At 38.8% G+C, this 60,948-nt stretch overlaps 2 protein-coding genes across 8 annotated transcripts; both read left to right on the top strand.

The window, feature by feature from the left end:
- Positions 1 to 2,560: 2,560 nt before the first annotated feature.
- On the top strand, positions 2,561 to 14,424 carry CCT4 (chaperonin containing TCP1 subunit 4). The gene is made up of 14 exons (XM_006191334.2): positions 2,561 to 2,830; positions 5,618 to 5,670; positions 6,616 to 6,705; positions 7,644 to 7,752; positions 8,395 to 8,537; positions 9,645 to 9,766; positions 10,126 to 10,258; positions 11,258 to 11,397; positions 12,397 to 12,493; positions 12,580 to 12,690; positions 12,807 to 12,937; positions 13,073 to 13,307; positions 13,835 to 13,948; positions 14,212 to 14,424. Exons 1-14 carry the CDS (start codon positions 2,704 to 2,706, stop codon positions 14,224 to 14,226), a joined length of 1,620 nt encoding a protein of 539 aa, XP_006191396.2. The 5' UTR covers positions 2,561 to 2,703; the 3' UTR covers positions 14,227 to 14,424.
- Positions 14,425 to 17,129: 2,705 nt separating this feature from the next.
- On the top strand, positions 17,130 to 41,074 carry FAM161A (FAM161 centrosomal protein A). Of its 7 annotated transcripts, none has more exons than XR_004326362.1 (7): positions 17,130 to 17,745; positions 27,635 to 27,873; positions 29,117 to 30,286; positions 30,631 to 30,798; positions 32,536 to 32,635; positions 39,166 to 39,328; positions 39,873 to 39,998. XR_004326362.1 is itself a non-coding variant. In XM_014564859.2 (7 exons), the coding sequence occupies exons 1-7, from the start codon at positions 17,545 to 17,547 to the stop codon at positions 40,634 to 40,636; spliced, it is 2,172 nt and encodes a 723-aa protein (XP_014420345.2). In that variant the 5' UTR covers positions 17,147 to 17,544; the 3' UTR covers positions 40,637 to 41,074. The 7 variants fall into 7 exon arrangements, 4 of the variants coding, with proteins under 4 accessions (XP_032353526.1, XP_014420345.2, XP_006191395.3 ...); XM_014564859.2 differs by lacking the exon at positions 39,166 to 39,328 and adding an exon at positions 40,498 to 41,074 and having other exon boundaries at positions 17,147 to 17,745; positions 39,873 to 40,027; XM_032497636.1 differs by lacking the exons at positions 17,130 to 17,745; positions 39,166 to 39,328 and adding exons at positions 24,190 to 24,330; positions 40,498 to 41,074 and having other exon boundaries at positions 39,873 to 40,027.
- The last annotated feature ends 19,874 nt before the right edge of the window (positions 41,075 to 60,948 follow it).

Here is a 60,948-nt window from a genome sequence, read left to right as displayed (position 1 = left end):
TATATGTTTTTATAAGGCTTTCCATCTCTGAAAATGTTAAAATTTAAAAACTTTTTTAAAAAGTGAACCAAAATAACGTGCAAATCAAAGGACCCCAAAGTTTGCAATAAACTCTCCCTGCTCCCTGCCTCTCCTCTGCCTTTTCCAATTCTACCTCAATCACCATTCACTCTCCACTCAACCAGCCACTCAACAGATATCAGTTGAGGGCTTTGTGCCAATCGTTGTGCTAGGCTCCAGGAGATATAGAATGAATGAGACACTCTTCTCTAAAATCTTACATTCTGGTAAGGGAAGGGAATACGTAAATGAAGGGTAGCAAAATATGCCACCCCAAAAGAGCTACTTTGGCATAAGGATTATGTTGAGCTGAAGTCAACTTAGAAGAAGCAGATGTAACGACAGCTCACCGCTCCCCTCCTATTTGCCTAAAAGCAGGGCATACATTTTTTCAAAGGTGTCCATCCTTCCCTGTCTACCAAGGACAAAAATTAATCCCAGGAGACAACTTTAGCTCCTCTTCAATGGAGAAGGCACTGACTTAAATCTATGTTACAATACTTATTCTTATTTACCGTGCTTTTCCTGGTCATCTCTCCGTGACTGGGCTTCCTGACACCTTCCTGTCTTTTATCTTTGGTTGAAAATGGTATATAAACTGGAGTTCTAAGCCACTCAAAAAATGCTTTGAGTTACTCATTTTTCCCCCTGGGTATCTCACATGTATACATGAGGTATACACATTAATAAACTTCTTTTCATTTTTCTCATTAATCTGTCTTTTGTTGCAGAGGTCCCAGCCAGAACAGAAGGTTAGAGGGAAAATAAAGATAAACAAATTCTTAAAATGCAATGAACTAAGGGTTGTTATTACTTAGTACCTAGAAGTAGCTATCAGAATTGATGATAAAAGAAAGAAAAATGATTAACTCAGTTTGAAAAGGTTAAGGAGAGACTTAATGGTGAATAGGCAGACATGTTGCAGGTGAGATAACAATGTCCCTCTATATAGGAGCATGAAACAGAGAAAGACAAATACTGTATGTTATCACTTATGTGTGGAATCTAATAAGTAGAAGAATGAATATAACAAAACAGAAAAGGACTCACAGATAAAGAGAACAAACTAGTGTTTACCAGTGGGGAGAAGGAAGGGAGCAGGGGGAAGACAGAAGTAGAGCATTAAGAGGTACAAACCACTATGTATAAAATAAGCTACTAGGATATATTGTACAGCACAGGAAACGAAGCCAATATTTTACAGTAACTTTAAATGAAGTATAAACTATAAGAATTTTGAATCACTACGTTGTAAACCTGAAACTAATATAATATTGTAAATCAATTATACCTCGATTTTAAAAAAAGCAAAGAAAAGCAGTCACCTCTCCCAAATCTCTCTTCCCACTTCCAAACAGTGGCTGCTGCATTTGTTCCCTGCGGTGAGGAACAAACTTTAAAACAGAAGAGAATTTTTGCACCTGTGTTTTGGGTACCAGACATCAAGGTTTTTTCTCCTACATAAGATAAATGATTTTGATCACTGTAACAAAGGGAATTTTTAAAAATTGTTTTCCCCACAATCTCCTCCTCCTAGGAGAGAAACGTATTGTCACTGAAATATTTAGTTCACTTTTCTTTAAACTTGATATCAGGCACCACACACCTTTTATTCTAAGCCATCAAGATTCTTTAAGAACTGCTGTTTTGTGACCATGAATGACCATACGCACTGGTGGACAGTACACTGGGTGTTCAAGAGAGCACATGGCGCCACGACTGTTGTTGATAAACATACTTCGTCTCCAGGATTCTGACGCCAAGTGTCAACTGTGGTACTTTGTATACCTAGGATATTAATTCATAATTGTTTCTTTTTGTTGAAGGTTGATATCCTTTCCATTGATTTAAACTTAACATATTAACATTTTTACTCCACATGCCCGGTAGTCATATACTCCAAGGCACTGGACCACTAGAGGGCATAAGTGCCACTGTTTAATCAAATACGTATATTCAGGTCTGTAAACCTGTGTGACTTGGAGTGCTTCCTGCAAACGATTCCGACTGTTGATTATTTACATAGACCGTGGTGATATTTTAAAAAATGCTTTTATACTTATAGATTATTTCATTGAATTTTAGAAAATAGATATCAATAAATGTATTTACTCCGAAAAATGAATAAAATTTCAAAATGAAGAAACACGGGTTCAACGCTGGCAGAAACAGGCTCAGCCCCACCTACTCGGGCGTAACCTGAAGGCGGACCACACCCTCGGACGGGTCCAGCTTGAGTTAACGGAAGGGACCTCACCGCCCAGGAGGTGTTGGGAGTGGGGAGACGTGGGTGTCTCGACACCCGCCTTTACAATCGCTGTTGGTCATTTCTGCTTCTGGGAGTCCGTCCAGAGTGTCCGCGGCCCCCAGGGCCCCGGGTTAACAGCACCCGCCAACCTAACAATCCCCGCCAGCCCCGAACTCCCTTGTGCGGCTCCCGCACCCGGCGCGCAGCGGGCAGCCGGCTACGTCATCCCGGCGCCGCGCCGCCAGTCAGGACCCTTTCCCCACCCCCGCCTCTTTCTCCCGGCGCCGGTGCCGCTTTCTGGAAGCTTCGTGAAGGCGGCGGGCTCTTACCGTTACTCTGTGGAATCCGCGTCCATCTGTCCTTCCCGAGCGCGCTCAGACCTAGCTAAGCTCGCCATGCCCGAGAACGTGGCCCCCCGGAGCGGGGCGCCGGCCGGGGGTGCCGGTGGCCGCGGGAAGAGCGCTTATCAGGACCGCGATAAGCCAGCCCAGATCCGCTTCAGCAACATCTCTGCGGCCAAAGGTATCGCTCCCCCTGCCTCAGCCGCGTCCCTCGGGATCGAGCTGCGCACACTCACCGGGTTTTGGGGTGGGCATGGCTCGCTTTGTGTTCCTTCAGATGAACCCCTCTGGTTCCTCCCATTGAATAAGTTCGTTGCGGGGAATCTTCATTTTGTTGTCTGCCCAGGATTCCCGACCCCAAGTATGGAGGCCCTTGGGCTTGCCCTGTTCTGCGGCCTAGACGCCCATAATTTTTCGTTTTGGGCTGTGCTTCCTTCATCATGCTTCAAAAAGTGGCTGAGGCCCGCATGCAGCGGCCCACTGGTAGACTATTTGCAGAATACTTTTTCGGGTTTTTTTGTCTAATGAAAGTAGCATTTAAGTAGGTTTCTCTCGGCGCAGCTTTTGAAACGAATTTGGGTAGACTCTCCATATCTTAAATTGGGGCATGGCCCATTGTACAGAAGTGTGGGGAACCGACTTACCAGTCTTGTTTGAGAATAATTATGAGGAGCAACATTGTGCTCGATGTTCTCTCTGCACGTTTAACAGAGCACAAGCAAATGGAGAACAACTTGGCCCTTGGTGAAATTCAAGAAAACTGGTTTCCCTTCTGTCACATTACTTCATGGCCTTGACCTTTAAATTCTAGACAAGGTTTTCTTACCTATAAAAGTGAGGAACAAAGGCTTAAAGAGATCTTGCTGGTTTTGTGTATTGGGTGCAGTGAGTATTTCGTTCGGGTTAGAGAATAAGATGCATGAAAATATGAGAGGTGAAATCCTAAGGCAGAGTGGGCCAAATTTTGAAGGGCCTAGTATACTGGAAAGGGTTTGGCGTAACTCCCGCAGCTACAGATTTTTCTTTAGCATAACGAGGTAATAGCTAATTTGGAGGGTTGACTGTGAGGATTAAATAAATCATGTGAAGAGCCACATATATAAAGTACAGCCTTACAAATATTTGAGCTTATCTGTCCAGGTGACTGAGGGTGTGATGATGATTCTAAAACAGCAGGTGCATTGGAGGAAGGACAGTGGAAAAAGAGAGAATAGGTTCTCATTTAGGTCTAAATGAGTTGGTGAGGTCAGAAAGACCTGATGGGTAAGCTTAGGAATCATTTGGAAGTTCAAAAGAATATTTACCTGGAAATAAAAGTTGGTAGTTACGTGGGGAGCATAGTTGAAGCGTAGATTTATTCCTTTAGAAACAAGATGTTGGATAGATTCTGGGGAGGCCAAAAAAGCTATGTAATATGGTAGATTTTCAAGACACAAGGGAGATACAAGATGGTACCTTTACTTTGGTTAACTTTGGAAATACTGGTGCACAGAGGATTGAAAAAGAGGACTACCTACAAGAAGGAAAGACCACCTAAATTACCTATGAGCCTCATCCTTACATCTTAAGTGAGGAGAGCTCATAGAGCACAGGGGCATAACCAGTCTGCCCAAGTCAGACAAACCCTACAAAGTGGTCTAGAAAAGCTGCTGCCAGGTGCATCTTTAGTGTAATTCATGGAGCCAGTTTTTTATTTTGGCTCCAAGAAGGTAACAGTGCCATTGGTTGACGTCAAAAACCACACAGAAAAGAAGTAGCAGTAGTTATAGTCTATTCAGCACTAGGTATTTAAGAGATAATACTGCATGCCACACAGTATGTTAAATTTCAGACACTTTCAGAGAGATAATCAGTCTAAAATTTTTAATTTTTTGGATAGTGTGTCTTTCTTGAATCTTCATGTAAATGAATATAAGGGCATTCTTAAAGTGAATTGGTCTGCTTGTAGAATCATGGCCACAGGAGTCCACTAAGATCACCTGAAAGGGTAATGGTGTTTGGATGATTAGGAAATGCAGCCTAAAATTATGAAATAATTAGGTTCAGTATAATTTTTAAACTACATGTTCTCAAACTCTTTAAGATTATGTATTACTGTTTACACAATATGGGGGAGCATTATGCTAGTTGTGGAGTATACAAATACACATAGGATGCAATCTCAGACCTGTGTATATGGGGTGTAATGGTATATGTAAAAGAGAAGGGTTTAATCATTCGCCCTGGACTTGTCAAAGTAAAGGGGATTGAGTACTGTTTATCAATTCCAATCTCTTAGAATATAAGTAGACTAAGAAAATAGAAACATGCTCATGGACAGGTAATAAGAACAGGTAACTTTGGAATGGTAGACTGTATATCCGGAGATGGTTTTTAATATATAATTATGACTAAAAGCTATGGTTTTTGGATTTGTTTTTTTACTTCAGATTTTGAAGTTTTGTTTTTTTCTGGAGTTGTTGTTTGATTTTGTTTTGGGGTCAAAGGTGTTTGGGTTTTTTTTTTAAACTGTGGGCCATCCATGTATCAGCTTCACATTAGTGAACAAAAACCTTTGCCCTCAGAAATTATACTGTAGTTATACAGTGTGCTAGGAGGCCTACCCTGTCCTATTGCTGCTTGTTTTGTTTTAAGGAATGAAGAAAATAGTACAGTCCTCAGTGAGCGCACATAACTAGATTGTGCCATTTTGATATTTAAACGAAGAGTAAGTGAATCCTCAAAATTTATTCTGCCATATGTAGAGTACAAGTGCCATGTATAGTGATTCTAACAACAAAGGGTGAGTGTTGTACAGTTAAAAGAGTAAAATAATTATTCTGTTTCCAGTAGATTATTATTAGACATTGAATTTTCTTTAGTGGACAGATTGTTGTGCACCATATTCAGATAAGGACAAAATGATATTTGAGAATAGAAATGCTTTGCTCTTGAAAGAGTCTTTATTTCTTTTTCCTTCGGTTTATAGCTGTTGCTGATGCTATTAGAACAAGCCTTGGACCAAAAGGAATGGATAAAATGGTAAAAAGCTGAATCATTCATTACTATTGAGTGCTACTGTCCATACTGCAAGATCTCTATAGATGGTTAAGATATGCCATTAGGGAGTTCAGAAGGGAATAGATTACTTTGGGATGAATAGGACCTAACTATAATTCATATTTTATTTAATGCTTTTTAAACAATGAAAGTGCATACACAAAAGTAGTTAATTAGATGGAAAGCATAGGAAGGGTAGGTGTTGGGGCTTAAGTTCTGTGTTACTTATTGATGTAACTCTGTGACCTGACAAGAATATATGGGATTTCAGCCCTACGTCTGGCTTAATTGGCTGGCTGCTTAAAACAGACGCATTTCAGTAACTTCTGAGCATTATACACTCAAATTCATTGCTAGTTAACATTGAAAAGAAAACTATATGGAGGGTTGTCTGGATGATTATAGGTCATTATTCCCTCTGGATATTTTAAAATGTGTCCCTGCTAGTAATGCTGTTGCCCTTGGTTGATGATGCTAGAAACAAGTTACTGTGTTGACTATAAGAATTGTGTGCCACTTTCATGGTGCTGTCTTTTGGGGGATTCATGGTATTGTTTCTTATTAGTATGAATCTAGGAATGACAATTATAGTTTATAATTATTATATACTTACAATAATTTATAATATCTTTTCTACCCTTCATTTAGTGTCTCAATTTCATAACTTTTAAGTAGGGATAACTATTTCACTTGTAAACTTGGACTTTTACTGCATGTTCTTAAATCAATATACTATGTAAAAGAAAAGAATTTGAAATTAAGTACTGTGCAAATGTAAATTAAGTTCTCAGTAAGTATTAAAATTAATTGAGCTTTAAGAGTTTCCCGTTAATACTGGGTAAAGACAATTTTTGAAATATTATGAATATAATGAAACAATAATATATTTTGAATATATACTTTCTTTTAAAAAAACAAACTTTCCAGATTCAAGATGGAAAAGGTGATGTGACCATTACAAATGATGGTGCCACCATTCTGAAACAAATGCAGGTGTTACATCCAGCAGCCAGAATGGTAAGTGTAACTTTTAGGTGACTTTCTTTTAATTGTATTGTTTTGTATTTGGTGAACAGTTTAAATTTGTTTTATTTGATCAGATGTTTAAGCATGGTGAAATTTTTTTCTCTTTTATAATGCTAAATAGGCATATTTTTAAGATGCATTGTATGCCTAGCATTATGGTCTTCATTGCAAGTCGTAATAAAACATGAGTCATCTTGTCCTTGTCCACAGTAGTGTGCCATACAGATGAGGAAGGAAGAGATAAAAACATGAAGTTGTACAAATTATTGGTTCCATGGATGTTAGCTGGAAGAGAGCAAAATAATTTTAATTGTATGCAAAATAAATCTTTAGTTTAAACTTGCACTAACATTTATTGTTAGAAACAGTTGCTAATTCAGCTAAGGATCATCATGATGATTCCAATATCAAGTGAGAAGTCACCACATCAAGAACAAATTGCTTAGAAAGAAATTCCTATCTGTTAAAAGTCCCTTTTAATTAGTTAAAGATGACTAAAAATGAATAGATTATGCTCATACAGGGTCACTTTAGATAAACTTGGCCAAGGACTCCAAACTAACAATTTCCTCTCATCTGGAATGCTGCATTTCATAGCTTGGATAGGATACCTATAGTTCTTTTAAGTAGGTGGGAAGAAAAATTTTATAACTCATAGTCTAAACTAGAAATCATAATGTAGCTTTTTAGAGAGAAAGTATATATAAGTTTATAAGTAGAATTTTGCTTGCCACAAATATACATAGGTCATCATTTTTAAATGAAACCCAAGGTGGACAACAGATCAGAAGTTAAGAGTATATTGAATCTTACGATGTTGATAATAATCAAAATCTGTATGTGAAACTGATGTGAAGGCCATTGATGTCATATTTGAATTAGATGTTATGGGTTCTCATTTCTCATTGAGACATGTTCTGTTCACTTAGCTGGTGGAGTTGTCTAAGGCTCAGGATGTAGAAGCGGGAGATGGGACCACATCTGTAGTCATTATTGCTGGCTCTCTCTTAGATTCCTGTACCAAGCTTCTTCAGAAAGGTAGGTAGGACATAGGACATGTCCATTACCAAATGAGGGCAAAAAGTTGTTGAGTAATATGAGATTTAAAATTTAACTTGGAAGAGCTAACTTTTTATTTAGGAATTTTTAGATTATATTTTGCAATAATTATCATATGAATTGGAAAATTCTTTTTGCTTCTGTTTTATTTTTTTGCTAGGCTTCCTTTTGAATGGGACTTGAGAAAATTTTGCTTTTTAAAAACAAATGGTGATAGTGTTGCTAAACTTAAGACTGTAGATGAGGACTGTGATTTGGAAGCGAAAGTATCGGTTCTTGTTTGGTAAATAGTGCTTGATTGTTATTAGTGACTCTCCAATCACTTTTCCTACTTATTACGTAGATTTGTAGAGTTGTGAACAGTATGAAAGTAGTTTTAGTCTTAAATATCACATGAATGTGTAATTGATCTAGTCCAAATTAAATGGAAATAAATTATTAGACATATTATCAGTTAAGGGTATTGAAGCCATTACTATTTGACTGAAGCTTAGTTTATACTTAAGGATAGTTTAAAATTTATAACTGCTTTGAAATTTTAATGAATAGAAACATTTTAAGTCATGTCAAATATGTAGTTTATCTGTTATGATTAAATAACTCGCCTTTCACAAATGACAGGGATTCATCCAACCATCATTTCTGAGTCATTCCAGAAGGCTTTGGAAAAGGGTACTGAAATCTTGACTGACATGTCTCGACCTGTGGAACTGAGTGACAGAGAAACTTTGTTAAATAGTGCGACTACTTCATTGAACTCAAAGGTGAGGCAAGCACTAAGGGATCATTATAAAATTACAGTTTAAGGTTCATTAAGAACTGCAACTCTTATGCAGTGGTTTTTGATGCTGTACAGTTCATAAATGTTAATTTTAAGTCTCAAGAATGACTAGGTACTAAACTAGTTTGTGTAACTGAATTAGTTCAAGTAAAATTTACTTCTTTAAGGCTTTTGGGTAAGTTGTAGTATCCTCATTTTACAGGTGGGAAAAGAGGTCTGGTAAAGTTAATTAGCTTATCCAAGACTCACTAATAAGAGTTAGAGCTAAGATTTGAATCCAAGACAGGGCTACCATCATGGTCCATCTCTTAATATCCATGCTGCTTTTCTTATTTATCAAACTTAATGTTTGATGTTACTTTAAATTTCTTGGGAACTCATCACCTGTTTTCTGTTAGGTCATGTGTCATACCCCCAACCCCATTCCTTTTCATCAGCATTATATTGATATACACTTTCTTTGAATGTTAAGTGAAAAGCTAGATAGTATTGGTGATACTCAGTGTTATTATTGATGAATGTCCTCAGAATTAATATAGACAGAATATCATAATGGTTACAAGCATTGGTTGTAGCGCCTACGCTGCTTGGGTTCATTTCTGGCTCCACTTAACTAAGATGTATGTTTTAGCTTCTTCATCTGAAGATTGAATGTTTATATGAATGTAAAGTGCTAATCCCACTGCCTGACATACAATAAGTGCTCAGTGTTAAATATTAGCTATTTTTATCAGTGTCTCAGTATTAGGGGTGCGCATTTATAACATCTGATCACAAGTTCATTTTAGATAAGAAATCTCAACATAACATTAATTTACTTTTTTGAATTTCCTGTAGAATTATTAGTAATCTAGTCAGTCCTGACTACTTTATTAATAAAAGAGGAAAGCAAGTGTGTATTTTTAATTTTGTACCCTTGGTGACTGACAGACCTGAATGGGAAAGACAGTATATATGAAATGTTTCCTCATATGCTCTCCACACTGCCCAAAAAAAGTGATTGAGATTACTTCTCAAATATCTTTGTTATTAAAGAACTAGGACTTTTCTGTTCTGACCTTGACTATATTTTTTATATATATAATTCTAGGTTGTCTCTCAATATTCAAGTCTCCTTTCTCCAATGAGTGTAAATGCAGTGATGAAAGTGATTGACCCAGCCACAGCTACTAGTGTAGATCTTAGAGATATTAAAATCGTTAAGAAACTTGGGTAAGCATCTCTAATGACAACTTTAATTAATAAAAATTAATTTTGAAAGTAAACATAAGCTGTTGCCAAAAATAAATATGTTGAATGAAAAGTACTTAGATGAAAATCACAGAAATTTGGCGGGTTTTTGTTGTTTTGTTTTCATGGTAACTTGTATTAATCTGAGAATCTCAAGAAATTATACTACCTAATGATGGCAGGGCAGTGGTGTGATCAAAGAGTTTCAGGAATGGGGCACTAATAAATGTGAGTGAGACTGAAGCACATTTTATCAGACTGGTGATTTTTAATCTGTTAGCAGTCTACTAAACTCACAGGTTTCCACTTTCTCTTAACTATCTTCTTTTCTTTTTTCTTAGTGGGACAATTGATGACTGTGAGTTGGTGGAAGGTCTGGTTCTTACTCAAAAGGTGGCAAACTCTGGCATAACCAGAGTTGAAAAGGCTAAGATTGGGCTTATTCAGTTTTGCTTATCTGCTCCCAAAACAGATGTAAGTAGAACCACTTGAAATTGGTTCCTTATATGTTTGACTTTCTAATGATGAAGGCTTTTGCTCATTATTGCAAAAACAGAAAATGCTATGATAAAAAAGCATAGATCTCAAAAGAATTAATAAAATTAAGACTAAAAGTAAAAATTATTAGATGCCAAACATCATAAATCTATAATCTGGTTATTTATTGAAATTGATCATTGACTTAATTGACAAATGAAGACAAAACAATAGGGATATGTATGAAACAATACAACTAGGTTATGTAAAAGTTGTAGTGTAAATAGAATTTCCAGATCCTTTCTAGCTTTCTGAAAACAGAAATCTTCACCCATCCTTCAGTAGCAGGCAGATTTTTTGTCCTACATTTGCAGGAATGGAACTTTAAAATCAGTTTATTGTCCATACTCTGAAGAAACTTTTTTTATTGATGGTATTCTCATTTATTAGTTATAAATACCATTCCCTGAAGGGGTGGTTGATCTTTGTCACCTCACTAAGGTTTGCTCTCATTTTACATTGTGCTGGTGTAGAGGTTTCCTGCTAAGTCATTTCCCTAATTCTTTTTTTTAACCCATGAAAAAATTAATGCTGATGTGTAGATCTTTGTTATAAATAGTACTTGTCCTTTGTGCTTCTAGCATACAAGTTTTTTTTTTAAACAAGCCATAGACTAAAGGAATGCAACTGAAATTAGTAATACATAAATTTGTGTGAAGAGAATTGACATACTCATGAAACAGGATAATCATTTTTATATTTTATGATTGCAAAAGTGTGAAAATTACAAATAAGACAGCAGGATGTATAGGTGAAAGTAAAAAACCTGAGTTAAGTTTCATGTATTTTTCTAGATTTTTTCTGCATGTATATATAATTTCTTATTTGGTATGATTTTCTTTGTGTTTATACTGTACATAGTATTTTCATTAAGTCTTTCACTTTTTCGCTAAACAACTCTTAAAATGCAAATTATAATGTTCTTTTTATCAACAGATGGACAATCAAATAGTAGTTTCTGACTACGTCCAGATGGACCGAGTGCTACGGGAGGAGAGAGCCTATATTCTAAATTTAGTGAAGCAAATTAAAAAAACAGGATGTAATGTTCTTTTCATACAGAAGTCTATCCTAAGGTGTGGGGCTTTTTATTTTGTTCATCTCTTAATGATAATTGATTTTGGATCTCCTCTAGCAATTTTTAAAGAAACATTTGAGGTGGGTAAACCACAAAGAAATCTGGAATGAATCTCCACTTGGGGGCATTGTTTTGTTCTAGTAAATGATCTAATGTGAGTTCTCTTCCTGCTGTGATATTTAAGTGTGAGATGTGTTATCTTTCTAGACCAAGGCCCTTAATATCAAGTAAAAAGCTAACTTTGATCTAAAATTAACCAGCTAAAAAGGGCATTTATTTAAAGTTCCTTGAAATTTTAGAAGTTCCACGGGGAATGCTAGCTAGTCCATGGATTGAAAGAATTCTCCGAAATGTGAACTTTTTTGTTTGTTTTCAATGTTTTCTTCTAATAGGTAGACACATTCTCATGTACTCTGTTAATACATTATGCCAGAAAGTGCTACAAATGCTCTTGATACAGAAACCTTGATGAAGAGTTGGATTACCTGGTTCTAATCTCAGGTTATGTAATAGCTAGTAACCTTGAGTAAATTGCTCTCAAAACTCAATTTCCTTTTCTGTAAAACAAGGATAGTAATATCCACTCTTCCAGTATTACAGGGTTGTCAGGAGGATCATTCCAGATAATTTGTGGGAAAGTGTAAATTTGTGGAGTCTTGAACTAATCATACTCAATCCTAAAAACCTGACGTATTGATAAAGTTAATTGTCAGAGGTATACTTATTTACTGTTGAGAAAATTTTAACAATTATCTTTCATTGTGTGTTTTACAAGTAGTGTCATTGGGGTGCATTTTAAATAATATCCATTAGAAATTTTAGTTAAGAATTTTGAGCTCATAAACTTGGTAAACTTAAAGCATCTTTTTTCACAAATAAATTGTTTGGTAATTGGCCATTTAAATAACCGTAAAATTATGAAAACCTTGGAAAGCAATTGAATAGTGAAAGAATTTTTTAACCTAATACTGACATAATCACTGATTTTGTATTTTAGAGATGCTCTTAGTGATCTTGCATTACATTTCCTGAACAAAATGAAGATTATGGTGGTTAAGGATATTGAAAGAGAAGACATTGAATTCATTTGTAAGGTAAAATATTCTTAACATCTGTATGTGTGAAAATGTTCAATACTCAAATATCTCAATTTGTGGATTTGACTATTTTTCCTGTCTAGACGATTGGAACCAAACCGGTTGCTCATATTGACCAGTTCACTGCTGACATGCTGGGATCAGCTGAGTTAGCTGAGGAGGTCAATTTAAATGGTTCTGGCAAACTGCTCAAGGTAACAGTATTACAGTTAGTAGCTTTTATATTTACCTAGGTTTTTTTGTTGGGTGGCGGGTTTTATTTGTGTCAACCCTTACTTCAAATACCTAATTAGGAGTTTGTTTACTAAAGATTACAGGCTGCGCAAGCCCTGGAAAAACAGTTACAATTGTTGTTCGTGGTTCTAACAAATTGGTGATTGAAGAAGCTGAGCGTTCCATTCATGATGCCCTATGTGTTATTCGCTGTTTAGTAAAGAAAAGGTAATGTTAAATTACTCAGTAACATTTTGAGCATAAAAACTTAAGTATTTTGATTTTTAAGGTGTAAATACTGTATTATTTTAAAATAGCTTTCTACTGGATAAAATAAGCTAAAAATATATTTGTGAATTTCAGAGCTCTTATTGCAGGAGGTGGTGCTCCAGAAATAGAGTTGGCCCTACGGTTAACTGAATATTCACGAACATTGAGTGGTATGGAAGCCTACTGCGTTCGTGCTTTTGCAGATGCTATGGAAGTCATTCCATCTACACTAGCTGAAAATGCTGGCCTGAATCCCATTTCTACAGTAACAGAACTAAGAAACCGGCATGCCCAAGGAGAAAAAACTACAGGCATTAACGTCCGAAAGGTAATTTAATCTTTAATCTAAGGTGAGAAGAGAAAAAAAAAAGAGGCTAAGATGATGAAAAGAGTATTTTGAGGCCGGAAGACTGGAGACAGAATTGCCTGTTGTTAATCCTGGGGTAAAGGTGACTAGGTTAGTGGCAGTAAGAATCTGAAAGTGGAAAGTGGGAGAGATATAAAGGCAGGGCAGACTAGACTTGGCCAAATTCAGAATTAGGATTCAGAGATGATTTAAAGTCTCATTACTTTTAATAACTACAATCATCTTATTTTTGTCAGAATACTTTTAAATAAAAGAAACTTACAAGGAGTTTTAGAGTTAGGATAGGCAGAATCCAGCGTTAATTCAATTTTTCCAAATGTTAGTTGAAGTACAACCTACAGTGTAGAGAAGAGCTTAGTAGGGAGTATCTTACTCTTGACTAGACCAGGGGAAAACTAAGTTTGAAAGGCCTTAGGGCATACTGGTAACAGTGTAGTTGGCCATATGTATCATTATAAACACTAAAAGCAACTTGGACTGACTTGCAGGGTGGTATTTCCAACATATTGGAGGAACTGGTTGTTCAGCCTCTGCTGGTTTCAGTCAGTGCACTGACTCTAGCAACTGAAACTGTCCGGAGCATTCTGAAAATTGATGATGTGGTAAGTATACATAGGTTGTGAACTTCCCTACAAAGTCAAAAAGGCATTTTTTGTTTGTTTTCAAGAGTTGGGGTAGGAAGCAGTAAATGTTGTTAGTTTGCTAGTCATTAAGGGTGAAAACAGTTTATACTTCTAGTTTTTTCTCATCTATAAAAATAGGTAAATTTGTACAATTGCCTTAAACATCTTTCATCCTTAAAAATCTGTCATTACAGGTTTTGAAACTTAAGTTTTTTTTTTGTTTTTTTTTTTTTTTTTTTCAGGTAAACACTCGGTAATCCGGGTAACACTGGCCGACTGGCGCTATCATGGCCACTAATAATGCATCTGGAGTGGAAGAGCACCTTGGCATCCTTATTGTTTGGAAGATTTGTTTACTTTATGGATTTCTGGGCCTGGTCTTCCAGTTGACATTTGCTTGAAATTGTATTGACACAGTTTAATAAAAACATTAAAATGTTTGGTTTCAAAAAGCAGATTCATTTACTGCCCTCCATTATTTACTGCCCTCCATTTTCTCCTCCCCAACGTTCTATTATTTCTCACACTGTTGAAAAACCTGTATAAAGGGGGTGAAAAAAAGTTCACATTTACCTGTTAACTTTCTCAGGGCTTAATCCTGGGTACTTTAAGTTTTGTTCATGTGCGTTTTTTAATAGAAGTAATGAGAAGGGGGAAAAATGATCCAATATGCTTATTACCCTGATAAATCCCCATTTACAGTAATATATATGCTGTTTGAAAAGGTAACAGTACAGAAAGTGAAAAATGAAAGGTTTTTTCATTCTATTCCCTTCCTCCAAGAATAACCACTGATCTGTTAATTGGGATTCCTTCTAAAAGTAAAAAATGTCTGCATATATACAGGAAATCAATTATTTGTAGGAAAAGTATTCTTAACTGGTAATTTTGCAGTGATTTAAAACATCTTTATTGCCTCTACCCTGATCAACCAGCACCATCTCTAACCACAAATAGTGCAGCAAAGTTGTTGGTAACATTGGCAAACAAGTGAAATTCTAACATACACGGTTGTTTTACTTTCATCTTATTGTAAAGAATATCAGCCAACATTCATGGTGGAAGTACGTTAATCGATTAGTTGCAACCATAGGTTGGCTATAGGTACAAGAGTTCAGCAAAAACCGATGAAAGTATTCTGGAAAATCAGTTGTGAGGGGTTTTTACAGTAAAGAGTATGTAAGCATAGTCACACAATCCCAGAGAGCCAGGAGCCGGTCACTAACCATTTACCAGCATGCGACTGGCAGACATCCTGCAGCGGCAGCACCTAGGATTTCCCCCAGTGTTGCATCTGAGAACATGCTCTTCAGAGGGAGCCCTAGCCAATGACTGAGCTGGCAGGGCAAGTAGGGTCTGGCCATTTCTGCTCTATGAGCCATCTGTGTACTGGAACTTACTTTTCAGCTGGCTGAGACTTTCTCAGAGCTGTCCTATAGTATCAACCTCCTACAGGAGGAGTCTCCCTTCTCTCCCTCCTTTCTTGGCCTGAAAACATTCCTACTTTTCTCTGTCTTTCACAGTGATTTCCCCCAATAGATCTCTTGCACTTCTAACTCCTTAGTATCTTCCTGAAGGACCCAAACTGAACAGGGGGACAGAGGAGGGGACAACAAGTGAATGAATAAACTTAAAGTGATAAAGACAATGTTAACAGTGCAGAGTGCAGATCAAATTTAGTAAGAGTATGCCTTTTCTGTAACTTACATTATGAATGGCACACAATAATGAGGAAAATTATTCCAGTATTGGAAAACTCAGTAGAGTACTATTCAGCAATTTAAAAGGCACAGGCTACTCATCTATACAACATGGATGAATCTGGAAAACAAGCCAAACTGCTGATCAAAAGAAGCTTAAGAGCAAAAGGAGCACATACAATATGATTCCACTTACATGAAGTTCTAGAACAGTCAAGGGAATGGAATGGGGAACAGACTGGGAAGGGGCACAAGAGATCTTTCTGGAATGATGGGAATGTGCTATCCCTTAGTGTGATTTCATGAGTGTATGTATTTGTCAAAACTCATTCAACTATGCATTTAAGATCTGTTCATTGCACTGTATATGTTACATTTCGATGCAAAAGTGCAAAAGTAATTCTTCCTATGATGATGCAAAATTTACCGTTGTTTTTTTTTTCCTGTAGATCTGTCCATTTCTGCTGTATATACTTGGAGGCTATGTTACTAGATGTCTGCAAATTTAGAATATTGGTGGTGAATGGAAGCTTTTCTGCACTTTTACATACATACACACACACGTCTTCCACATACATTCCTTCTATCTATTCTATTCTAGTCATCCATTTGCAGTGTCTCAACATGTAGACCTGTCTTGCTGTTTTGGGGGGCCGGGTTTACATCAGATTCCAGGAGGAGTAGTGCAGCCGCAGAATTAGCTGCATGCAAACAAGAGGAAGTGCCTTCTATGGTATCGGGGCATCCATACCTCATGGGCTTTCAGCTCGGGTTCTGCGCAGAATCCAGCCAGCATCTGTTCCAGTGTTTGAAGCAAATGCTTAACCAAAACAAAGCAGCCTGAAGAAGGGAGGGAGTAACAGATTTTGCAGGTGCTCACACTCCAGACCGGTGAACAAGAAAGGCTTGGTATGGAAGGCTCAGACCTCAAAGGTGGATTCTGGACATCGCGCGCTGCCCACTGTAACTTTGGTGGTGATGGCGGGTGGTAGGGCCGGGGACAGGAGGAGGCTGAACGATAGGCAGGGGAAGGTTGCTGCAGCTTCAGCCTCAGGAAATAGGGGCTTAGGTAGCAGGTGGCTAAACCTGCAACACGCCTGGTATTTTAAGGCGAGGTCTCTCTTTCAGACGGGTCGTGTAGAGAGGGAAGGCGCCATTTGAAAAGCCCAAATCCCAAGTGGAAAATGTTGATGGGGTGAGGCGGAGATGAGGCGCGTCTGCGCCTCCAACCCCGCCATTATAAAGCTGAGGAACCCAAACTGCAAACACCCGGTTCGTACACCTGCACTGTCACTCAGGCGATAGGAAAAACTGGCAGCCTCCTCCGGATTGGTCGATTTCTGCAAGCTCTCCAGTCAATCAGAGTAGATTGTACCGCAGTCCTTCCCATTCTCTGGCCCCAGGGAACCATGCTAGGTAGAGAGATGCAAACCTTGCCACTTTCCTGAGACCGCAACACAATAACATCTCCTGCTTTCCTCTGCCGCTGCCATCGGCGCCTGACATGTTAATTCAATTAATAAAAATGCGCTTTTTTTCCCTCCACAAAACGAGTCGTTTTGTTAGTATAATGTGAAATCTGCGTTTAGGCGGTGACGCGCGAAGGAGGGGAAGAGGTGCCCCGTTCAGCCCTCAACCCTCTACACTAGCAAAGACTTACTATTGACTCCGACTACCCAGGAGGCCCCCCTCCCGCGTCTCCCGCAGCGTGCGCGGATTTTGAGTGGCTTTTGGCCCCTCGCGGCCCCTGTAGCGTCCCTAGTTACCGGGCCCCTAGTAACCACCTCCCCTCTCAAGTAGCTGTCGGGCGCCAACGGCCGCGCCAGCATCTCCGCCCCGGGCCAGCGCGGGCGCTCAGGCCTCGGCGGCGCGATAATGGCCGCCTTGCATCGAGCGGCGAAGCTGTCGAACCTCCATCTCTCAATCCCGGTCAATCCCAACACCGGAGTGCGGGTCGCCCAGTACGAACGCAAAGACCCCTTAGAGTCCCTGTCGGCGGCGGTGGCGGCCTTGGAGGGGGAGGAAGAAGAAGAGGAAGAGGAAAAGAAGAAGGCGGCTCGGCCGGCGCGGGCGCCGGTAACGCAGGGGCGGGACGTGGGCTGAGGCTGGGTCTGGGAGCCAGCGGGGTGCAACTGGAGGCTGGTGGTGAGACGCCGGCTGGGAAACACGCGCCCTGCCTGTTCAGACCTCCCCACATGGTGAGCCTGGCCACCACTTTCTCTCTAACCGCCCCCACCTCACCGCCCCGGAAAATACTCAAAACTGAGGCGTTGAAAAGTCTTTTAATTTTCACCAATGAGATTGTTGTAAAATTTTCTTAGAGTGCATTTACACTACTCCATTTCTAGAGAGTGCAAAGTACAAAATTTTACTCCTTATGCTCCAACATCTGTTAGGAGTAGGGATTTTCTTTTTAACTTGAGGAAAACTGATCTATCCCATAGAGGATAATTCATAAAACGCAAGTAATCAGCTGTGCTGTCACGTGTATTTTGTTGTCACCTTGATGTCTTGGTTATTAGTGCATCTTAATACAATACACGAGAGGTGGTGTTTAAAACCATCAGCAGTTCAGTGGATAGATCAAGCACAGATATAGTTAAGCGTCCAGAGAAGCAGATTACTAATGATCCAATGTTTCCAAAACGGTTCTTCAGGGTGGGGTGAGACAGCCTTCTCACTGATCAATTTTCAGTGTCAAATGTGTTTTGAACACCTGTCCACCAGGTAGAAGGCTGACTCTACCATCTGCTCCATTCACTTAAAAGTGGGAATCGTAATTTTAACTAGCAGTCTGCAGATATAAACCTCCTTAACGCCAATTAAAGATTCTTAATACCCTTTGTCCAAAGCTTTTCAGATTCAAAACATTGTGGTCTAGGGCTAATAGAAATCACTGGATACTTTGGAATTCTTATTTCTTTAATCTTCACTAACACTATTAATGAGAAATTCTGTAGCAACACCTCTTATGGGCAGTATTTTACCAACAGAGGTTATCCATAGTAAGACAGATTGAGACCCTGAACATGAACGTAGGACCAAATTCATTCATGATAAAGCTTCCCCTCAACACAAATTTCAGTAGCCAACAGAGGAGGCAAAGTGATGGAGGAAAAAGACTTGAATGGAGAAAAAAGATTTGGAATCCTGGGTTAGGATCTATTCATTTGCTAGTTGATATGAAGATGTAACTTCCTGCAATCTCAGTTTCCTTATCTGTAAAAGAACTATAGTAACTATCTTTCTTGTCTCATTGGGCTAATATGAGAACCAAGTGAGAGAACGTGTGTCCTAGCTAAAGAACAGTTTGTATCAATTAGTAATAATAATAACAGCTGCCAGTGGGACTGTCATTTGAACAACTCTCCCAAAGAGTAGATTCTACTTTGGCTTGCTTGTTTGTTAGAGAAGTCCATTATTTCTGTAGTTACAGGTATACTTCCAAAGTGCCCTGTTAAACTGCAAATCTGTATTAGAAACGTATTACCTTAAGAGAGATTAATTTATCTAATGATCTAGTTTCCAAGGGACAGGACCCCACCAAAAAAAAAAAAAAAAAGGTGGGGGGTAGTAGCTAAGTTGAGTTTGGCACTGTTCTCAGAGCACCACATGGATCCAAAAGGAAATCTGGATAAGCTACCACTGTAATAGGCCTGACAGAGGTCACTGGGGTTTACGGACAAAGCACTAAAAAGGCAGGAAAGAGAGCAGGAGCTAAGCTTTGCCTTCTTCACAGTTTGGCTTGTGTCTCCAACTTGATTTTTAAAGGTTAGTTTGTCTCAACTTTGTCATCTGTAAAATGGAGTAAACTCAGCTACCATAGCTGCACAAAACTGATTAGAGAACCAGCTGTCACAGTAGGCCCCTTTTAACTCCTTTGGTTTGCCAACGCCAGCCACCCCTCAACCTTCATCTCACCCCATGCAGAACTCTGGGCCCATACTGAGCACTAAAGCATGTTTCTGGAATCTAGCCTCAGTTGGAGACATCAGTTCATAGGCCTTGCTGTGTGGTTGGTGATGACATGGGTAAAGCAGTATTCTATAATTCACAGTTAAAATTTCCCTAACTTTCCTAATGGGATGGTCTTCTCTTTTTCAACAAATATTGAGCATTTATTAAGTGCCAGTCACAAACTATTCAGTAGTGAATGAAGAGGACATAGGTCATGTCATCACAGTGCTTCCAGTCTGATGAGGAAGTTAGACAATAAAAAAATGAACAAATGATTATAAGACAGGAAATACTGGGAAAGAAATGAACAGGTGACTATAATTAAAAAATAAAATAGGAGGGAACCTACTTCAGTAAGTTAACATTTAAGCCAATGCCTGATAGATGAGAAAGAACAGCCATTTGATGAGTGGAGGTGGGAAAAGCATTCCAGGAAGAGGGAACAGCATATGCAGAGGCCCAGAGATAGAAAGAGACAGAGCTTTGTGTGATTAAGGATCTGAAACAAAGCCTTTCTTTTTTTCTGGAAAAAAGAAGGAAGGAAAGAAGGAAGGGAGAGAGGGAAGAAGGGAAAGGAGGGGAGGTTGGAGAGGTAAGCAGGGCCTGATCATTCAGGGCCTTGTAGACCAAGGTAAGGAGTTTAGTGTTTATTATAGGTCCAGTGAGAGGTCCTTGAAGACTTTTAAGAGATCTGACCTGTTCCTACTTACATTTTTAAGAGATGATTCTGTTGGCTTTGTGAAGAATGATTGGAGGGTTTGATAAAGCAAGGAGATTGGTTAGGAGGCTGTTGCAAAAAAATTCAAGTGCCAGAGGTGGTGGCTTGGACCTAGAGTCCAGGGGAGATGACAAGAAATGGACAGATTGGATAGGACTTACTGTTAGGTTGGATGTGAAGGCCAAGGAAGAAGTCAAGAATATTCATCTCCAGGTTTCTAGTTTGACCAGCTGCATGGAAGATAATGCCATTTACTAAACTGGAGATAACTTGGGGAGGAATAGTTTTAAAGGCTGGGTGGGAATCAAGGCTTCCGTTTTGAACATGGTAAATTTGAGATATCTGTGAAATACCGAGTTGGGCCTATGAAACTGTAGTCCTATGGGGCATGGGATGGAGATTTTTGTCTGGGAGTTTTCAGCATTTTTTTAAACAATGGGAATGGGGGAAGTCACTTGGGGAAGTGCAGAAAGAAGGCGCCTAGTATAGAACTCTTAAAACACTCAACATTTAACAGTCAGGTAGAGAAAAGGGGGCAAAAGAGATTAAGACCAGCTAGAGTGATAGATTATTGCAAGAGTGTGGAAATTTCCAATTTGTTGGTTTCAGTGATGAGAGAAAGGGTCAAATACTGCTGAGAAAAGGGACATTTCATCCCTGAAGCAGGAGAGAAGGAGAAAAGGGGCAACAAAAGCGTATAGTTTTGTGGATGGGAAGATGAGGGAACTTCTATTTTCTATTTTAGATGATGGCTTCTATTTTCCTCAAAAAATAAGGAGTTATCATGGACAGCTGGGGGTGGAGGTGGGAGCAGGCAGAAGAGCAAGGGAAAGAAAGGCAGTGTTGCTGGGGAGTGTGAGAGCCACCTTCCAGAAGGAACACAGGAGGTGCCAGGCAGACCAAGTATCCATTAGAAATTGTTCAGTTTTTAATTTAGTGTGAATATTCACAAAACATTCTTTGTCTTTTTAAGTTACATTTTAATTATGGAAGTGATACATGAACACATTCTCCTTTTAAAATTTCGAATGTTAGAAATAAGGCTTAGGCCCTTTTAACACCTCTCCCCTGAAAAGAAAACCTGGCTCTCCCCTCCCTCCTCATTAGTAGCCTCATTAGTTTTGAAACTGATATATATCCTTCTGGGCTTTTTCCTGTCTCCTGTGTACATAACATTTTAATATGTGGTAGCATTTTGTATGTACATATTGTTCTGCAGCTTGCTTTTTTTCCCTCTTTTCATTTACATGTAGAGCTGCCTCATTCCTTACAAATCCCTTTAATGCAAAAAAAAATTTTTTAATAATAATTCTAGAATGGTAGACAATGCTAGATAGACTGTAACACAGGTAATTCCGAGTGCTGGTTACTAATGAAGCAACATGTGCTGGAGGGAGTCATCATCTAAATGGGTCAAGCCAATCTAGGGAAGATTATCCTCTAATCTAGTGGCTGCCTGTACAACATTCCACGAAAAGCTCAACAGTTGAAGGGAAAGGGTGCTATTTTAGGCTCTTGGAAAGTAATGTCCTTGGCCTAGGTTATTTGATCTACTTAATGTTTCCTTCTGTATAGAGACAATTAAAGACAAAATTAAGAGTTGGAAGTCGCCTATTAACCATTTATCTGTTTTAGGTAAAACACTGTGAGAACAAGTTTATCTGTGTTACCAGTATTAGGCTGACATGCAGTGGATGCTGTGCAGAAGTCAGTGCATAAAGATAATTAGCAGACCTGCCACATCCCTTCCAAAGCTATGCATCCTCCTAAATGTTTTTCAAATGGTTTTTCCAGGTTCAGATAAATTTCATCCTTTCTGTGACAATGATTGTTATAAGACCTTCTTTTAAAGGGGTTCTAAAAGAATGACGGGAGAGCATGTGGATGCTTTTGCCTAAAAACGGTTCTTTGGAATATCCACCCAGTTTCTTTTTAATTTATTTTGTGGGGTGGGGGGGGATAGGTATACTTACTTATTTTTAGAGGAGGTGCTGGGGATTGAACCCAGGACCCTGTGCATGCTAAGCACGCACTCTGCCACTTGAGCTATACCCTCCCCCTACCTAGTTTTAATGAGAGTTTTTGGAAAATAAGCCCTTTCCTTAATACTCAGTAGAATATAGCTCTTTAGAGCAGCCAGTATCTCTTTGACTGATTCAGTCCTTTGTGAGGGAATACCTGTCCTCTTCCCTTGGGAGAAACTTAGTATTTTTTAGCTGAACATACACTCACCCAGCAAATATTTATTGAGCACCTGCCGTTGGCCGGGTATTTCTCTAGGCACTGGGGACACAAGTGTGAACAAAGCAAACAAATGCCTGCTTTTGTGATGCTTTTTTGGTAGGGGCAGACAGACAATACACAAATAAGAAGGCTATGTAGGATGTTAGTTGGTGGTGAGTACTTATGAGAAAAAGCAGAAAAGGGACGCTGACAGTGAGTCAGAGGAAAGGTGGTAATTTCAAATAGTAGTCAGTGAAGCCGCTGTTGAGAAGATGACATTTGAGTAAAGACCTGAAGGAGTGAGCAAGTGGGCTGTGCCAGTAACTGGAGGAAGAGCATCCCAGAGAGAGGGAACAGTAAAGGCCCCGAGGTGATTTTGCTGATTCTGTGAGTGTTGAAAAAACTGCAAAAGGGAATCAGCCACTGCTGCTAGAAGGAACCGCTGCTGGCACAGGCAGACAAATGGACAGAGAACTAATCTGAAGGAATAAGTCCCTTCTTCCTCCTCCAGACTTGCAGTCTCCCTCTAGCCCCACTTTTGGAAGAGTCTAGCGGGGAGCACCTGGCCAAGCAGAAACATGGTTTGCAGAGTTCCATCCCCAGCATCATGTAGCAGGGTATAGAAGAACAGCACTGGAGCTGAGAGATAACAGTTGAACACCCGGCACATATACTTCATGTATCGTAGAGCTGATGTTCAAAATGTTAGGGCCTATGTTACATGGGCAGAACCTAGGCTTGAATGAGAATTCTGATGCCGTATCTGTAATCTTTTCCTCAAGCCGTGAAAACACTCCACACTGAAAAGTTAACTTCCATCAAAGTGTTGTAAGGAGGCTGAAACCAGGTGACCAGTGAGTAGTCGGGAGCCAGCAGTAGACCAGAAACAGAAACTACCTCCTGCTTGCCCTTGTTGCCAAAACTTGGCCTCTGGACCCCATTTACCGAATTAAGACTCGAGGACAGAGTTTGGATGAAGTAGAAAAGGTAGCTTTATTTCTTTGCAGGGCAGAGGAGATCACGATGGGCTGATGCCTCCAAGACTATGATCCTGCCGGGGAGAGAAGGTAGGGGGTTTTATAGTAAGAGTTCAGGGGGTGACACTGGTTTCCATAGAGATCACATACAGGGTAACAACTTGTGGCAAAGTTGTTCTTGTTTTCGTAGATGCAGTAGTCCCCTTTCTTCTGCTGGGTCTGATGTTCACCTCTGGCTTTGGAACTCTTCTAATATTCTTGTGCCTAGAACAAAGGTGATTAGGAAAGGGATCTGTAGAAAAGTGCTCTAGAGAAAAACTTGTGCAGTGTAAAGTTAGGTTGATATATACTTCTGGCATTTTAGGCAGGCTGAGGCCTGAGCCCTCTTGCTGCAGTGTTTGCACAGGCTGGGACAACAGAATACAAAGAAACCATGAGGGGCTAAACGTAACTGCAGACACTTATGAACAACAAGATGTACAAAACACCCAACTGCTGTCTCTGAGGTTTTGGGAGGAATACAAGGGGTTTGGGTAGATCACCCAATCTGCCCAGTCCTGGTCAGCAAAAGCATGAGAAAAACCCTTTAAATTATTATAGTTAGTTAAGCAGTTACAAATACCATAAGGCCACCAATGACAATAGGATCCTACTTGGTTACACTCTAACCTCCCTTTCCAGGTTTGCTTCCCAAAATTGCTTTATGCATTTTTACTTTCTTTTCATCCTGCAGCCGTGTGCACCTTGCTTTCTACCATGACCCCCACCCTGGACGCTTTCGCTAATGTAAGTTCCTTTGTCTGGAGTACGTTTTTCCTCTTTCCCCCTCCACTTTCTCTGATCCTCCAGATTCTTCATTTCATTGACTCAGCTCAAATATCACCACCTCTAGGAAGCCTTCCTTTATCTTCCAAACTCAAACCAAACCAGAGCTCCCTTCACACAGTGAGGTCGAACAAACTGAAACATTGTAGTTTGGAGCAGAAAAATGTTTATTGTAGGATTAAGCAAGGGGGAACAGGCAGTTCATGCTCAAAAGCCTGAACTCCCCTGATGGTTTTCAGGGAGAGTTTTTATAAGCAGAATTTGGAGGGAGGGCTGCAAGTGTGTGACCTTCCTCTGATTGGTTGCTGGGAGGTAACAGGGTGGTATTCCAAGAATCTCAAACATCAGCCTTCTGGTTCCAGCCAGTCTGGGGTTTCCATGTGCTTATGCCCAGCCTGAAGTTACCATCCTCCACCTGGATGGGGGCCTTAGTTGCTGTAGAAGAGCTCAGAGATGGTATCAGACTGTTATGTATGTCTCTTGAGGAGGAACCAGGACCCTGCCACATCACTGTTGCTAATGTTTCTTGACTACCTTTCCTTTGTTTCTGCATTCCCTCACTCTAATTGGTAACTATTTGAATCTGCCCTTTGGAACCAGAACACTGAAAGGCTTTTGTACCCTGGAGGGCCCCACAGGGTTCTGCTCGGTTTCAACTTGGCCTTTGCATCTCTCATGACCACTTTCTATTTCCCCTTTAGTCCTCCTGTCACTGCTTATTTAGATGTTGGTGTTTGCCAGCATTTCCATCCTTAGGTTCTTGCTCTCATTGCCCCCACACTCTCCCAGGCAGCCATATGCACACAAGGCTGCACTTGCACTTCTTCGTGCATTGCTAGCTCCTGTACCCCTGTCTCCAGCCCAGCCTTCTCACCAGGTCTTCAGATACATTTACCCACATGTTTCCTGGACATTTGGCTGCCCCGCTATCACCTCACACTCAGTGTGTCTAGGACAGAGATTAGTGTCCTTTTCCTAAGCACTCTTCTCCCCTGTATTCCCTGTATTTTTGAAAGGCAGCACCACCGTCTACCTAGACAGACAGCACTCCAAGCAGAAATCTTTTCATTTTCTTGCCCCTCGTCCACGCCATTATTGAGTTGATGATTCAGCCTCTTAAATCTCCCAAGACAGCCTCCTTTCTTGTGTTCCTGGTGCTGTTCCCTTAATTCTACCCTTAATACCTCTGACTCAGACTTTGCAGTAGCCCATTAACTGCTGCCAACCCTGTGTTCCTTCACTCCACGCCATTTGCTCCCAGAGAGTCCTGAGTGTTGCGACCATGTCACTGCTCTGCTAACATCCTTTAAGGCTTCTTTTGCCTGTGGCGTGGCCCCCTGGGCTCTTGGTTGGGGCTCCTGACTTGCCTTTTTCACCCTGTTCCCCACCCACCCTGAGACTGTTAACCTCCCTCTGAGCACACCATGCCTGTTCCCTCCTCTTGTGGCTAAAAAACCTTTCCTGTCCTTGGAAGGAGTATGGTGTGTCTTTGGGGCCTAGCAGACTTGGGATTGAATCCCAGCTCTGCTACTTACTGGCTATATGACCGTAGGCAGGTCACCTAACTCCTCTGAGCCTCAGTTTCCTCATCGAAGACAGAATACCTGCCAGTTGCATCATCATAAGGTAACATGATGAATGTTCTAGCACCATGCCTCAGTTTCTTTGTTTTTCAGTGCTTCTTTTCTCTAGCAAACTCTGTCCTTGTTCATCCTTATGTTTCCAGTCTGGCTCACCTCTGTGGATTCTGCTGCTTCTCTCCCCGGGTGAGAATTAGGTATCCCTTCTGTGAGCTCTCCTGGTGTCTGATAGTGATACATGGTCACTCGTCTATCTCCCTGCTCAGCGGGGCCCAGCTCGTGGGTAGGAATCAGGAGTTCTGTCTTGTTCAGTTTGCTATCAATTATTTATCTACACGTCCTCTCCTAAACTAGCTGGAAACTTCTTGAAGATGGGGTTTTTATCTGATTTGTACCATTCAGCAGCTAGCTGAATGCTGGGTGTCCCTAAATATTGAATGAATGAGGAAATTAGCAAAGTACTCATTCTTATAGCTAAGAAGATAATGGTGAAGAGCACATACAGAAACAGCAGAAAATTCTCTTCACTGAGTTGTACGACATAAAGCAGTTCTTCAATTTATTTGGTAATAAATTTCTGCACACCGGTTCTACTGAAGGAAACTTGTTTTCTTTCATTTGTTTTCTCTAAGTTATCTCAAGTGGTCAACACTGGCCTTTTGTACACTGTTTTAGCCCATTGAAAAATTATATTTATAAATATTGTATATAACTGACTTTGGAATTTTCCTGTTGGGAGACACTACTCAGATTTATTTTCTAGAGTCTTACTAGATTGGATCTGTAATTTTCTATGGCAAAGATGCATTTTTCATTTTGAATCTATTTTGGCAGTAAGCTAAATTTAAAACCATGGTCAGCAGCCTTTTTTGTATAGTATCATAAGTAATTTCACTTGTCTCTCACCTGGGAAAATATTAAAATTTTTACATTTGTAGAGAGTATGGGGTTTTATCTCTTTAGTTGCTGCAGTTAAAAGAAGTTTGAAAAGTATGTGACGGGAGTGAGGGAAAAAGATCGGGCATCCCCTTCCAGGCGTGTATACAGAACAGCTATACTATATGTTCTTGTCTTGTCACCCCACAATCCCTGTCACCCTTGGGAGCAGCTGTTCTGGAAATCTCTCCCACCCCTTCCCATGGCCTCCTACTCCCTCCTGAGGCCTCGCTTCTACCCCACCCCCGACATCCAGGAGGGCTTCTCCCTGGCCCTTTGATGAGCCACTAAGAACTTGGTTCCCTCCCTTCTCCTGGCACACCCTTGGGGCCCAGGCTGCAGGAGCCCTGCTGGGGGAGAGTGCTGGGCTATGCTTGCTTGGTTTGCAGCAGGAGGAACTGTTCTTCACCTCAAGTAACTGACTACTTAGAAGGAGGCTCTTTGTAACGAGTGGTTTGGGTTTATCCTATTATAGTGTATAGGTTAGTACGTGATCTGGGAATCTCACCATTCTTTATGAAATGGATTAAATAGCATTTATTCTCTGGCAGCTTGGTCTCGCTCTCGTTTCATTAGGAGAAAATGTACATAGCCCACAAGTAATTTATAATCCATTATATGTTCATAGTCCACAAGTAACATATAACCTAATTAAGTGGACTTTTTAAAAAGCAGCATTGGGAATCAGCATCAACTTAATTTGTCTTTCAATCCAGACACCGTATAACAGGTGGTTTTCCTCCTACCAGGCTGATTTTAACACCAACGTTCCTGGGGTGGACGAACAAAAACGTATATCCCATGAGGATTTTGTGGACTTTTCTGATATTTATCACTCTAATGAAGAGTATTTCAGGAAACTAGAAGAACTGAAGGCTGCTTACTTGGAAACTATGGCAAAGTTAGAGAAAATGTACCAGAATAAACTACATTTAAAAGAAGTTCAGCCAGCAATCATCAGGGAAGAAGCTTCTAGTGTCTCTTCTGGGTAAGTTTGTTCATAATGTTATTTGTGGACCATAAAATAAAATGTATACTTAACAGCACAGAACAAAATTTTTTCAGAATATTTTCTCTCAAATGTCCCTTTGTGCTTTTAATAATACACAGAGGTGAGATTTTATTAAAATTCTTTGATGGCTTATCAACCTACTAAGTGGCTTCTTGCTTTGAGGGTCATTTGGTGGCCATTTGATCTTTTCTCTCTGACCCACCACTCTTAGACAGGTGTCAAAATATTTAGTCTGGGGCCATTTTCAACTGATGAATATTAAAATTTAAAAGCCCTTTATAATATGTGTATTAACATGAACTCATTAACATTAACTCATAGTACAGAGAGTTCAGGATGAAGACATAAATCTGATTTAAGTTTTCAAATAGTCACTTTTGCCATAAATTTACTGCTTTTGAAACTTGAGGCAAGTCCCTTAACTTGTCCTGTTGGCCAGTGCTGATTGTGCGTCTCCTGTGTCCCAGACCTTGCCTGGGCACTGAGGAGTCAAAATCAAGATGCTCTCAAGGAGGTCAAAGACTAGCTGAGATCCAAAAACACAGCACGGCGGAACAGAGTGTTTGGAGAGGGAGGAAGAAGCAGTTGACAATGTCCAGGTGTCACTGAAGGGATGCAGGCATGAGTTTGCTACTGAAGTGTCATATCCGAGTTCAGTCTTAAAGGGGAAGTAGCTGAAGCAGGTGTAGGAAGCCAGGAGTGGCCTTCTTAGCTGCAGAAACCACGTGTGCAAAGGCACGATGCTGTGAGAAATCACGGTGTGTGGGAAGAACTTTGTGTGAGTGCATCTGACTTAAGAGTGGTGACTGGGGCAGGGAGAGGCAGAAGGTGAAACTGGAAAGGTAGGAAGGGCTTTATAATCTAGATTCAACTTTGTAACAATACAAATCGGAAAAGTTTCGAGGAGAGGAGTGATGTGATCAGATGTGTGTCTTAAGATGGTGACTCTGGGAAATGTGTGGAAAATTCAGTAGCGGTTAGACACAAGGAGCCTCTGCTGTTCTCAGGTTCCTGCCCAGCAAAATGAGGGATTTGAATTAGATCATTTATAGGCATCTCCCAGGCTCTGTTCTAAAAAAAAATGATCCTTTTTCACAAGCCCTATCCAGCACCTGTCTTCTAACTGATTTTACTTTGATCCTAGAAATTACAGAATTCTTAATTTTTATATTTGGTCACATACAACTAGAAGAGTAACCAAATTATTTTTCTCACTTAGGTCCGTATCAGAAAGGAACTCCTATTGCCCTGTCTCGTTAATGACATCAATTTCAGAGCCTGATTTAAGTCAGTCTTCCTCCTTGATTGTGTCTTCCTCTGAAGATGAGTTGCCCAGCTTAGAGAAAGAGTATCCAGAGAAAAACAGAATGATGACCTATGCTAAGGAGCTCATCAACAACATGTGGACAAACTTCTCTGTTGAAGATTATATTCGATATGAAGATGCTGACTTGCCAGCGTGTGAAAAAACAAAGAAGAAACCAAAAGAATGGGTGCCAAGGATTACAGTGCCTGAGCCTTTTCAAATGATGATTAGAGAGCAGAAGAAAAAAGAAGAGAACATGAAATCTAAATCAGAGGCTGAAATGGTACGCAAACTGCTCAAAAAACAAGAAGAAGAATCAGAATGTAAGAAAAAATTCCGAGCCAATCCAGTTCCCGCGTTTGTTTTTCTCCCCCTTTATCACGATATAGTCAAACAAAATGAAGAAAAGAGGAGGTCTATGAAGGAGAAAAACAAAGAAGCTCTTTTGGCCTCGCAAAAGCCATTTAAGTTCATTGCAAGGGAGGAACAGAAGCAAGCAATTCGGAAAAAGCAGCTGAAAGACTTTTTTAAGTCTGAAAAGAAAACAAATCGATTTAAAGCTAGACCTATACCTCGATCTACTTATGGTTCAACTATCACGGACAGGTTAGCAGAAGAAGAGCTCTATAGAAACATTAGGACTCAGCAAAGAGCCCAAGAGCTTTTACAGAATTCATCCCCTCTGACTTATAGACCAGCTCGTAGAAGTCTTGCTTCAAGGAAGCCCAAGTGTCCTGAACAGGCTGAAAAGTCAAAGTATAAACACAAGTTTAAGGGCCAGACTGTTGATTCTGAAAACCTTCCTGAAAGATATCAGAAACACCACTCAGAACAGAAGTGTCCAAAGCTCCTAACAGTCTGTGAACCATCTGACCTTCACACCACCTCACATGCATCCGCTGAAAGAGAGAAAATTTTGGCAGACATTGAAGCAGATGAAGAAAATTTGAAAGAAACACGTTGGCCTTACCTGTCTCCAAGGCGCAAGTCACCAGTAGAAAGTGCAGGTGCGAAGCCTGCACCTTATAGCTGCAACCCTCCAATGCCCACTGTGTCCTCCAGAGGAAGAGAGCTAGCCACAAGGTAGATAACCGATACAGCACTGGCCGCCTCATGGTTGCTCTGTTGATTCTGTGTTGGGGAATTTGCAAGTACGAAGTTATTATAGCTGGTAACATATTTTACTATATGATATAGAACTTTTTGCCAGAAGGTGTTCTTCTAAGAAGTGAATGTATTTTCCATTTTATGAATCTTTGGGGATAGAAAAGCTTACAGTCAGCCTATTGATTCCTAATTTCACAAGTCAGATCCTTTTCAAAAGGTTGCCCCTTTTTTTCAACCTTTGAAATATCCTGTGTTAAATCTTTGCTAAAAAGCATTTTCATTGGCTTAAAGTGAATTAAGCCTTAGTTTGTTGCCCTCAGGAGATCACTTGAGGAAAAGAAAATGTTGGAAGAAGAGAGAAATCGGATCCTAACTAAGCAGAAGCAAAGAATGAAAGAATTGCAGAAACTCCTGACGACTCGGGCTAAGGCTTATGACTCACATCAGAGTTTAGCTCAGATGTCTAAATCCAGAGTGAAATCTCTCAGGTATCAGGAGAGAATCCTGACCCTGCAGATCATTGATTTTCAAACTTTTTTTTTAATCAGTGGACCCCAATTTATGAACAGATTAAGAATAGTATTAGTATTTCAGTTTATGGATTCAAGTTACTATCAGTTACTTATAATTAACATACACACACACACATTCACTGACTTCATGTGAGAACCAACATGTATTCTCACCTCGTGGTGAGGACCATGACACCATGTTGATGAGCAGAAACATTTCTGATTGCAGCCATAGTTAATATTTGTGATCTTATATCATCATCTAATCTTGTTCTTTATATTATTTTTTATTGCACAGTACAATATTGAGAAAAATCTTGATTCAGATAAAGCTCTTTTTTAACAGCTTGCCATATATCTCAGAACATTCTTCCATAAACAGATATGTCAGAGAGCTTTGTTCTAAGGTCTGCATGAAATCTGATAGCACAAATTAACACATTGATGTTAATTACCATCAGTTTTGTGATGTGTCAGTTAGCACATGTGTTAATATTTAGTGGTATGTGTTACACAGTGGAATTCTGCAGTACAAAGTTTGAAAATCAGTGTTCCAGAGGGACATTTTTATGTTGCAAAAAATGTTCATGTTTATTTAAGTAGTAAAATAGCTCCCCCCAATCTGGGTAAGTAATATGATTTATTAATTTTTAATCTGACTTATAAATACTCCCAAAATCTATATTTGCTTTAAATTATGAGTATTCCTCTAAAAATGTATATTATGTATCATAATTATTATATTCCTTTATAATGTATATTATGTATATATTCTTTATAATGTACATCAGTGTAATTCACTGATAGAAAGAGCTTGATTTGATGAACTTGAGCAAAAAAATCCTTAGAAATACACTCTTCATCCTTAGAAAGTAAGCTGGATAATAATAATGCTAAATTGTAATTAACCATAATTATCATTTTATAGTATTATTATTTTTTCTAATCCATGAAATCTTTTGCTCTTGGTAGAGTTAGTATGGTTTACTTAGAGAAAATAGCATAAATTTTTTGTTGAAGTATAACTGATTTACAATGTTGTGTTAATCTCTGGTGTACAGCGTAGTAATTCAGTTACATATATATGCATATATATGTATTCTTTTTCATGTTCTTTTCCATTATGGTTTATTACATGATGAGAAAATAGCATAATTTAATTCATTATAGGACCTTGTTCAAAGTAAGTATATTTCCTGTGAATTTATGTATTTTGGTTCTTGTTCCTCTGTGTATTGTATTCCCATACTCCCCATTTCTCCCCTGACCTGCTCCATTTACTTTGCTACCAAGCTCTAGAAGGTCTCACTTAGGGGAAAAAAGAAGAGCAAAGTCTTGTTTTCAGAAGAAATTCCCTAAAGAGAAGATATTTGATTTGGACCAAATTTTCTTGGTTTTACATACTTACAAATGAGATAAGAGGGCATTCATCGATCTCTTCGGGCCGGTTTGAAGCCCTTAGTAAGTTACATTTTGAAGATTTTAGAAACCTCAAAGTTTCCTTTGAGAAATTGTTCCTGGGATGTAAAACATGTGGTCTCAGAACCTAGGATTTTTTTCTGCATTCCATAAGAATTTACCAGTCTAGAAAAGATATTCTGGTAAACTGTAAACTCTGCTCATAATTTCATTTCTGGTTTGTCATCTAAGCTAAATGTTGTGTTGCAAGTTCTTATTTCTTTTTAAAATTCCATTCCCTTTATTTGATTTTAGAAAGAGTGAAAAGGAAAGGATGAGAAAATACCGACAAGAACTAGAAGAAAGAGAAGAAAAATTAAAAAGCAGGCCGCTGCTATTTGAAAGAGTTGCTCAGGTTGTGTTTGTTGGCATTTAAGAGCTATTGTCAGCTTTTTTTTTTAACATCTCCAGCTCCAAATTATTATAGTCCATTTTTCTTATGTGTTATCTAATTTATTTCTGTGACAGCTTCATCTTATCAGTCAAGTAAGTAATTTAGCTTAAATCTGAGCATTAAATCTTGTTGATGAGGCTTGTAAGCTTGAGAAAGAGCATGCTGCTCATCCAATCGTTTTCAAAATACTAATTTCACAGCCTGTTTTTAATGGCTAGTCTCTCTTCAGTACCAACTTGGCCAGGTATTAAGGTGAGGCTTCATGATATGAGTTGGAAGTCTTTGAAGAATTAAAAAATGAAACAAAATGGCTAATTGAATCAGATTTATTTCTGCCATTTCTTTTTCAGTTTTATTGAGATAAAATTTACATATAGCAGGTATAAGTTTAAGGTGTACAACATGACTTGGCATACATATATTGTGAAAGGATTACCACAGTAAGTTTAGGTAACATCCATCACCTCATATAGTTAACAAAAAATTTTTTTCCTTGTGATGAGAATTTTCAGGATTTACTCTCTTAGCAACTTTCAAATATACCACACAGCAGTGTTAACTATCATCATCATATCGTACAATATACCCCCAGTACTTATTTATGTTACAACTGGAAGTTTGTACCTTTTGACTCATTCATCCAATTCTTCCAGGAAATACAAATTTGATCTCTTTTTCTATGAGTTCTGTGTGTGTGTGTTTGTGTGTGTGTGTGTGTGATTATTTTTTAGAGTCCACATATAAATGAGAACATGTAGTATTTGTCTTTCTCTTTCTTTTTTCATTTAGCATAATGCCTTCAAGGTCCCTCTGTGTTGTCACAAATAGCAGGGTTTCCTTTTTATGGCTGAATAGTATTCCATTGTATATGTATACACCATATTTTCTTTATCCATTCATCTTTCAGTGGACATTTAAGTTGTTTCTATGTCTTGACTTATAAATAATGCTGCAGTGAATTGACATAGTGATTTTATTTCCTTCAGATAAATAGCCAGAAGTGGAATTGCTGGATCATGTACTAGGTCTATTTTAATTTGGGGGGGGGGCAACCTACATACTATTTTCCATAATGGCTATACTAGTTTACATACCCAGCAACAGTTCACAGGGGTTCCCTCTTCTCTACATCCTCACCAGTATTTATCTCTTGTCTTTTGGATAATAGGCATGGTAACAGGTGTGAGATGATATCTTATTGTGGTTTTGATTTGTATTTCCATAATGGTTAGTGATGTTGAGTACCTTTTCATATGCCTGTTGACCATTTGAATATCTTCTTTGGAAAAATGTCTATTCAGATCCTTTGCCCATTTTTTTTTAATTGAGGTATAGTCAGTTTACAATGTTGTGTCAATATCTGGTGTACAGCACAATTCTTCAGTCAATATGAATATACATATATTCATTTTCATATTCTTTTTCACCATGAGCTACTATAAGATACTGAATATATTTCCCTGTGCTATATAGTATAAACTTGTTTATCTATTTTATATATACCAGTCGGTATCTGCAAATCTCAAACTCCCAGTTTATGCCTTCCCATCCACCTCCTGCTGGCAACCACAAGTGTGTATTCTATGTCTCTGAGTCTGTTTCTGTTTTATATATAAGTTCATTTGTCTCTCTTTTTTTAAGATTCCACATATGAGTGATATCATATGGTATTTTTCTTTCTCTCTCTGGCTCACTTCACTTAGAATGACATTCTCCAGGGGCATCCATGTAACTGCAAATGGCATTATTTTATCATTTTTATTTCTGAGTAGTATTCCATTGTATAAATATACCACATCTTCTTTATCCAGTCATCTGTCGATGGACATTTAGGTTGTTTCCATGTCTTGGCTATTGTAAATAGTGCTGTTATGAACATTGGGGTACAGGTGTCTTTTTGAATCAGGGGTCCCTCTGGATATATGCCCAGGAGTGGGATTGCTGGGTCGTATGGTATGATCCTTTGCCCATTTTTAAATTGGATTATTTGCATTTTTGCTAATGACTTGTATGAGTTCTTTATATGTACTGGATATTAACCCCTTATCAGATATATGATTTGCTAATATTTGTTCCCATTTAGTAGGTTGCCTTTTCACTTTGTTGATCAGTTTTTTTTTAAGTGAGCCTGTAATTTTTTGTTTTATCTACAATTACTAAAAGAAATTCCTTTTTATTGGAAAAATAATTTGGTCTTACAGACAGTGAATCCTGATTTTACTACATTTATACTCAGTGTTACAGTCTTTCCCTTTAGAGAGATTTGTCAATTTCAGATGATCTTCTCCTTTGTACCCATAAGGGAGGCATTCCAAAGGACTTAAACAACAGACAAAATCACTGGAGGTTACAGGTGCTGTGTTGTGAATTTCAAGCTGTTATATTTGGAGCTTCCTGCCAGCAAGTGCCTAGGACAGATGAGTGTCCTTATAGGACTGCCCTTGTCAATGACTCACTGAGGATGAGGAGCATGTGTTGTGGGTAACTCTACATTTACAATCTCTCAAAACTATGGGAACATTTTACTTACTGATTTGGATATAATTTTATGTAATGCTTTTCATTTTAAGGGATGAGTTTCCTTTTTTTGACATCTCAGTTTCAATTTTAGGGGAAAAAATTATCATAAGCTGCTCTACATTACTCAGCATAAAGTGATTGACTTTTGGCTCAAAGTAGTTATCTCCAGCTCCCAACTGTAGGTTTTATACACACTTGTCTGGATATATCTACCCAAATTTCCCAAGGCGTCTTACATTCATCTTGCCCCTAGCTAGATCTTCCTCTGAGTTCCTGTTTTTGTTGGGCCACAATTTAAATGACTGGGAACCACTTTTTCTCTCTGTTCAGTTGTCACTGAGAGTCCTGACAAGTTCTCTTTCTAAATTTTTGGATCTACCTTTCTCCATTCAGGCGAAATGCTAGGTGAAACCTCTGTTACTTCCTGCCTGAGTTATTAGAAGGGTTTGACTCATGTTCCTACCTTGCTCTTTGCATAGACACCCATTGTATTTCCCATTCCCTTGCCACAGTGTTCTCCCTGAGCAGGTAGTTAATAACCCCCAATTACAGTGGCAGTCATTTTCACTGATGCCGTTCGTTCTCATTTTCAATGAATGGTATCAAGGGGTCTTGTTGACTTCTCCAATCAGTACTACAAGGTGGATATTCCAATACTGCAGGGGAAGAAACAGAACTTGAAAGAAGATAAGTAACTCATAAGGTTTATAGTTAGGAAGTAATGGAACTAGGATTGGAACCCAAGTCAGTCAGCTTCCGAACACTTAACACTAAGCCGTCCTGCTTTCTTCCTGAAGATAAATCCACGAGTCTTAGCCTGGTGTACAGAATCCTCTGTGATCTGATCCCTGTTGACCTCTTTAGTTCATCGACCACTGCACTCCCCCCAACCCCTACTGTGTACACCCTTTACTTTCAGGCCATACCAGACTACTCACTTTAAACTTGAAATCTTTATTCATGCTGTTTCTCAGTACCCTTAGAGCCTCTTCCTATCTTTCCTCCTACTCTTTCAAAGCTTAGTGTCGAATCGCTCCGTGCATTGTTTCCCCAGGTTGGGTTGGGTGCCCTTTACTCTGTTCTTTTATTACCATTTGTGCACTTCTGTCTTTGCTTCTCCCACATTGTTTGGAAATTATCTGTTTAATGCTCTCTCTTCCATTCCAGCTAGTCATTTTTAAAGGTGTTGGTCAAGTCTTTGTATTCCTAGCACCTAAGACAAGTATCGCACAGAGGACTTAATTTTTTAACAAACATTTGTTGAACCCAGCTGAACTGTTTCTGGTTTTAGCCTAGGCTGAGAGCACTACCCTGACATATTAGCAATGAATCTCAGTGTTAACAAGCAGTTTTGCCATGCTGTGAATTCCCACTCTTTCTAAGCACCAGAGAAATCTGGCAAAATAAGTGGTGTGAAATTAAACCCATAAAGAAATTTTAACATTGAAAACATAGGTTAGTTTCACAGCTGATATTTTCTCTACCACTCTTGGCCCACACGTACGCTGGTCCCTTTGCCCAAAACACTCTTCTCTCCCCATACACTGTCTACCTCCCATGAGGGCTTGTCACAAAATAAGTATTCAGTAATTATTAAATAAAGGAAAGAATTACTATAAACTAAACTTGGGCTTATAAAAATTAAGTCCTTTTTTACCTTCAAACTAGGGCATTGAGGGTAGACAAATTTTCATCAGTACTTGTTATTTTGGTTTCTTGAAGAAACAAAGCTATTTTTTTTTCTGCAGAGTCTTTGATAGAAAAGTAAAATAACCATAGTCATTTAAAATTATTTTTTATTTCATGGTCTTTACAATTCTTTTGCATGATGAAATTCAAGGGGAAATGTTTGTTTCAATTAGGAACAATTATACACTATTCATCTTGATATAAAATATTAAAAGGTAATAACTTCTATATACAAGATGGCTGTCCGTGACTCACCATTGTTTTGGTTTTGTTAAAATAAATTAGTACATTTTTTATTACAGTCTATTTTGCTGTGATTATTGCTGCTAATTAACAGCTGTTATTTAATAAATTCACTCAGAACTTTATGCATTACCCATTTATAAGTGTTAATTGGGCCTTGCTGCTGTTGCGTTATCCCCTAGCAGTGTAAGCCTGTGCTCCAGGACAGAAGAAACCATATTTTCCAGTTCCTTGAAAGTCACAGGATTTATTAACTGAATAGATGTTAAATCAAATTTTAAGCCAAATTCAGATGAAGGCTTACAAGCACTTACTCTGGTTTTTTTTTTAATCCATTGGCTATTGTATTTTTTTTAATTGAAGCATAGTTTACAATGTTGTGTCAATTTCTGCTGTACAACATAACGTTTCAGTCATATACACACATATATTCATTTTCAAATTCTTTTTCATTATAGGTTACTATAAGATATTGAATTTAGTTCCCTATGCTATACAGTATAAACTTGTTGTTTATCTATTATACTATTATAGTAGTTAATATCTATAAATCTCGAACTCCCAAGTTATCCCTTCCCACCCCGTTTCCCCCCTTGTAACCATAAGTTTGTTTTCTATGTCTGTGAGTCTGTTCCTGTTTTGTAAATAAGTTCATTTGTATCTTTTTTTTTTTTTGATTCCACATATAAGTGATATCATATGGTATTTTTCTTTCTCTTTCTGGCTCACTTCACTTTGTATGACAATCTCCAGGTCCATCCATGTTGCTGCAAATAGCGTTATTTTATTCTTTTTTATGGCTGAGTAGTATTCCATTGTATAAATATACCACAACTTCTTTATCCAATCATCTGTCAGTGGACATTTAGGTTGCTTCTATGTCTTGGATATTGTAAATAGTAAGCACATATTTTGATTAGTATCATTTAAATCTCTTTTATATTTCATTTGCTTAAGTCAAAATTTACTGTTCTTAACACATTCAGAGTTAGGTTTGGGGTTTTATTCTGCTTTACAGGCTTTGGGGCACAGTTCTCATCTCACTTTGCTGTACCTCTCGGCTCCCCAAGGCTTGTCTGTTGGTGTTCATAGCCTCTGGATGCATTTTTATTTACTTTTCTAAAATTGTTATTTACAGTGGGTGCACTTTAGCAGCAGCTTGAGTGCTTCTTTTTTAGCTTTCCAGAGTGTCAGGAAATGCACTGGTGATAATTTATCCATTGTAATAAGTCTTTGCTATTTTGATTTCTCCCATGGGATACTAGACTCCGTGGTCCCTCCTTATGCTGGAATCCGTGGGTTAGGAAAATATCTGACACAGCCTTGCTGAAGTCAGGCTTTTGGCTACCTGCAAGCCCCAGGACGCCCACTACCACTTAGAGAAGGCAGCATGGTGGAGTGGAAAGACCCAGGAAAGGGTCAAGAGACTTGGTTTTACCTCTTACTATATCCTTGTGACCTTAAGCAAACCACTTAACCTCAACAAGAATGGAGAGGGTGTCTTAGTGTCCTTAAGTTGTTAAATTTAGAGGTGAGACTGAGTGCTCTTCCATACCCCTTCCTGTATGGGATGCCATTGGTGCACTGAGACTGAGTCATTCCTTGTCACTTTGCTTTAGTTCAAGGTCCAAGTAGCAATTTTTGGCCCTATACTAGTTCATATTCACTCATGGGAACTAAAATTGGACTAATGCTGAGGCACTAGTGTGAACCCCAGTCATCTGTGTGTTTGTAAAGCCTGTGGTCTAAGGAACTGTGACAACTGACTTGCTTTTGTTATGACAGGGTTATCACAGGTCCCAGAGTCAGGGAGTGACATTCTGGAGATTTGAACCCAGTTCTGAATTCATGGGGGTTTTTTTGTTTGTTTGTTTGTTTGTTTGTTTTGGTTCTTCCAGAGTAAAGGTAGCAACATTGATCACCTTATCACCTTTGATGGATTGTAGATGTGGTTTGTAAAGAGTAAAATTTACAGTAAGCAGATAAAGTACCTCTGACAACTGTCACATGAAATTATTTTCTTACTGATTTTTTTTCAGATATCCTTCAACAATCACACAACAGTGCAGTGTAAAGAATAGTTATAGATCAAAACTTACGTGGCCACTACTCAGGTTAACAAATACAGCATGACAGCATTGCAGGTACCCAGAAACCCTGTGTGCCCCTCCTGGATCAAAACACTCTCCCTGTCCCCTAGAGGTAACCACCGTTCTAACTTTTGAGATAAGCATTTCCTTGTTTTTCTTACAGTTTTACCACATGTGGACCTATCCCTAAACAGTATAGTTTAGTTTTGCCTGTTTTGGGACTTTATGTGAATGAATCATGCTAGGTATACTTCTGTGTTATGCTGCTTTTGTTCAGTGTTAGTTTGTGAGCTCCATCCCTGTTGTGGTAGGTAGCCAGAGTTCATTCGTTTTCATTGCTTTATTTCAGTCTGTTGTATGAATAGACCACAACTTATTTATCCATCTTATTGTTGATAGATATTTAGGTTGTTTCCAGTTTGGGGTTGTTATAAAACAGTACTATTCTGAGCATTTTGGAATCTCTCCTGGGGCTCATGTGTAGGCGTTCTCTGGGCATATACTTGGGAGTGGAATTGCTGGTCAGAGGGTATGCATATTTTTTCAACAAACTGTGATTATTGAATTTCATTTTCACTGGAGCTTTTAACCCATACATTTTTAATGGAAATTTAAAGTCTTTCATTCTCATCTAAAAAGGTTTGTCTCTCCTATAGAAAAATGCAAAAATGGCAGCAGAAAGGCATTATTCTAACACCTTAAAAGCACTAGGAATATCTGATGAGTTTGTTTCAAAGAAAGGCCAAAGTGGAAAAATATTTGAATACTTCAGCAATCAAGAGATGAAAAGTTTCACTGAAGATAAAGAAAGGTAACATATATAAGATGTCTGAATGGTTTACCGTTGAAAAAATTCTTACTTGCAGGAAAGCATAAAATTCTGTTCTATAATATTTTAAAAGGTCTTTTACTTAATGGAATACATGTGAACTACTGTAAAACGTATTGATATTTTAACATGTTTGACACTGCAGAATATTACATGGTGATGAAGTATTTTGTCTTTAAAGTAAAATAATTTAAATTTCTGACTGACCTAAATAATGAAAATAATGACTTGCTTTCAGATGAAGTTTAAAGAGTCAATCAAGTTTTGAAATAAATTAGTTCTCAGAGGAATATTTATTTTCCCAGTTGGTCCTTTCATAGAGTTTTCTTGATAAATTGGAACTTAGGCACTTGAGGAAGACTGACTGCAGGCTGGCATGCATTGCAGAGGGTTTGTTTTCCCTTAAACCAGATCATTTTTCTTTTGAAAGACTGATAAATTTCTTCCTCTAGCTTTAATGAAGAAGAAAAGACAGGAGAAAGAGAGAATGGGGAAGAAAATTATTGTACTGATACCAGCAGCCAAGATTCTCGCAAGGAAGAAGATGAAGCTGATGAAGAGCGTGGAGAAGAGAAGACAGGGGAAGAATAAAAGGGGAGGAATCAGCAGGGTCTCCTCTCTGCCCCTGCTCTTGTTGGCAGCATCGGGCATCAGCGGCGCTCCTGGTGTCAAGGACATGGATGAGGACCCCTCCGATATGTGCAGGGCTCTTGAGCAAAGTCATCTTGTGGCCTGAAGAGGCCGAATCCAGCTGATGGGTGCTTTGGTCAGATAGAGTAAGGCTTTGCCTATTCAGTTTTTTAAATCGCTGCATATGGTCTGTTTGCAACTTTGATTTTACTCATATTTTTAAAAAATGTTTGAGAGTCACAGCTGCCACAAGCCAATTAGGCATAAAAATATACATTACTTCATTATTTTTGGTGGAAAAAATTGCTTAGCACTGAGAGCAGAGAGAAGTATTGGCCTTTGGCGATTTGTTGGAAAAAATTTTCAGGAAAGCATCAATCAATAAATATTTCTAAGTTATACTATTTGCCCATTCTTTTTCCCTATGGTACATCTCACAAAATGAATCCTCAGACTTATTTTACTAAATATTTTAAGTTTCTTATCTGAGCCATTTTTAGAAAGTAGTAAGATATAGAAAAAAATTGGGTAACTTGGAAATTTACATTCATTTCTCCACTGAGACTTTACTGTTAAGTATCCACACCATCATCACTTTTTCTCCTTTACCCCTATTTTTATTCCAATTTATTTTTGATATGTAAATTATTAGAAAAGTTTTTATACTAGTTTTTTTAGCTGTGTGTATTATGGCAGTTGGAAATAATTATAGCAAAGAGTTATAATCTTAATTGGAAGTAAATATCACCCGTTTTATATATAATGAAATTGTGCATAATAATTTATTCAAGTCTCTAAAGTAATTCATATTTAACTCTTTAATTCTCAACCCATTTGTGCTCCACTTTTATACATCATTGCAGACACACTTGTCTTTCTGTGCATGATACTAATTTGATTTTATGAATCTATCATTTTTGCTCTTTGAGCAGATTTTTGTTTTAAAAATTCAAACCAGTCATAAAGATGTGACTGGGTAAGACTTGTTTTCCTAAAAACAACCAATATCCTTTAAAGATGATGAACTAATAAAGATGTATATAATAGCAGTGTTTCCTAAAGGGCAATTTATACTTTAAATGAAGAAATAAGGTGATTTTTCTCAATCAAGAGCAAATGTTTACTTATAACTCCTTTCCTACAGATTGTGTTAAACTATTTGTCACTATCATTAGATTGTAAACTCTTTAAGACTTGGCACCATTTAAAAATTCATCTGTGTATGTCTTTTGCACAGGTTTGTACATACAGTAGGTACTTAATAAATGCTTGGATGAGTAAGTAGATGAATATGGTTTTCAATTATAGTTACTTCAAAATGAGTACACATGAGATTAAAAATATTTCCTTCCTTTCCAATTTATTGAGAACCTGTGAAACACAATCCACAAATTGTAAACTTCAAAACGTGACTTGCTTGCTAACAATTTCCTCCTCATTCTGTTTCTCCTTAGTTTCATGGGGAGAGTTTGGGACTTGGTTTAAGGACCAATCTTCAGTTTTCTTTAAAATTGGGAATATTACTTATCTTGGGTGGCTGTAGAAAGAACTGGATGAAATCATGTATGGAAAGGCTCTTTGTAAACTAGGCTATTCAAATGATAGTGTTAGAGGACAGAATATTCCTCAAGAAACTTTAACTAAACATACTTTTCTTTAAATGATATACAAAGTGATTTAAATATTATTTTGTTAGAAATATTTGAACGAATTATTGATTGATTTTTACTGAAGTATAGTTGATTTACAATATTATTTTAGTTTCAGGTATACAACATAGTGGTTCAATATTCTTACAGATTGTACTCAATTTAAAGTTTTTACAAAATAATGGCTATAGTTCCCTGTCCTGTACAATATATCCTTATTGCTTATTTATTGTATACATAATAATTTGTGTCTCTTAATCCCATTCTCCTATCTTGCCCCTCCTTCCTTCCCTCTCCCCACTGGTAACCACTAGTTTGTTCTCTATATCTGTGAGTCTGTTTCTGTTTTGTTATATGCATTTGTTTGTTTTATTTTTAGATTCCACACATAAATGATAACATAGAATATTTGTCTTTCTCTGACATTTCACTAAGCATAATGCTCTGTAGGTCCATCCATGTTGTTGCAAGTGGCAGAATTTCATTCTTTTTTATGGCTGAGTAGTATTCCATTCTATATATATATACCACATATTCTGTACCCATTTATCTGTTGATGGGCACTTAAGTTGCTGCCATATCTTGGCTATTGTAAATAATGCTGCTATGATCATTGGGTATGTTTATCTTTCCAAATTACTGTTTTCATTTTCTTTGGCTATATGCCCAGGAGTAGAATTGCTGGATCATATAGTAGTTCTATTTTTAGTGTTTTTGAGGAACCTCCATACTGTTTTCCATAGAGGCTGCACCAGTTTACATTCCCACTGATAGTGTACTAGGTTCCCTTTTCTGAACATCATCACCAACGTTTGTTACAACATAGACTTTTTGATGATAGCCATTTTGACAGGTGTGAACTGATACTTCATTGTGGTTTTGATTTGCATTTCTCTGATTATTAGTGATGTTGAGCATTTTTTCAGGTGCCTGTTGGCCATCTGTCTATTGGGGAAATGTCTATTCTTTGGAATATGTCTTCTGAACAGTTTTTAATTAGATACTTTTTTTTATATTGAGTTGTATGAGCTGTTTATAAATTTTAGATATTAACCCTTTATTGGTCATATCATTTGCAAACATTTTCTCACATTTAGTAGGTTGTTTTTTTGTTTTGTCAACTGAACCACTTTTTAAAGGATAGTGATCTGGTAAACACAGAGCCAAACTTAAAAGACACTGGCAGTTTCAAATCCTTCTATGTAAAAATCACTATATATATATATATATATATATATATATATATATATATATATATATATATATATATATATTTTAGAAAGCCATCAAATTCACAGCTGAAAGATTTCTTAGTGCATGGCATTACACAGTGATTGTTGGAAGTCAGTTTTAAAGATTAAATCAAATATTTTTTCAGGTGGTAGGTAAAAAGCATTTTCCTTATTTTAAAAGTAGCCTTTATGTTCATGGTAAACACTATCAATAATATAAAAGGGTATAAGTTTTTTTAAACAGCTTCTTGTGAATTCTTCAGAAATGTTACATGTTACATGTGTATATAAATATTCTATAATACATATATGATAGCAATTCTATGCTATATGTAATCTCTGTCTATATCCTATGAATGGCATCACAGATTTCAGACATGCCTGCTGTCACCTGCATCACTCACAGAGATGTCACCTCTTTGCAGACAAGCTGTCCTTCCCCAGACCTCTTAGTCTTTAGACCTTTGACTAGCTCATGCCCAGGGACCTCTTCTCTTCAACATTATCCCCCTCCTCCAAATCATTTCTTTGAACCCCACACTCTGACTACAACTGAGCTGCCTTCTACCTTTAGTTGCTATTTCTCTTTTCTGTTCACATCTCTCCGGATGTTGTGAAGCTCTGGATTCATCCACTCTTGTTTCTTCTCTTGCTTTCTTTGTGCGGCTTTATACTTGTTTTATTCTTTTATTGCATTTTTGGTAGAGTTTCAGGAGCGTTCATGTGGTCAGAGCATTCCTCCTTTCATAATATTTTCTCTTCTCCTGGGTATTTTCCTGTTTTCTGCCTTCTTTGCCAGCCTCTTCGATTCCATGTGCCCTCTAAGGGCTCCTTGGGGCTCCATCCCTGATCTGCTTCTTTCGTTTCCCCAGGTGATGCCATCCTTTTCCAGTAGCATCTGCAGTTGAAAACTCTTAAATCCATAGCTCAATCTCAGACCCCTCCTGAGAGCCTTACCTTTTAGTGACTCAAATATATCTCAAATGCAACATATCAAAAATGAATCTTCGATTTTCTTGCTTTCACATTAGGCAGCACTGCCCTCTTCCCACATGTTCAAGCCAGAAACCTGGGAGTTTTCATCCTTGGTTCCTACTTCTCTCGTACCTCCTACATCCAAGCCCTCAGCAAGTCCTGTTGGAAATCCCGCCACAATATATCTAAGATCAGAGCACTTCTTTCCATTTCTACCTCCCGACTCCAGTCCAGATCACTGTCACCTCTCCCCTGCACCCATAGAATGCAGCCTTTTATGACTGTACCTATGAGAAAAAAAAATTAGAGCATGCAGCACCACTGTGTTTTTATTTGTATATAATTTTTATGTTTAATATTTTATGGTATATTTATATTTTGTGTTATTTTATATTTTATGCATTAATATTTTAATATAATATTTATTATATGTGTGCTACTATGCTAATATATATGTACATTATAAAACATGGACAAAAAGATATTTTAAAGAATAAGATTATAACATAACATCTTAAAAGTAATTTTTTAAATGTGATAATTATATAAAAACTTCTGCTCCATGAGAGGAAGGTTATTGAATAGCATACTTTATTGTTGGAAATGTTGGCTTAACACTTGGAGATAAAGCAATTTGAAGGATTGGTTCTAAGTTGAGTGTGTCTCAGCAGTGTACTTGAATGCCCGTCATGCTGAGAAGATACCCCACAAGGCTCAATGCTGGGTATCCAGTATCCACATATGGTGAGGTTTGATGTTATTCACAGTGGACATAAATGCTTATTTCAATCGTCTGCTGTCATTTTGAATTTTTTGGCTTACTCCAAATAAGACTGATTAGGCCACCATTGTTTTTGCCTCCTTATGTGGCTGATTAAGAGCTCATACCGGGTACAGGAGAAGCACTTTGGCATTTTCTCCTTCCCTTGTGCTTGTGCTGAGTATTGTCCTCAATCAGAGGTTCTTTTGCAGGATTTTCTTTTAAAGCCATTTGTCTGTTTTGTGAGGATTGGTTTTGAAAAGCTGCTAAAACAATCTGAGAAGCTCCTTGACAGGGAACACACAGCCTGAGACCCACGGCCACAAACTCCATGTGAAAAGGAAAGTCCTGTCCCAGAATGGCACCGGCTGTCTGGGCACTGAGCTGTGTGAAGAGCCAGGGACAATCCACACATTGAATTTTGGTAACTCTTTTTTTCTTTTTGTAAACATAATTAGTAGAAATTTTCTCATAGTCATTTCTTTCCACACCAAATGGGGCATCCTGCTCTCCTCCTCCCCCGGGTGTGCCTCCTACTTTGGAAATACTGATCCGGGTTCCCACTTCCTCTCTTGCCGAGGTCAACCAGCATGGCTGGAGTAGAGTGATTGTAAGGATGGGGTCACCAAGGCAAGTAGGACAGAGAAGAAAGAGCCACTTGATCTAAGTCAAGGAGCACAAATGACGCGTATCATCAAACTTGCTGATAAGCTTAGTTTACAAAGGGGCAGGGAGGGTGGACCGAGCTCCCCAGTCCACCACTTCCCCGTGTCCAAGTGGTACTTAGGGGTCTGAGCAAGAAATAAGGGGATGCCTTGGCTGTCAGTCAAGGTCAGAGTGCTTTGTAATGTGAACTAGTGGGGGAGGGGTGAATATTAGGTAATGAGGCAAGAAAATATGTTAATAGGAATAAAGTTTGCGTTGATCAGATGTGGGGCTTCAGAAGAACAAGCATTCTTTGGTGCAGAAGTGTGTTTGGTTTTATGCTCTGGGAGAAAGCATCCCAGAGTGGAATGGAAATCTCACTGGCATTCTAGGATTCAGACCTTATCCGTCCTCAAGAGGTGGGGGTTGAGGAGGCAAGCAAGGTCTGGGTTTACCTTTCCTCTTTGTGGAGCCAGCAGAAATGGGGCGAAGGACTCAGCAGAAGATGCTGACTTCCCAGTAGAAGCCCAAGTGCATAAAATTTGCAAGACACAAGAAAGAAGGGGTTAAGAGTTCCCTTATTTTTGTTGGGAAGATTGGTCTGCCCTGGGTAAAGGAAGGTGTCGTGGGGAAGGAGGGACAGAAAATAGGAAGAAGTTAAAGAGGGGACTCTGGGAAATAAAGGAGACAAGAGTTGGAGGAGAACCTTGCCTTTGTGCATCCAAGAGAGTGGGCCTAGGGCCTGATTTTCCACTTCCTGCTCTCGTTTGCTCAGAAAATAACTTTAAAAACCTTTTCAGGGCTGTGTGTGTGTGTGTGTTTTTTTCCAATTACTTAATTAAGCTGAATTCAGTTCTTTCTCTTTAAAAAAAAAATAATAATATGGTAGAATTTTCAGGACAGCATGAGACCTAGAAATCAATCAAACAATTATGCAGTTGCCCTGCCTTCTCTCTACAAAATATATTATATAACATTCAGATACCACCACCCGGTTTCCACCCTCTGCAGTAAGATCTTTTTATCCTCAAATGTCCAAGCAGATGTAGCTTCTCACCTTTGCAGACACACACCTTTCAGAGGGCAGGCCCAGCAAAGCCTCCACAAATCTTGCAACCTCGTGTCTCTGTGGTGGGTGCCCCGCCCCCAGCCTGGAGCTCCTCCTTCTCCCCCTTCTCTGTTCATCTTCCCTCCTGTCACTCATACCAGGGGTCTTTCTGGGCCCCTCCAGGGTTGAAAGGTCCAGGAGAGGAGTCAGCAAGGGACGCTGACGAGGAGCAGCAAGCAAGATCCTGGGGACCATGGTGTCTTGGAGACCAAGGGTGATGAACCATGACAGAGCGTTCCCTTTACTCACCATGAACAGTGCTGTGGGGTCATGGCTCCACCTGGGTCAGCATTTGATATTCATCTTGACTGTTTTCTCATTAATTCACTTATAAGAATCATTTTACAACTCAAAGGCAGAGGTAAGTCAAATATTTACCATCAGGTGGGTCTGTAAACATGGAAGGAACTGAGAAGGGAGCCAGGAAGAGGCGACAGCCCACAGACTCAACTCACTGACGAGTTTAACCAGCCTCTGCAGCCCCGGGAAGCTTCTCAGGATTTTTATACAGTTTAGACCTTTTAAACAGTCCCTGGGGTTGGCCAAAAATGCATGTGAATTTGTAACCTGGCACATTCGAGGTATAGGCATGGGGAGTTCTCCTTTCTTTTTTGCATTTTCGAGCAGTGAGAGAAAAGACACAAGGAACAGATATATTTTGAAACCATATAGTACAATCTATGCCATGCATGTAATTGAAAAACTAAATCTATAATTAAACAACAACAAAAAACTTCCTTTAATAAGTATTCTGTCATTCTCATATTGTCACTTTTTCCTTTTCCTAAATTTTTCCCCCTTATTCTTTATTTTCTCAAGTGGGGGTTTCAAGAGTTTCATTGCAAGAACTAACTTGCTTTGCTTAGTTTTTGTCCTCTGGGCTTTGGTTACCTCATTAGCTTAAGTGCTTTCAGGAGGAAATTTAATGCTTCAACTTCAATTAGCAAGCTCTCCTGGAAGAAAGAACATGCCACTGTAATTTCTAAATTCTACAACCTCACGAAAATTGATTCCCATAAAAGAACATGAAAAATCATCTTAGATAATTTAGGCAACAATTTCATCTGACAAATGTGAAAATTGATTCTTTCAAATAAAGACATGGAAGGTAAAATTGCTTTCGTGTGGAAAATACACATGACTTAATTTTTTTACTATAAATTACTAATAACAATTTCTTTCCTTAGATTTACCTCTAAATAAAAGCTGAGACCTAGTATTAAAATTTCAAGACCACTAGTATTTTACCTGATTTTAAGGCATAGTTCATGTTCCCATCCCCTGAGTGTTTAAAATGAAGATTTCACAATGACAGTGATAGAATAATAGGGAGTAACTGCAGTTACTGCCACATTTGAAGCCTGTTCTGTAAAGTCATTCCAGCTAAAAATAATGTGAGTTTTAAAACAGAAGCTCAACATGCATTTAAGAAGTGATGGCTCCTTCAAAAGAATGGTTCTCAATATATTTTGAGCCATCATGGATCAAAACTTACTTAGAACCATCATTCTGGACTGAAATTGATTTCTGAGCCTAGGGTGTATTCTTTGGAGTATCTCAACAGTCCAAATACTTCTTTGAGAACAAGTTAATCTTTTAAAAAACTGACAGAAGTCATTTGATAACAAGTCTAGTGAATAAGATAGATAGTCAAACTAGTGCTATTGGTTTCGCAAAAATTCCAGCAGTAAAATAACGAGACTGATGTCCTTGCCTTGCTCAGAAATTGCCTCTGAGGCGGGTCTGTACGTGTTTGGGCATTGAGCAGCACTGCTGGCAGCTGAGGCCCCACGAGGGCCAGGCCTGTGACCATTTTGCCAATTACTGACCCCCAGCACCTACTATAATGCCTAGTGCATGGTGGATGCTCGATAAACGTAGGTTGAACAACCGAATGAATAAATACATAAACTGACAATGGTACTAATTCTATGGTACTCACTGAATATATATATTTGAAATAGTTGTTTCCAAAAGAAAATAGCTTCCGTAATTTGCAAATTCAGCAATAATCTAATGGTTTATAGGTAATGCCCCAAGTGACTCAGTTGTCTTTCTTTTGACATACTACCATCTTCTGGGTATAGCCCATTTTGTAAAATAAAAAAGCGTTTTTGCAGTGATGATGTTGGGTGGATAGGGCAGACAGAATCACCCCCATTTTATAGATTAGGCCACTGGGATGCTGGATACTTAAGTAATTTGTACAACATTTGTGTGATTATTTAGAATATTTTTTTGCCAGTAGTAATGGAAATCCTAATTTATACTGACTAATGCGCATTCCTGACAAAACCACTGGGAAAGGGGAGTGGATTACCCAGGTACTGGGGATAGAGTTGGCTTCTCCTAAAGTGCTGGGGCTGTGTGGGGCAGGGTGGATGCCTCAGCAAGACTGGGATGTTATTGGGAAGGAGGAAGGTGGGAGTGGATCCTGGGTAGATACTGTGCCCCCACCAGTCACCAACTAATAACTAGAAGAACGGGCACTCAAACGTAGCTCTCCTGAAATCAGATGCAGTACTTTTTTTATTTTGGGGGGATAATTTATTCCATTAATTTTTAGTGGAGCTACAGGGGATTGAACCCAAGACCTCGTGCATGCTAAGCCCACGCTCTAGCACATGAGCTATACCCTCCCTGCCAAATGTAGTGCTTTGTTTTAAGAAGAATGTGCTATAGCAAACAATTATTCTGAAAGCAAGTTTTTAGGGATTCATAAATTTACCCAGAGACTATATCAGTAATTTTATTCTGGCTGAAAGTAAAATTTATGTGTCTTATGTGTTTTCAATTCAGTTTAATACATTTCACAAAAAGAGTTGTGGAGAGAATGGAAATTGTACACTTTTCTGTCTGTTTGTTGTTTTGTTTCTTAATTTAAAGTTGTATGACATTCCTAGAGCCCTTCTGGTAGCATTATTTGAAGTCCTTTGTTAACGACATTTAAGGGTCTGCAGGATGTATTCCAGTAATTTGTGAAGTGGTGGTCTTTAATATTTTCCCCACAGAGAAGAATTAATGGTTCCTGTGAGCTTCTACACTAAGTCCTCCTAAGAAATTCCAGAGTTCAAAAAGCATCAGATTTTTAATTAGCATCCTTAAGGTACATACTATGCCAGTTTCACAGACCTTGCATGTGGCTTGCCCAGTAGCCATTCCCCCTGTTGTCTCTACTCACAGAATCCAATTCCATTCTGGGCACAGAGTGGCCAGTTAAAATATTGAACTCTCAGCCTCTCTTGCAGTCGTGGGTACCATATAAAATAGTTCTGGCCAATTCTCAGTTCTGTAAACAGTGGGTGGTGGGGTTCTGCCCAATGCGCTTCCCTTCCCCACTTCTTTCTGCCTGACTCACGGATGTGATGCTTGATGGTGGAGGAGCCATCTTATTATGAAGAGGAAAGAAACATCCAAAGGATGGAGGCTGGGGAGCTAGGAGGAACCTGAGCCCTTGATGACTTCCTTGAGCAACTGCAGCAGCCTTGACTGTCCACCTTTCAACTCCTACCACATGAAAAACAAAGCCATATTTGGTAAAGCCATCGTAGCTCGAATGCATCCCAACTACATGCATCTGGATGCAATGCCTGACGGACACATTCAGACATTTTCTTTGTTTGCAGTCTTTAAAGCTCCAAGAAGACCAATATAGGACAAGCACTATACAAAATCCTCCCCTACCTAACCTACTAAATACAACTTATTCTTCTATGACATGTGTTTCTGTGACAATGGTTAGCTCACATGCAATTGGCATATCGGGTTATGAAGACAGCATAACATGGAAGTTGCATTGGTCTATATGCTATTTTTCATAGCACATTAATATTTTGAAACACTATCTGAAGATTCTTAGAGGAAAATCCTGCAGAAATGCATAGGTAGTGGTGATTTAGTGGCTTCAAGAACTACCAGCCTTCCCCCAATGTTAAGTTATCTGGTAAAAATCTACTGAAGGGCAGCTGAAGAAGTTGGGTACACATATGATTCATTTAATTCATTTTTCCTCCAGTGAAGATGATCTGTAATTCTGCCACGTATCTACATCTCCAAGGAAGTGGTGTGAGCCCTACATCTTGGTGGTATCAAGACTGATGCTATGAAGACGGGTGCAGATGTATGTGCAGATCTAATATGCTAATATTTTTATCAGATTTATTATTGTTTTCATTAGTGCTCTGGTTACAACATTGCATAGAATTTAAGCAGTTTGCACCAGGCCTGTTTCCTCCTAAGTCCAGTTGATTTTAGAACACGATTTTGCAAAACTCAATTTTTCAAAAAGGAATGCATATATCCACTACAGCAGAAATGTCTGATTCTTAGAAACAGAAATTAACCCTTGCCAGGACCACCATTTAGAGCCTGGGCAAATTAAAAAGAGCTGTCTCATTAGAATTTTTAAAAAATTTATTGAGTAATGAAAATAATACTATGACACAAGAGGCCTAGCCAATGAGAAAAGTCTTGTGCATGGTCGTGTTTTCTATATAAAGGAAGTTATTTTAATCTTTGCAAGTAACCATGTATTCTATTGACAATGAATTCTGGAAACCATTTATTCCACAGGGCAAGTCTTTTCTAGTTCCCGTCTCACCAAGTATGATCTGAGCAGAATCTTTCACGAACCTTTAACATGCCATGATGAATAACAGTGCTACTCATTTAAAGACAATACCACCAACAGCCTTTGTAAATCCAACCTCTGCTCCCACTGGAAGAGACAACCTAGATTCACCATCAACCTATTAAACCAAACACGCTAAAAAATTAGAGCCTGGAAGAAGAAAAGGATGAGGAGAAAGGTAGATATGTGAAAACTCTCTTTTCCTCTTAACTAGTTTAAGTTCAGAAAATTAAGATCACCTATAAATTCTTTGTAGAGAGCTAGGTATAGCTTTTTTTCCCCTCCTACTTCAGCCACATCTTAACCAAAAATGTGGCTCCTGCCCCGCCCACCTCTTTGATCTAATTTCCCAGAGTCCCACTGTTACACATTCCACTCCAAAGCCACACTGGCAGTTTTCCTGGTCCTCCTGTTTCTCCAACACACCAAGCCCCCTTCCACCACAGGGCCTTTGCACATGCCTTTCCCTCCATCTAGCACACTCTTTCCCCAAATAGTCACCAGTCTCACTCTCTCTTCTCATTCAGGCCTATGTTCAAATGTCACCTCCTCAGAGAACCCTTTCCTAACTCCCATATCTAAAAAGGCACCACCTCAGATTCCCAGTCTCTCTTACTCTGCTTTTCCCACATAGCATCAATCATTACTAGGCATTATGTAATATATTTACTTGCTTACTTATTGTCTCTTCTCCACTGGAATGTAAGCTCCCTCAGTACAGAGACATCATCTATATCACTCACTGCTGTACTCTCAGGCCTAGAGGAGAGGCTAGCAAGTATCATTCATAAATATTTACTGAGCATCTGCTGTGTGCCTAGCACCGTTCTAGATACTGAGCAGAAAGATCTTTGCCCCATGGGGCTTATATTCCAGTGACACATAGTAAGTGTTTGATAAATATTTGTTGAATGAATCCTCAGGATTATAATCAAAATCCACTAAAATAAACATTTTGCCCCATGAGCTCATTAAAATGGATGTTAATGTAACTCTAGTTGTATCAGTTTCCTATGACTGTGTCACAAATTACCACAAACTAGCTGGCTTAAAAACCCCAAAATTTATTCTCACAGTTCTGGAGGCCAGAAGTGTGAAATCAGTGTCACTGGGTCAAAATCAAGGTGTCAGCTGGGACTTCTGGCTCTGGCAGCACTAGGAGAGACTCGATTCCTGGCCTCTTCCAACTTCTGGTGGCTGCTAGACTTCCTTGCTTGTGGTGACATGAGTCTAGTCTCTACCTCCATCTTCACATCACTTTCTCCTCTGTGTCTCTTTCAAATCTCTGCCTGCCTCCCTCTTGCAAGATTGTATGTGATGGCATTATGGCCCACCAGACAATCCAGGATAATCTCCCCATCTGAAAAGAAATCTGAAAAAAATCACGGCTGTAAATATCCTTTTTCCAGATAAGGAAACACATGCAGGTTCCAGGAATTAGACCTGATTATCTCTGGGGCCGTCACGCAGCCCACTATACTGATGTTCTGGTGGCTGGAGGGAAGTTCCCATATATCAGGAGAATACCAGGAGGTATCTTTTTCTTTCTGCTTTTGTCCTTTTCCCTCCTTGGAAAAAAACACATTTATTTCTGGAAAACGAAGAAAGGCAATGACTATTTTCTTTTTCTTTTTTCTTAGTTTTATTAATTAACTTATTTTGTTGTTGTTTATTTGAGGTGGGAGGTAATTAGGTTTATTTATTTACTTATTTATTTTAATGGAGGTACTGAGGATTGAGCCCGGGACCTCGTGCGTGCTAAGCTCCACTGCTGAGCTATACCCTCCTCCCGGCAATGGCTATTTTCATACATGACTATCGAATTACATTTTCCAAAGAATTAGTGTAATAGTATTTGTGACTCATTCATAGAAGTGTTTGATTGTCTTCCATCAAGAAACTCCCACAAAATTAAGTTAATGAGCAGTGGAGGTGGCAAAGCAATATTTGAGAACAAAATGTTTTATATCTTGTACGATGAGATCCCGTCATGATTTGCAGGCAGAATATCAGATCCTTACCATTTATCACTTAGAGTCATTATCTTCACATCATGGAACAGGCTGTAACCTCAGGGTCCCTGCCATGTGTCAATGCACAGAGTCGTGCCAGTTTCATAGGTAGAGCTGGAGCCGCACAGCCTTTGGGGTGTTTGGCAGCCCCTACAACAAGGGACAAATAGGAGTCACTAACCATAGGTCATTTTGATATAATTAAGCCTTTCTGAAATTTGGTTTGGAGGCCCAGAATTTAAACTTGTCCTGTTTTTTAGCCTCTTAAAAAGAAACAAATATTCTACAACTTTGTTCCAACAAAGTATTTTCACCTTTTCTTTGGTGGTAAAGAATATTATGAATTATACAAACATGGCCAAATTTAATCAATGTGTAAAGTCACACTTATTTTTCATAATAGTATTTTAGTCTTGTAAAAAAAATCCCATTCTTAAGTAATATAGTCTACTGAGAAAGTAAGGTGTAAGGAAAGAAAGATTTGAATGATTCTCATGAGTCTTTTTTCATTTACAACGGATTCAAGGGTATATTTTTATTTCTTGCATCGGTATTTTTTAAGTAAAATTATGAGAGTAAATTGTTAATTTCTCTTTTTATCAGAAAACCTAATTCTAAAGAAAGGCTCTGATTCTGATTTACTCCATGAAATTGACAGCATGCATATTAGGGGGAGGGGAATTAAAGTGCTTCAAGTATGCTATTTCATTTATTCATGCAAGATTTATTATTTGAACACCTATTATGTGCCAGGCACAGTACTAGGCCCTGGGTATACAAAAGCAAACACGACCCAGCCCCTGCCCTCAGCAAGCCTGTAGTGTGAAGGCGATGGTGGCAAGGACACGGTTTCTCACAGACAGTGTCGTGGTGCTTCGCTGGGGCTGGTGATGGGTGCAGAGGGGGAGCAGAGCCCTGCTGGCCTTTGGGAGGCCAAAGTCCTCTTGTGAAAGGAATCTGAGGCCTGAGAATGAGTAAAAGTCAGCCAGTTGCTCAAACAGCGAAACTTCAGCGTACGTGTGTGAGAAAGCCCAGAAACGAAAGGCTAGTGTTTGGGAAATGGAGGTGGGTTAATATGGTAAGAACTGAGGCTGACAGGAAAGGGTTCAGAGAAGAGTCTGGAGAAGCCCCTGTGTGGCCCCCAAACTTATTAGAGTCTGGACTTCAAAAACCATTGAAGGATTCTAAAGAAGGGCTCAGATCTGCATTTTATAAGGGTAGTTCCAGCTGCAGTGAGAGAATGGTCTAGAGGTTGCCAAGAAGAGAGGCAGACACCTGTCAGTCTGGGTAAGAGAGATTCCAGGGACAGCCTGTGGTTACTTGAACTGGAGCTCAGTGGGGAAGTTGACAGATTTGAAAAATTATTTCCATCAGTAATTTTCTTGAAACAAAAAGTTAAGTATTTTCATGGAGCCATGAAAACTTTTAGTGGTCTGTGATGAACGAGTTTTCAAATCTCTTGTTTATAAGCCTAATTTTGTAGCTATAAGAACAGGCCTGAAAATAGCTTTCTCTAGTTTTTATTCCTAAGGTTGTCTGACATTAGCTAGATAAGTAAACCTAACCTGTCCACGGAGTAGGGAACCATATCAAAGCTGCTCTGATCCCGATAGCTGTAGGTATGGAAGCAGCCAATGTTATCACTGCTGGCACTTCTCTTGGCTCTCAGGACCTGTGGGTGAATTCACCTGTGTTATCCCAGCTCAGTGCATTGCCCACAACCATCCCCTGAGGTAAAGGGACGTATGCAGGTTGCAGGACACACTCAGGAATGGAAAGGTCAATGAACCGCCTTCTTTCCGAGTCCACACCACACACATTCCTCTGCCTTCTCCAGGGACAATAAGGGGAGACTTCTTTGAGGACATGGTATGATTTCCACAGTTGAGTGAGGCCAACAGGTCTATTACCTGAAAGGCTAGTGTTCAACTGCACTTCTTCTCTTTTCCAGCAGGTGGCAATAAGTAAGTAACAAAACTCCAAGGAGAACTATTCATAGCCAAAGCCAGAAGGGCGGGGAATATTTTACATTCTTAATTAAATGCCAACTTTTAAAATATTTTAAATTTGTTTTGTTTAAATTGGCATAAAATGGAAGGCCTACAAAAGGTTCTCAAAATCACAAACAAGTGTGGCAGAAACAAGCATTTTAAATTTTTAATAAAAACAGAACCCTAAATTCTATGTCTTTTTATGTAAAACGATGATGTCTGACCTGTACCGCAGTGAAACAGACAGAATAGTCTGCAGATGACCCCAGGAGATCACTCTGGGTTGCGTGGACTGTAGACCAGCTGTGACCAACAGCCTCCCTATTTCTTCCAATTTCCCCTTTCTATGGCTTCCATGGTGGCTTCCTCCCTCCCAGCAAGAGGGGTCGACACTTCCCATGGACACCCAAGGAGTCCAGATACAGGCAGCTGGCTCTCTCAGACAATGCTTGACAGTTGACATCCAAACAGTCTGATACCAAGTAGTCTATGTGAACCCCACTGACAAGGATGTTCACGACTTTGGTCTTGAAGGAGAGAGAGCACAGGAGAGAGGAAGTTCCTTCACTAGAATGCTCACTTATGACATGCCCAACAGAGCACCCGGCCCCCAGTGCCCTCTCTTGTAGACTTTGGCTTGCGAACTTCCAAGTTAAACCTTTGTGTATGACGCTGTGAATCTGCTGAGCTCTGTTGCATGACAACCTATGCTTCAACCTAAGCTTTCCAGATGATGAGCATTCCTTGTACCTTCCATGAGCTCATCAGTGTAATCTCTCTGTGGATCAACAGTGTATAAAGTGAGACAGCGATCATTCTATTTAGAAGAAGGCAAGTAAAGTCACGATCTGTTTTCTTTTTTTTTTTTTTTTCAAATTGTATTTTAAAATTTTTTATTTTTTATTAATAGACTTGATTTTTTAGAGCACTCTTAGGTTCACAACTAATAGAGCAGAAAGTATGCATAGTCCCATAGACCTCCTGCTTCCGCACATGCATAACGTCTCCCATTAATGATCTGTTTTCCAGTGGATTGTCTTTAAAGTGCTTAAAAAGGATTTGGAATGAGACTTCATGGAAGTCTTTATAATGGAAGATGTAAAGTAATAGCTATCTATTTGCATATGGGAAGGCAATGTTTTTCTTTTATTTGTTGACATTATTTGACTTACAAATAGGAATCATACTGTTTTATAACTTGCTTAATGTATCGGACATCTTTCCATCATTTTTTAAAAAGACTTGTAGTATCCCAGAACATGAATATCATTATGCTAACCAATTGCATATTTATAAATATTTGCATTGTTTTCAATCTTTTGTTATTTTGAACAATGCTGCAATCAATATCCTATACATGTATCTTTTTGCCCTTGAATGATTATTTGTGTAGGATCAATTGCTAGAGGTAAAATTGCTGAGTCAAACAGTATGAATACTTAATTTTTTTTTTTAGTTTTATTTGTTATTGAAGTGTAGTTGATTTACAATGTTAGTTTCAGTTGTACAGCAAAGCAATTCAGTTATACATATACATACACGTATATACATATATTTTCAGATTTTTTTCTATTATAGCTTATTACAAGAAATTGAATATGGTTCCCTGTATTACATAGTAAGTCCTTGTTGTTTATCTATTTTACATTTGATAATGTGTATCTGTTAATCCCAAACTCCCAATTTATCTCTCCCCAGTGAATGCTTATATGTTAATAGATATTGCCAAGCAGTCCCTCCAGGAAATTGAACTACTGTATGTTCCCTATGTGTGTGTGTGTGTGTGTGTGTGTGTGTGTGTGTTTAAGTACTGGAGATTGAACCCACTCTACCACTGAGCTGTACCCACCCCCACAGTGTTCTTATATAAACACTGTATCAGGATAAGGCAGTGATTTTCAGACTCCTGTTGCATGGGAACTCTTTCTTTGAAAGAAATCCTTTTCAGAATCCAAAATGTAAAACAGAAAAAGAGCTTCATTTGGGCAGAAGCTGATACAGAGGTGGGAGGCCTGCAGCTCTGCCTCCCTTAGACCTCTGAGGCATGTCCATGTGGCCTCCTGGAACACAAAACAACACAGTACAGTTCTTTCTTTCTTTCTGTCCTCAAATATTACTTGGCTGAAAGTAGGACTAACGTGATATAAGACCTAAAAATTATTATAAAATCCCTAATTACATCTCAATTTCAGACAAAATTTTCGGTAATTTAGTTCCAGCACTTTCATTAGTTTCTTTTCCTTTACAATGAGCATCTGATTGTGGCTAAGTTCTGGTCCTTTTGGATTGTCAGATAATTTCCATCGTTGTCTAAATTGTACTAAATGTATGAAACCTAAAGTTGCTCTCACTGGGATCAGCACTTTCATTTTGGGGTTCTCCTCATTTTAATAAAAAATAAACAAATATTCAAATATTGGTTTTCAAAAGTCAAATATTTGAATAAAATATTCAAATAATTACATAAATAAGCTCATCAACAAAAGCAGTGACCGCCAAAACCAAACTGAAACTCTTGATTGTTATCACCATATATTTCAAATTATTAATTCACTAACTGATACAGAAAAACCTGAACTGAGGGAAGGTGGGTTGGAGTCTGAGCATAGAAGGGCAGGTAGTAAAGATCCGAAGAACCACCTGGATGTTAGTATAATCAGTGACTCTATTCAGTCGTTTAGAAGACTATTTGCAATTTTCCAGGAAAATAATGAAAGAAGAGTGCACTAAGTAAAGAAAATATAAATGTCCACTTAGGCTAGGGAGCCACTCTGGATCCAAGCTTCTGCAAGAGTCTTCATAATGGAGGTCTCTGCTTCCCCTGATTTTCCAGGAGAATACTCGTCTCTATTTCTCTCTCTTTTTTTTTTTTCTAAACCTTTTCACTTTTATTCTGATTTTTGTCAGATTGAAGAGAAATCATCCAAGGTTTATTTCAAGTTGCTTCACACAGGTATAATTAGGCTTATTATTTTTAGCCAACCAGATATTGTCCCCCTTTTCATCATTATAAAATGCTTCTTAAAAGCATCCAGAAATCCTGGCTCTTAGAGACAAGGCTGAAACACTTTCATCTATCTAAAAGGAGCAGATCTTTAGCCTCAATCAGATGCTTATTGTGAAGGAGGAAGAAACTCAGTAGAAAACACACAGAATACTAGAATGATTTTATTCATTGATTCAACAGATGTATGAGTTCCTGCGAAGCAATGTGCTAGTTGCTAAGGGAGTAAAAAATGTATAAACCATGTCACTACTCTGAGATTATGATATCACCAGGGCAACTAGGCTCACACACCAAGAAAGTTATATGATAATTTAAGTAGTTTTTGAATAAAATATGAAATGAGTGATACAGATTGTAGTTGCTATAGAAGACCCACTCTTTCATAGTCTCAGTTCATTAACCATCTTATAGTTTCTCATGCCCTTGTACCTGCTCTAGACTTCATGCCCAGCCACTTTAATGAGAGCAGCATCTTAGAATCCTTTGCCCACTTGATCTTTCGTATATGCCTTATTAATCCTCGGTCTTCGGTAGTTTACTTTCCCAGATTGCTGAACAGGGGTGGAGAGAATTATATTCTTTACTCTACTTGACTCTCTGGGTGTTATCTCACGGTAGCTCTTCCCATTCTTCCTACTCTCCTGGAGCTCCTGATCCCAGAGTGTTCTTCATCTCAGAGGCTGACCTGACCTCCTTTGCTGCAGGAATCAGGGACATCTGGCTTGATTTCACCTTCCATCCTTCCAATCTGAAATTGTTTCTGAACCTCACTCTTCCTTTGCAAAAATAATTTCACCCTTTCCTAATGATTCTCTCCCCTACAAACGTCCTCCAGAATTTGACCTAGCCATGATTCTCCCTCTCCTGTGGGAGCTGCACTTCCTCAGTCTCTGTTGGCTTCTTCTCAACCCGCAAACATGTTTAAGATTCTTCTATTCCCACACCTCCTGCATTAGCTATCTATTGCCCCATAACAAATTATCTCAATATTTAGCAGATTAAAACAACAAGCACTTATTATCTCACAGTTTCTGAAGGTCAGGAATATAAGAGAAGATCAGCCACTTAGTTGGTGGTCATTCTGCCCCTGGGACTCTCAGGAGGCTGCAATCAAGATGTCAACCAGAGCTTGACTGGGCTGCAGAATCCACTTCCAAGGTTGAGTTCCCTCACAACAGGACAGCTGGCTTCCCCCAGAGCAAGCAATCCCAGAAAGCAAGTGACCTGAGAAGGAAGCCCCAATGCCTTTTTTGACCTAACCTCAGAAATGGCACAAGATCACTTCTGCCTACAAGCAAGTTACCAAATTCAGCCCATACTCAACAGAGCCAAATTAGTCTCCACCTCTTAAAGAAAGAAATTCCAAAAAATGTGTGGACATATTTTAAGGCTACCATAGCTCTCAAACTTTTTCACGCCTGCTAGTTCTTCAGGCTACTTTGTGGCTCCTAATCCTTCAGTGCCACTCTTCTCAAAACAGGGGTCTACTCCCTTCCTTACTTTCTCATTACCCAATATTCAATGTTGACAATCCAGATTATCATCACCTAGATGAACACTACAGCTAATGAGCATAATACTCAAATTAGCATGGCATTCAAGGCCCTGCAAAAGCTAGCCACAGCTTCCCTTTTCATTTGAGCTCCCCGTTCCTTTTAAACCTCAGCCAGTTGGACTTACCATTCCCCAAACATGCCCTCTTCTCTGCCACCTCTGTGCCTTTGCTCAGATGGCTTCCCTTACCAGGAAGACCCTCTCCTTACTTTCTCATTTGTCAAGACCCAGTTCAAATGCCATTTCATCCGAGAAGATTTCCTTGATTTTCCCCAACCAAAAACATCCCCTCCCTCCTCTGCACACGAGAGCACAGTGTCAACTTGAGTGCAGTCACCTCATTTCATACCATACTGTGTTGTATACATCTTTGCATTCCTTTCAGCACCCCAACAATACCTTGCTCATACTAAGTCTTTAATCTATTTTGAATGAATTCATTTTCCTAAATCATTAAAATTTAATTTTACTCCCATCAAAAGACAAATTAAAGTCCTTATAATCTCCAACTCTATTACACTAATATATTGAGGAGAATTGCAGAATGGTCTCTGCTAAAGAGAAAAATAGTCTTTTCTATTATTTGAACAATTTTAATGCAGTGACTCAAATCATGATTATTCTCCAAAATGATTTGCTTCTGAGATATGTTTGCCTATAGTATTTTTACAATTCCTGGTCAACGTGAAATTTCCATGGAAACAGATCAC

This window comes from Camelus ferus, chromosome 15, assembly GCF_009834535.1.
Source record: "Camelus ferus isolate YT-003-E chromosome 15, BCGSAC_Cfer_1.0, whole genome shotgun sequence".
NCBI classification, from domain to species: domain Eukaryota; kingdom Metazoa; phylum Chordata; class Mammalia; order Artiodactyla; family Camelidae; genus Camelus; species Camelus ferus.
The sequence above is the reverse complement of the archived record's forward strand: the minus strand, read 5'-3'. Positions and strand labels throughout refer to the sequence as shown.

Bases quoted from the DNA above. Each gene is read 5' to 3' on its own strand.
- FAM161A (XM_014564859.2), top strand. From the start codon at position 17,545: ATGGCCGCCTTGCATCGAGCGGCGAAGCTGTCGAACCTCCATCTCTCA. The intron at 17,746-27,634 runs GTAACGCAGGGG...TCCTCCTACCAG, and splicing joins CTCGGCCGGCGCGGGCGCCG to GCTGATTTTAACACCAACGT. The intron at 32,636-39,872 runs GTTGTGTTTGTT...TCTCTCCTATAG, and splicing joins TATTTGAAAGAGTTGCTCAG to AAAAATGCAAAAATGGCAGC.
- CCT4 (XM_006191334.2), top strand. From the start codon at position 2,704: ATGCCCGAGAACGTGGCCCCCCGGAGCGGGGCGCCGGCCGGGGGTGCC. The intron at 7,753-8,394 runs GTAGGTAGGACA...CACAAATGACAG, and splicing joins TACCAAGCTTCTTCAGAAAG to GGATTCATCCAACCATCATT. The intron at 13,308-13,834 runs GTAATTTAATCT...ACTGACTTGCAG, and splicing joins CAGGCATTAACGTCCGAAAG to GGTGGTATTTCCAACATATT.